At 44.8% G+C, this 72,089-nt stretch overlaps 2 long non-coding RNA genes across 3 annotated transcripts; both read right to left on the reverse strand.

The window, feature by feature from the left end:
• Positions 1–19,887: 19,887 nt before the first annotated feature.
• LOC107033628 (uncharacterized) lies at positions 19,888–24,986 on the reverse strand. Of its 2 annotated transcripts, XR_012079621.1 has the most exons (4): positions 24,859–24,986; positions 23,245–23,319; positions 23,048–23,164; positions 19,888–22,130 (listed from the first exon to the last, which is right to left on the reverse strand). It is a non-coding gene; the product is annotated as an uncharacterized lncRNA (long non-coding RNA). The 2 variants fall into 2 exon arrangements; XR_012079620.1 differs by lacking the exon at positions 24,859–24,986 and having other exon boundaries at positions 23,245–23,501.
• A 1,978-nt stretch (positions 24,987–26,964) lies between these two features.
• On the reverse strand, positions 26,965–48,641 carry LOC140700884 (uncharacterized). The gene is made up of 4 exons (XR_012079619.1): positions 48,518–48,641; positions 43,321–43,432; positions 27,914–28,202; positions 26,965–27,274 (listed from the first exon to the last, which is right to left on the reverse strand). It is a non-coding gene; the product is annotated as an uncharacterized lncRNA (long non-coding RNA).
• Positions 48,642–72,089: the final 23,448 nt, after the last annotated feature.

The following is a 72,089-nucleotide window of genomic DNA, read 5'->3' on the forward strand; positions in this document are numbered from 1 at the left end:
TTCAATTTTTTATTTATTTTTAACGGCCATAAGAATTTTTTTTTATAAAGTACAGTTGCTGTTCAATATTATGGTATACAATATAGTGATTCACAATTTTTAAAGGTTATACTCCATCTATTGTTATAAAATATTGGCTATATTCCCTGTGTTGTAACCAATTTCTCCTCTTAGGTGTCCACTTCATACAGCAGCAGCCTTGGTTTCTGCTTCATTTTTGTATCTTCCATCATCTCCCACATAGTCAGGAAAAGGCCCAGGATTACACAGCTACCAAATGTAGAAACTAGGATTTGAACTCCAGACCCTGCCTGCTTAATCACTGCCCCACAGGACTGCAACCCTTCCCTAGAGGATATACCTTGAGGACAGGCCTTATCTCCCTTCAGATCCTACCATGGCCAGTACCTAGCAACTTGCTCATAATAAATAATCAATCCCCACTGATAGAGTTGTTGCCTGACTACGTTAAATGTTTTCATTTAACCTCTGCTCTTCGGAGTTGATTATCTCAGGGTTGAATTGAGGAGAGGTTGAAATAGTTATTCATACATTCATTCATTCATTCATTCATTCATCAAACATGTACTGAATGCCTCACCTGGGCCAGACTCTAAGTTGGGTGCTAGAGGAATGCAAATCAGCAAGACAAGATCTCTGCACTCCAGCTGTTTAGACTCTATGTCAGGGAGACAGTGCAGGAGTTCTCAGCCTTGGATGAACATTTCAGTCTCCCAGGGAGCTTTTATAATAATGCTGATGCCGGGCCTCACCTACAGTAGTTCTGATCTGATTGCTCTGAGGTGGGGCTCCAGCTTTATTGGCTGTTGCTGTTTTTTTTTTTTAATAGTAAACTTTTAATTTTAGTAGTTTTAGATTGACAGAATTATTATGACGGTAAAAGAGAGCGTTCCTATAAACACCATGCCTAGTTTCCCCTGCTATTAACATCTTACATCAGTACGGGACATTTGTCACAATTAAGGGGCCAATACTGATGCATTATTATTAACTAAAGTCCATACTTTATTTAAATTTCCTCAGTTTTTCCCTAATGTTCTTTCTCCTTAGGTTTCTTTTCTGTGACAGTTTCTTGACTTTGGTATTTTTTTCTTTAACTCCTCAAATTCTATTATGCAACCAGGGTTGAGAACTTCTGGTCTGAGGTCAAAAGCAAGGAAATTCTAGAGGCAGGCTTTCTGGGTTCAAATTCTGGCTGGGCTACTTAATAGCTGTGAGAACTTAGTGCATTAAGCAACCCCGTAGGGCATCTGATTTCTCACACATAAAATGGAAATGTTAATAGTAGCCACCCCATAAGTTGTGAAGGACAAATGAGTCCAGTGTTTCTCAACTTTTTCATCTCATAGCACCCAGGGAAGATACATAGTATTTGTATTACCTGCTGGCATAACACAAGTTCTAGGGGCGAAAATGGATGAATCTACTCACCGCCAGGGACGGGGGATCAAGGGTTGAGCCACCTGCAGCTCTGCTATGCCATGTTAGGAAGTTCTGGGCGGACACACGTAGAAGCACTTAGACTCCACCTCGGCCCATGTGAGCCCTCCATAAATGTTTTCTGCGGGGAGTACAGCTCAGTGGGAGAGTGTGTGCTTAGCATGCACAAGGTCCTGGGTTCAATCCCCAGTACTGCCATTGAAAATAAATAAATAAACGTAATTACGCCCCACCAAAAAACCCTAAAAATACATTTTTTAAAATGTTTTCTGTAAACGTGGAGGAGACAGACCTGTAAAGAACAAGGAGCAGTGCAGACTCGGGCAGTGATAGTGGCGAGGCAAGGGCGGTACTTCTGGGGCCCATGTGTACTGACTGACCTGTTGCTTTTTCCAAGGGAGTGATACTGTGTCTGGAGTAGGAGGGAACTGCTCTCACTTCCCGGTGGACTCTGGTTGACCAGCTATGGACAAACCCCAGGGCACCTCATTACACTGTGAGGAACACGAGAGGCCAGGCTGCTGACACATGAGGAATGCAGAGCACCTGGCAAGTTAAGTAGTGGCACTTGGAAATTGAAGACTCAACATCACATGTTGGGAGCCTTCTGCAAGGCCTGTTCCTCAGGCCGGCTGCCGCCTCTCTGGCGCCACCATCTGGTGTTGGCTGGGAGGATCACGGCTGGCAGAACCTGACCAGACTGGTAAAAAAAATTATTTTAATGGAGAATTTTTTTCTTTATTGAAAAACTTAAGACTTGGGTATATCAAGTAAAGCCAATTCCTAGGGGAAAAATAAAAACTTATACTAGAAAAAAAAGTCAGCACTGTCCGGGCCCTAGCAGAACCCAGAGAATATATCTTCATATAATTGAAAAATTCTAGGTGCTTCATAATTGGCTTTTTGGTACAAAATGACCTTTTAAAACTGCAATTTATAGTTCCTGGTATTGAGGTTCATAAGACAAACTAGGAAGTCTTCAAAACTTGAGTTGAATTAATCCCATGAGGAGTTATTTGGCTTTTGAATCCATTTTTCCTTGTCTAAAGGTAAGAGCAGCCACAGCCCCCACCTCCCAGCAGCATCTCTCTGGGCATGAGGAGCCTGCAGAGCACCCACCGCTTCATCCGCCCAGGGGCGAAGAGACTCCACGACTAGCCGTCACAGCGGCTCCGAGTCGCCCCTCTCCAGCAACATTCCCTTCATCCTTCCAGTCAGGTTTGAGTGCTGCGTGTGGATGACCGGGATCAGATGTTCCCCCAGCATCTGCTTCTGTTCCTGGGCAAGTGCTGCGGCCAGCATGGAGGTGGTGGGGGCTCTGGCCTGCTCGTGGACCGCATCCTGTGCTGTATCGCAGGATGAGGGCTGTGGCCAGTGGAGGCATATTTATATAGTGCAAACACACTAATCATTTTCATCCCAGCCAAGCTCTGTTACCTCAATGTTGATCTTGGGACCAAGCTCTGGGTTCAAATTTTCCAGTCTATCCTAAGTAACAAAAAGTCATTTTTTAACTCATTTGCTAGATGTGTATGTATCTCCTGAGGCTGAAGAAATTAGAGATGTGAAAGATTGTTCACTGGAGATGGTTTTCTCTGCAATTTGCCCACAAATGGGTTTGAGACGCAGAGAGATTTGTGGATGATATAGAAATAATAAAAAATGCAGATATGCAGAAAAGATGTCTCACCACTATAAAACATTTCTGTGTTCCTCATCTTATAGTGAAATGTGTCAGTGGTAAGAGTTTTAGAGTTAACAGACAAGGGTTCAAATTTTAGCCTTGCTGTGTGACCTTGGGTGAGTTGCTTAATCTCCCTGAGCCTGCATTTCCTCATTTATAAAATCAGGATAAAAATGCCACCCTCAAAGTGTTAAGGACAATAATTGCTAAACTGAATGCCTTGTACATGCTAAAAGCTCAATCATAGCACTGTCATCATTCCCACTACAGCCCTGCCAGATGAAGGTATTAGAGCTCCGAGACACGAAGTGACTGACCCACTGTGGGTGGCACAGCCTGCTGGGGCTTAAACTCAGGTTCTCCAGGCACTGAGTTTAGAGCGCTTTCCTCATACTTCATCTAGGGTGCCTGCTCTTCTCTCTGCCAAATTTGCAGACACTCAGCGGAGGCTCAGACTGCAGGGCTGGAGAAACAGCCACGTCAGAGGAAGCCAGAGCAGGGAGTGGACGATCCACCAGACAGGCGTGAGCAGGGCGCCTGGTGTGCAGGGGCCTAAGGACTCAGACACCGAGTGGGGAGATTCAACCCTGCGTCCACAGTAGGCAGGGCCAGAGGGCTGTGTGAGGCCGAGGTCTCCGCATTAAAGAACAGACAGCCCAGCAAGCAGCTGGGGAAGGCTGACTCAGGCAGTGACATGAGAGGCCAGAGGCTGGAGACAAGGACACACATGAAAAACTCAGGAACAGACAGAGGGAGGAAAACTTGATGAGGGGCTCCGTGATAGTATTAATTGAGGATGGCACCTGGCTTTTGGGATGTGGCAGATGAAAACTGTCTGTGGGGGCGTCAGTTAAGATACTCCTTTTCAGATTCCTTCTAACGACAAAAAAGAAAGTGTCTTTTCTTTCTTTCATTAGCAAACCAAAAATATTTCCCCACCTTTTCCTCCAAATTCAAGTCAAATTCCTCCAGGCCTCCAGTCAAGGGAAATGAAGTAAAAGAAATTTGATTAGATGTGATTTAATGTAGGATGCTCACGATCTGTCCATGCAAGGTCCACGTGTCAGCCCAGTAGAAGTAACCAGAGTCTCTTTAAGCTTGTCCCCCAGGGAAATTGAAGTCGTGGAATCTTAGACTAAAAGGTCATTCAGCTCACATGTCCCTGCAGGGCATGAAGCTTCCCTTCCAAAGTGGTCTGCCAGGCTCTGCTTGAACACCACGGGGGATGGGGAGCTCCCTGCCCGCCAAGGCAGCCCTTTTCAGACATGGACAGCTCTGAATTTTAGAAAGTGTTTTCTCATTACATCCTTCAGTTGCCAGTGACAGAAAATCCCAACTGAAACTGCCGTTAGCAAAAAAATGAATGAACAAATAAACAAGGACTACATGGTGCAACAGACTTCCCCTCCTGTGAAGGACTTTTAGCACCAGCTGCTGGAGTGCTGCCAGCAGGCAAACCTTAACTGTCAACCCCTTCCGGGATCGCTTCCCTGCGGCAGCCCTTGCTGGGGCAACCCACAGCCAATGACTAATCAATGCCAGAGCGTAGATGTCTGGGTCATCTCCACCTCGGGCTCCTCCTGGGCTTGTCTGAAGCCTGTCATCAGGACTGCATTTGGCTGGAGTCTTCCCTCTGCAACTTCTGCTCCCGCCTCTTCCCATCCTCAAACATTCATCCCTAGAGCACTCCAGGCACTCCTTAATAAAGCTCCTGTACCCTAAGCTCCGCCTCGGAGTCCACTTTCCAGGGAACAAAACTGTGGCACGCTGGCTCCTGGAACTGAAGGTCTAGGGGACATCAGGCACACTGGTCCTAGGGGCCCAGGATTCAGGGCACAGCATTGCCTCTCTCTTGGTTGTGCCCTGCTTTGTGCTGACTCCCCTTCCAGATACTCGCATCCGTGCAGCCTCAAACGCAGTGTGGGGAGGCACTTCTCATCAACAACTCCATAGAAGTTCAAAATATACTTCTCATGATGAAATGAACTGATGTGAGTCACAAGCTGATTCTTGGATTAATCATGGTGGCCAGAGAGGGTGGACTATGCTGATTATCTTAGGCCAGAGTCATAGGACAGAGGGACAGAGTCATCCACCAAAACATAAGGGCCACTAGTAGCAGGAGACTGTTCCCTGAACAAGACGTGGGCTCTGTGACCAGGAGAAAGGAAGGCAGACACCACAAAGATCTACCTCAATTCTGCTCCATGGAAGTCCATCTCCTTGCTGTCCCTACCCTCGGGGTCACGTGGCACAAAAGTCCTAGCCCTCTTCCATATTTGAAGAGCTTCATTCTCCCCCACCTCCAGGCTGCCCCTCCAGTCTCCGTGCTGCATCTTCTCCTACGTGGCTTGGCCCAGAGCCCTCTCACCTCTCAGGGCACTTGCTTCTCAAAACAATCTCTCTTTTGTCTTTAGTTTCAAATTGTGCTGCCCACAATGAAATGCCATTCTCTTAGAAATGTACAAGATGACCCCGTCTCTCCTCCCAGGTGCTCGGCTTCTGTTAATGGAGTCTGGAACAAAAATAATGAGCTTTTCTAGGTGGACATAAAGATTGACTTATAACAATACGTTAGGTGTTATTTGCCTAAAACCCTAAATGGCTTTCCCAAGTCCCGGTGCTGTCTGTCACCTCTCTGCTCAGTCCACACGTGTGCAGTTAGATTTTGAACAATATTGCACATAAGTGACAACTCATTGTATGTTGATTGGACATCTGAGCTTGTCCTACGTTGACTCTCTGGGTATAGGTGTATAAAATTACATGTCTGAGAAAGACTACTGGGCCAGAATCCTGGATTCAAGTCCTGAGCATCAACACTTACAAGCTATGTGGCCTTCGCACATCATTTAGTCAGTCTCTACCTCATCAAATCGCTATCAGTTAAAAACACCTCCCTCATATAAGGTACACATATCAAAGTCAAATGTCACATGTGCTTTGAAAACTATATGTATGTGTGAGTGTGCGGTATGAAGTGTTTTACATTATAAAGTGTTTTTCTTACCGTATAAGAAATGTCACAAAAAAAAAAAAAAGAAATGTTACAGTATAAAATGCTTTCTTACTGAAGGTCACAGTTTAAAAATTTGAAAAGAAACACTGCTTCCCGGCCTATATCTGTCTTATTCACCACTGTATACACACACACACACTGACACAAAACTCCCTCTTATTACATATGAATAAGGAAAAAATAAAGTTAAATAGCAAACGTAATTTTATCACTATTCAAAAACAACATAGAAAGATTATCCCCAAATAAATAATACAAAACCTCAAAATGCTGATCACGACCCTGCTCCTTGAGTTCACAGCCCGTCAACAATTGCAACTCAGACTGCAGACGGCGACCCAGCAGAGCGAGGAAACTACCGCCACGGGCACCCCTGTGGCAGGGAAGCCCCAGGGGGGACACCCAGTGTGAACCCAGGAGGCCAGAGGCATTTAAGAAAGAGGGAAAGCCGCATTTGAGCTGAAGGTTGAAGGATGAATATGAGTCGCAGGGGTTGCGGGTGAGGGAAACCCTGACGGGTGTGGAGACCTGCAGGCAGAAGGGTCTGCAGGGAGAAAACAGACCCCGGCCTCTTGCTACTACAGCACAAGAAAACGTGAAAGCACTGTTTCCTCCCTAAAATATCATGGTGAGAAATCATTGACTGCAAGATGAAACCAAACAAACAAAAATTCTTGACAAAGACATATACGTATTCTTGACAAAAATATTAAGGAGAAAAAAAATACAAACGTATGCCTAAACAAAATTCAGAATGCTTAAGAAAGATCCAAAGAAGGCAATTATGACCAAGATATTTGCTGGGTGGGATGCTTTCGAGGTTACTCTCGCGCACTTCTTTAGGGAGCAGTAAATCAGGCATAATTTGCCTAATTGCTCACACTTACTTTTAATCTCAGTGGAAATGAAACTGCTTAATTTGCAAAGGTGATAAAGCGTTGAAAAACGTAGACAGGTGTGGTTCCTGGCTCCAGAAGGCTCCCCGGCTCCGTGGGCCAGCCTCCCCACTCCCGGGGCCTGCCATTCTCAGCATTACTCACACCTGCGGACGAGGCCGGGCCTTGGGCTGCAGCTCCCAAGTGAAGACAGGGCAGGACTATAAAAAGCACCTCAACCACAAATCAACCTTCTTCCGGCTGACTCTGCCTCACGCTCCGCTTTCCGGCACTCTGTTAATTGGGCCTCCGATTGACCTGGTTCCTGGTTCTGGTCCACCTCCCTCCTGCCAGGACCTGGCTCCCGCGCCTCACCCCCTTTGGTGTGGCATTTGAGCAAAGAGTTTCCTTTCTCCGCTTGGCTCTAGTCTCTGCCTCTGCTGTTTCCTCTCTGCATAATCCCTCCACACACCTGCAAGTGAGTTATTGCACCACACGCCCTTAGAAGCCAGATGATCTGAGAAGGAACACGCATTGACATTCACTTTGGGGATTCACTTAAAAAAAAAAGTCCAAGGGGATCAGAATAGACTAATTCTGGAGGAGGAAAGGGGGCTGGGGTGGATGTGAGGAAAGCGGCAGGTCTGAGGAGGGAGAGCAAGGACGAGAGCAAAGACTCGGGTATCCGACCCAAGTGGCGGACTTGGGGTGATGGGCTGAGGCAAAGAAAGGAAGGCGCACACAGAACAAAGCTCTTTCTTTACATCACAGTTTTGCTGCCCTGGCCTTTTGGTTGCTCCAGCACAATCTCCTTCCTTTGGTGTGTGGACCCCTCTGCCTGGGCAAGCTGTCCCCCACCCGGCTCCTGCCTGCTCGTTCTGTGAAGTCACCTTACAGGTCTCCTCTGTGGGAGGCCCCCTGGACCCTGAGACGAAGTCTCCTATTGCAAACTCCATCCCAGCCTTTCTTTTCCTTAGCGTCTCCTGTCTATCCCGATCACTAGGTTGACCCTGCCATATTTGTTTAAGGTCTCTCTTCTCCACCAGATTGTAAGGAGGCCTGTGAAGGCGGGGATCACATGGAGCATGACCTTCTGCCCAGCTGTGCCTGAGCGCCCCTCGACCTCGCACTCAGGCGAGCCAATGTGTCGCAGGCTCATTCCTGGAAAGTGGATTCTGAGATGGAGTCTCGGGGCCAGGAGGTTTATGAAGGATGAACACTGGAGGAAGGGAGGGGACGGAGCAGAAGACGCAGAGGAAGGACTGAAGCCAAATGCAGGCTGACAACAGCCTCAGCTGAGGCCAGGAGGCGCCCTGGGACAAGAACAGCCTCCAGGGGTAGGGAGTTGGGCCGAGCTGACAGGCACTTATACACAGGCACTGTCATTCACTGACGGGCGGCACCTTAGGGAGGGGCGGGCTCAGGCAGAGTGACTCGGCAAATACAAACCCAGCTCTGCCTGAAGGTAGGGCTCTGGCTCAAGCTCTTGCCTGGAGACCTTGGCTCGGCCCTTGCTGGGAATGCCGTCAGCCTGGACACAACAGGCTGCAGCTGCCTGTGGGCCTTGTGGCCGCCAGGGAGATACCAGTGGCCAGGGACTGAGCCGCCACGGTCCTCCGTGTCTGCTTCCCTCGTGGGTGAGCCCCAACCTGCTCACCTTACCTGGCGCAACCTCTGCCTGCTCTCTCTGCGGGATGAGTCAGTTCAGCACGCCTGTCCTTGGGCTGTGCTCTGCCTCTCATGACCCTGGCATGGCCACAGCTCAGGCACCAGGGCCCATAACCCTGATGCCCTGCCTACTCTTAGGTGAATGAGCTCACCAAGGATAACAGGTGTAGGTGTTCCGGCTTCTGCGAAAATTCCCAAGCCTCCCATTGTCTGTGTCCTCCCATGAAAACACGAACTTGAGCTATGCCCTGCTAACTCGTAAACTTCTGGGTAGGATCAAAGTCCAGTTCAACTTTGATTCCTGTCTCCCTGAGCCTTCCCCGAACAGAGAAAATGCTCATGGTGCCTTCAGTGAGAAAGTAAAACCAATCAACAAATGAACACACAATGAGTAAGGCTGGAGTAATTCCAAACTAGAATGACACTCACAGAAGTTGCTAATGTGTTCTACTGCATCAGAAAGATCCAGCTTTAGAACATCTTTTATTCACTTAGCCAACACACATTGAACACTTGCTAAACGTCAGGCATTGTGCTGGGTGCTGGAAAGACACCACTGAAAAAGAAGATACAGCTCCTAACTTGTGAAGCTGACAGTCAAAGAAACCAATATTAAACAATTCATTGATCAAATGACAGTCGTTGTCATCAGCAGGACAGAGAAGCAGCAGGGTGCTGTGCAAATTAGCACAGCTGGGGGCTGGTCTGGTCCCAGGGGTTGCAGAAGATTTTCCTGTGGAAGGGATATTCAAGCTGTAACGTAAAAGATGAGAGGAATGCACCAGGCAAAGGGAAAATACGTGCCATGACAGCAGGGAGGGTCTAAGGGACTGGAGTGTGGCTGTGAGGCAGGGGCACGAGAGGACAGAGAAAGGGGGCCTGAGGACACCAGGGGATGCTGATGAAGAGGGTACAGCCAGGCCAGGCAGGGCACTGCAAGAAGTGGCAAAGGATTTGCATTTTTTAATAAAAGAAATAGGATCTCACTAATAGTGTTTAAGTAGGGAAGTAACATAATTAGATTTCTGGGGTTTTTTTCAAAAATCCTTCTGGCTGCTCCATGGAAAATAGTCTAGAGAGTGCAAGGATGGACGTGAGGCTTTTGGAGTAGTCCAGGCAAGAGGCTCTGCTGTCCAGCATCTGGGAGCAGGGTGCTGGCAGCGACATGCAGAGCAATGGACAGAAGTGAGAACCCTTCAAGAGGTTACTGGATTGGCAGGACCTGGCCACAGTCTCGTCATGCAGTAGACTGGGGTGCAGGGGAGGTAAAAGGGAGAAGGGGTGTCAATGATGACACCTCCCAGACTTCCTCCTTGATTATCTAGGTGGTAGGTGGTGTCATCCTCTGGATAGGAAACCAAAGAGGAGGGCCGGGTGAGTGTAGGAGACAGCTGAGAATTCACTAGAAATGTGCCAAGTTTGTGATGCTGGGCAGATATCCAGATGGTGATGACGAGTGAGTGGCTGGATACAGGGGTCTGAGTTCAGAAGACAGATCCAAAATGGAGATCCACGGTAACCCCTCCCACGTTTATAGGTGGCATTAAAGCCATGGGGGTGGATGAGATCAGTTGGGAGAGACTGGAGGGAAAAGAGAAAGTTACAACGGACAGGAGTGAGAGTCTAGGATAAAGTCTTCACAACACCTTCACCACCACCACCAAAGACTCCGGGAGAGCCCGGAGACCCTCACATGTGCCCAGCACGGATTCTTCCCTGTAGGGCTGGAAGCTTACAGGAAAAACAACGGATGAAGGTCAGCCAAACAATTTGGCAAGGCAGCCTCAGGGGAGGGAGGGGGGTGCAGATTCACACCCTGAGAACCCTGAAGTAAGTCAGGTCCCCAGAAGGGCGCTATTGGAACTAGGAACGTCTCTTGGGTAAGCTCCTTCCTGTCCTCCTCCTTGACATGATTGCACTATTGAAATGCTGGAGTCCTGTAGGGTTGGTTCTAGAAGTTACAGAAATCTGATTTCTCATATATGAAAGGGAGTCTGGCCCCCAAGTGCCAACACTTGCCCAGAGGAGCTAACCCACACAATCTAGTTGGTTAAACACAAACTCGCCCACGAACAGCACCTCATCTCGAGGTCAAGCCTCACAGTCCCCAAGCTGAATTCTGTAAGCTCCGTGGGCTTATTAGGAGCTATTTGTCAATTTAACAGCAAAAAACCAAGAAGGAGCCAGATTCTCGACTGAGGCGGACATATTTATGAAGAGTATGGTTCAGGTGCCTTTTCCTTGCAAGCTCCCTAATAAAATGCAGTGGTTGGCTGAAACCTAAAGATGTTGTAGGAAGATTAGCTTGTACCTTAGCAGTGGCAGCTTCCAGAAAATAAACGGCGAGATTCTTGACACACAGCCACACATACATGCACATACACACCCCCAATTGCATGCATACGCATGCACAGGTACACATCTGTGTCTGTGTACAGACCCAGGTGGATGTGTAGATGGATGCAAATACTTTCTGGAAATGAGAAAAGCATTTGTAGGAGTGAAGCCCTAGGTTCTAAGTCTGCTCAGTAACTAACCCTTTTTTGCACAAGTACCACAAAGTGTGCTTGTGTGTACACAGACCTGCATATCCAAAGAAGCAAAGGGTGCAGTAAATAATCCTTTTCCCCCCAGCGAGGATAAAAGCACTTGGCTCGTTTCCTAGGACACTGATTGGAGAGGAACAAGGCTTTCTGAAGAGAGTGGCATCTGAGCCAGACCTAGCAGGTGGCCTGGGGTCCTAGGAGCCGGGGAGCCGGAGGGGATGGTGTTCCAGGGGGAAGGGAACAGTCGGAGCGAAAATGGGAAGGGATAGTAAGAACCCTGGGAAGAGCCAGGCTTTCACTAGAGCATCGGGTACACGTGGACAAGCACTGGAGGTAAAAACGGACACACAGGTTGGGGCAGGGGCATGTCATGAAGGGTCTTGAATTTGGGTGAAGTGATTTGGACTTCATCTGTAGGAAATGGGGGGTGGGAAGCACGTAAAAGGATTTCAACAGGAAAGTGACACGATCAGGATTACGCTTTAGGAAGAGTAATCTGCTCACGGGCTGGTGAGAAATTGGAAATGGAAAATTCGGGAGGTTGTAACGCCAGGCCAGGCCAGAATTTAAAAATAGTGAGATTATGAATGTCGATTAACATGGAAGGTTGCTTGTAATAAATGCCTAAGGTTAAGTCAGTCGCAAATTGATCTGTTAGATCCACAATCTCCTTTTTTGCCAACATAAATGGGCATGCACCTTCCAGCAGTATCTGCAGAGGAAAAGTCTGCAAGAAACACAGCCAGATACGAACACTGGTTTCTTTCTGGTTGGACGGGTTACGCATGACTTTTATTTTTCATTTGTGTATTGTGTATTTGTGTATTTTATATTATTTCCTACAACAAACATTTTCTTGTGATAAAAAACAGGAGGGGAGAGGAGGGAGAAGGAACCTACCTCTATCGACCAGAAAGTCCATCAAAGCATCCCCTTCACAATAGAACCACCTACCTCGGGGCTGGTCGTGGGGACCTGAACCAGCAGGAAGCCACCAGAATGGAAAAGACACAGCATTTTCCTGGTGGGGTTTTGAAGCACAGTCACTCCTGGCACTTGAGAACCATACAACCTGGTTTGGGCGAAGGACGCCAACAGCCGTGAATCTGGGCCCAAAACCAGACAGGCCGTGCTGCCACCTGAGAGTTCTGAAGGCTGAGAATACCTTATAGCCCGAAGAGTCTGGGGATTATTGAGACCAACCCTATGGCTTAGCAGCCGTTGACAAACAGGACTGGGAAAGTGAAAGGGCTTGACGGCGTTCTTGTAAACTCTACAGCACCTTCTTGTCAGGCACCCGTCAACCCAGGCTGTAGCAGAACCTCCGCACACACCACAGCTCCGCCCTCCTGGCGGAATCTAATCTGCTCACAGCAAATAATGCGTTGAGCTCTTACCGTGTGCCAGGCACTGTTCGTGTGGGAAGCCCAGCGGCGATCAAAGCAGATTCAGTGGGCCAGGCCCGTCACATTTCATCCCCGGGAAGACACCCACCATGCCTTTCCCGTCCTGCGTCCACCCTGCTCCGCTCCTCTGGCTTCTGGGATGTAAGCTCGTGAGAGCTGGGGTTTGTATTGGTTGTTTTTTCTGCTCTGCACCCAGATCTGGAACACCTGCGTGGCCCATAGCAAGGGTCAACAAATAACTGTTGAACCAGTGGCCTTCACGTGTGCTGGGCCCTCAGCGGGGACCATGCTTCTGCTACCATTTTGTCTAGCTTATTCTGAATCCCTCCTTGCTCAGCTCAAACATCACTCTCTCTGAAAAGCCTTCTGGAATTCACCAGATTCCTCTGTGAATTATTCTCTTGGTATCCTGTGCTTCTCCTCCTAAGAGCTTGACATCCCTGTAATTACATAATTACTTCATCTGTCTCTCCTGTTAGTATAGAAACTCCATGAAGCATGGGTCTAGGCTGGTCTTGTTTATCATGAAATCCTCAGTTCCTAGCACAGAACCTGGCCCTGGGAGTCACTTAAATACAATTTGATGACCACTTAATCCCAGCTGGAAACAGGGTTTTCATCATTCCTGTGGTTATTAAGGATGTTCATGGACAGCTGTTGGCAGAGCCGATCACAGCAACCAGGCTAAGCCCCAGGGCATTTTTTGCCAGCTGGTGTGGTTTCTGAGAGTAAATTCAGGAAACTGAGGGATGCATTGCCATCACTGATTCATTCAACAAACATTTTGGTGTCATTAGGCGATGTACAGAGATGACTAAGGCAGTCTCTGCTTTTGAGCGGGTAAAAAGGACAAAGGCACTGGTATCTTGAAAGCTGTAGCAGTTTTTTAGCATTATCATAATGAAGTCCCACAAACTAAGTGGTTTAGAAATTTATCATCTCACAGCTCTGGAGGTCAGAAGTCCAAGATCAAGGTGTCGGCAGGGCCGTGCTCCTTCTAGAGGCACCAGGGGAAGAGCTGTTTCAGGCCTCTCTACTTGGTGGCTCCTTGGCTTGCGGCAACGTAACCCCAGTCTTCACAAGGCGTTCTTGCCGTGCATGTCTCAGTCCGAAATGTTCCCTTCCTATAAGGACACCAGTCATACTGGACGGGAGACCACCCTCACGACCTCATTTTAGCTGGATCACCTCTGTAAAGACCCTATCTCCAAATACATTGCAGCCTGAGGTACTGAGGGCCAGGACTCCAGCACAACTTTGGAACAGTTCAACCCAGAACAGAGGCACACGGAGAGAAGTCTCCAGAAGATTCAGCAGGGCAGCAGGAGGGAATAATTCACTCCCACCGGGATGAGGGGCAGGGTAAGGCGAGGGCACAGAAAAGGCTTCTCAGAGCGTGTAAACCTTGGCCTGAACCTTGAAGAATGGATGAGTATTTTCCATGTCCTGTGGGGCGGAGGTGAGGTGGGCTGCAAGGTGCAGAGAGGGTGGGATGAGATGGGCTAGAACCAGATCATGAAAGATTTGATGTAACTAAGGTATAGATCCAAGTCCTCCAGCCTTCTAGAATCATCCTTTCATTCAGTATTCAAATGGAAAAAGCTCAAATAGCCAAGCCATGAACAGTGGGATTCAGTGGGTTCTGGTGGAGGGACGCCCCTGTGGGTCCCTGGGGACTGGCCGCTGCTCTCAGCCTCTGCTGCTGCTGTTTGTCCTCGCCACCCGCTCAGTCCTTTCTGGACACCAACTCTTCCTCCCATGACTGGTCGTGGCAAGGCTTACGCCACAGGCTTGAGAGAGAGGAAGCAAAAGGACATGGCACAGAACAGGAAACAGCTTATTCATGGTGGCCCCAACTGTCCCTGGCCACCTCCAGCAAAGGAAAGTCCTTCCCAGCCAACTGTATCTTCCTAGGCACCTGCCACCCCACCTTCTCCGTCACACCAGTTAGAATCTTTTAGCAGCTTTCAAAAAGGCCAATGCCCAACATCGCCTCGAACCACTTAAGTCAGACTCTGAGGGTGGGGCAGCAGGGGTGTATCAGAGCTCCCGGGCCATTCTAGAGCACTGACAGCATGGAGGCCGCTCTGTGCCCAGGCCTGGCTCGTAGCTCCCCTTCCTCATGTCCTGGCAGACAGAGAAAGCCCCACTTCCTGCTACCTTATTATGCAGAGCAATCCTCTGTCTGTCTGTCTGTCTGTCTGTGGTGCCCTCACTTACCCAGTCCCAGGTACTCCAGGCCTGAGTACCTGAGGAGGTACTCTCCTCAAAACAATAAACAAATGAGGTCAGTCATGATGCGTTCCTCCCACAGAACAGAATCCTTTTCCTCTAAAATGAATTGTCTATCCCCTTACAGGGAAAAAAATGCAACTTCCAACTTTTGTTTTAAATACCCCATTTCAGTGATTCTAAGACTCAAATATTTCCCATCTACCTGAAATTGGATGTGTTTTCTCATCGATGGGGTATCAGCGTTTGTTTGGAAATTTTCCTTTTTTTCAGTCCTTCAAATACTACTACGCCTAACAATTATAAGGGGATTCGATTGGATGAAATACTGTAGCAATAACCTTTCTGTCCCTCCTGCCACAAGGGCTGGTTTTGCCTAGGAGTTTGGATTTTATACGATAGGCAGTAGGGAGCCATCAAAGGGTTTCGAGTGAGGGAGTAGCATGGCAACGTTTGGCTTTGCAGAACCACTTGGTCTCAGGCCCAGTAGGGCAGGAAGGCGCCTCAATGGAATTGGAGAAACCAGGGCTGCCGAGGGGCGAGGGGATCTAAACTTGGTTCCTTGGGGGCATGAAGAATTTGGATTCCCTGTGGCAAGGCCCATGTGTCACCGTGAGCCAGGGGACATTCTCAGGGAAGGCCCAAGGAGGGAGCCTTCACCGCCTGCATGAATCCTCCACCTGCAGGGCCCGCTCTCTCCCCAGGTGGGATTGACTCGGTGGGCCTCTCCACCCGGGTCCTTCCCCCAGGCATCCCAGCAGCCCCCGGGCACAGGCAAGAGACCGATGTATAAACCACAGGATGCCCATTCGTTAAGTCACAAAGAGAAATAAAGGTGGCAGGCAGACAGCACACGCTGGGTAGGGAGATCAGACCATTCCCTCCCTGGAGGCAAACTACCAGAAAAGCCAGGTTGTCAATGCATTCACTTATAGTGAGAAAATCAGCTTTCCAGAGAACTGAACGCTCACACTGGCCTTGCTCTTTCCCTGTTGAAAAATGAATACAGAAGCAGCCCAATTATCCAGCAGAGACTTCATGAGCAAGGAATCGGGACAGGGGTGGTGGTTAAGCATTAACCACGGCTCTCAGCTGAATTGCCTGTGGCCCTCTCCCCCAGTGGGTGGGTGGTGCCCCGTGAACCTCACTGCCCGGGTCTGCCTGCCAAGCTTGCTTCTTCCCTGGACACTGAACGGAGGGACATCGCCGGCATCTGGCCCTGAGACTTGTCGTTTTCTACTTCCAAGGCTGGCCATGCCCGTCTCTGACAGCATGGCCCTCCCACCCCCAGAGTAAAGGGGGCTTTGTTTCCTTCCTCATGGTCACAGTCGAGCCCAGCCTCATCCATTCAAGAACACATTTAAGCACGATCTCTTGGACTTTCCCCACAAATGGCTTATCTCAACTTGCGTATGTGTATTTCAGCGTTTAACCCTTCACAAATTTATTCACAAGCTCTTCCGTATCCTGGCGACAAGCACCAGGAGGAAATGGCCTTCTTTTTAATAAGGGATTTACTTCCCCTTTTTCAACCTGAGCATGTAAACCCTCCCTTCTCCTAGGTTAGAACAGCCCACAAGGCTTGTGGAATAAGCTGGATTTCATATGCCGGAGAGAGGGAGACAGGAGCGTGTAGCCCAGGGAAGTCTCACCAGTAGCCCCAGATCAGGGGTGGATTTTGTCAGGTCTGCGTGGCCAGGGTCATTCTTTCAGAGGGTTAACAACACAGACCCTGGAGCCACATGGAGCTGGGTTCCAAACTTAGCTCTGCCTTAGAGACAGCACTCAACCTTTCTGAGCCTTATCTTTAAAATGGGGGTAACAATGTCTGTATCTCCTGGAAGGATGCAGTGAAACAACAGTGCACAGTGCTTGGCACACAGGAAGCACCGTTCCTTCCTCTTTGCCTTCTCAGTTGTTCTCATTATTGGAATTGTCCCATAAAAGCCTTAGACCTCCACACAAAAGCTCCTCCTTCCCACCCTGCCCACCCCCACCCACTAGGCAATTCTAAAGCAGTGAGAGAGGCCTAGCAGTTAAATTTCTTCTCTTATTTTTCTTTTTCACAATGCTGAACATTCACACACCCTAATATTCACATCTGTGTATTTACTCCTAGGATTTACTTTAAAAATAATAGGATGAGGATGTGGGGAAATGGAGAAGATAGAGGAGAGATGCTGGCTCTGAGTTGAGAGTGGTTGAAGCTGTATAATGGGTACCCCGGAGCTCATACACTGTTCTCTATACTTTGTAAATATTTGGCAATTTCCGTATTAAAAAATATTTTTAAAGGGAAAAAAAATCATGTTAATCAGTTTCTACTTGCCAGACACTGGTAGAGGAGAGAATATTGAAAAGAAGAAGTTCAGGCGCTAGCCCTGAGGAATTCATAGGTTGGTGGAAGAGACAGGTGTGTTAGTGGTCATTGCAACAGAGCAACAGGGAGAAGCAGTGCAAGTGGGGGCTCCAGGGGGCACCCGGGGGAGGGGGCGGGGCACCCCCGCTTCTGCTCTCCCCCTAGACCACCTCGCTGGCTTGCACAAGTGCATGTGAGAGACAGTGGGTGTGGAGAGAAGGACGTACGTGAATGGACATCATTCCCATCACTGTAGGATCCATGACCACATTTAAGCATCACCTTCCCCTACAGCCACTTCATCCTTCTTCTTTCCAAGCTGTGTTAGGTGCTTTTCTCTGAGCTCTGTCTACATTGGCCTTTATCACACTGAATAGAGTGGATGTATTTGAGCAGGGGGCCAGAGAGACGGGAGGAGTCATCCCTGAAAACCTTGTATCATGCAAAGCTGCCATAACTCAGGAGCAAGCCTGACCTAATGGCATTTATTTCCATCTACCAGCCATGGGGGCGCCCCCGTGTGGCAAAAGTGTGAACATTATCTGCAAATGACCAAGTTCACCTGCATTAGACTTACGCAACTCAACCGATTTGTAGGTTCAAAAGCATCTCAGTTTTTCAATATTTTGCACATAAATGGGCTTAATTAATACATTTATACCACATTCCTTCAAATCGGCGGCATAATTTTAAAAAATTGCACACAGAACTTGATTCCTGAATCGTAATTATCTATTTCTTCTCTGATAAGGTCCTCTTCCTCACCTCTTTTTTCCCAGTTGAGTAGAAGGAAGGAAAGAGGAAGGAAGAAAGGAAGGAAGGAAGGAAGGAAGGAAGGAAGGAAGGAAGGAAGGAAGGAAGGGAGGAAGGAAGAGAAAGAAGGAAGGGAGGATAGGATTAGACAGAAAGACCATCTTCTCTTCCTCTTCTCCCTCCCTCACCCCCCAACACAAAGGCATGTCATATGAGAATCTGACATGAGCAGTCACCGTTCCTGTGCGGAGCAGTAACTGGCATGTAAGTGATGTTAAACCCTGCTGCTGTCTAGCTTTCCCACCTTGGGCTTGTCACTTCTCCTTCCAAAACCATTTTTCCATCTATCATGTAGGAAGAGCAGTACCAACCGGACCTCCCACGGGTCACAGAAGGGCCATGTGAGACAATGCAGGGGAGAGCCCTTTGAATGCTGTAAACCTGTGGCCTCATGTTAGGGGTGTTGTGTCTTGCTGACACAGGGCACCCACAGCCTGGCACTTCCGAGTGACTCACCGGCCTCTTATATGAGCCCATCTCACTAGGAGGCCCTGAGGGTGGCTGAGCTAATGTTTGCAAACCACTTTAAAAGAGGACAAGGGCTTTAAAACTGCTTGGATCACTTCCGGTTAGATGACTTCTTCACAAGAGTACAAAGAAGACCAAATATGGACCCTTCTTTTTCATTTTCTTTCAAAAAGGGAGACAATTCACTCCATCATTAGTGTACAACACAGTGTTTGAATTAGCCAAGCAAAGGCAGAAGAGTTTTGGGGGGGACAGGGTTATTAAAAATATTATTGTTTTGTAATGGGAAAAGCGATATGTGCTTATTTTTTAAGTGTAAATGCTACAGAAGTGTAGAAAACAAAAGAGAAAAGCCCGGTTTTTCTAAATACCACCTCTACCCCTTCCCAGAGGTGGCCACTGTTCAGACAAACTTTAAGAGCTTTCTGTGCATATGGGCCTGCAATTTTTTTTCAGTTAACCATTAACAGCAGATTTTTTTAAAAGGATGAAAATCTTTAAAGAAATTTAGAAGGCAATATAAATGTTTTACCAAGGGGACTGTTCATTCAAATGTGCTTCTTAAGCCAAAATCCAGAGTTGGAATGTTCTCCCAGCATCTGAGGAAAAGGGTACACTGTGCACACATTTGTCATGTGTTTGTCCTCCCAAACTAGAATGGGAGCTTCTCCAGACGGTGCTCCCAGGACCTAGCCCAATGCCCGGCACAAATCAGTGTTTGCAAAGTGAATAAACGAACGACCCTGTGATTCTGCAAAATTAATTCCCACTGGGCTGGCCCCTCTGCTCTTTACAGCATCTTGCTTTCCCAGCTCCTTCACACACTGGGTCATTTTGGCCTCACAACAGCCCTCTAATTTATGTTGCATTTCGTATTTCACTTTATGGTTATTTTACAGATGGGAAAACTGAGTTCTAGTGAAGTCACAGAGTGGGGTCTAAGACCCAGGTGGGTTTTGTTGCATCCACTCTCCGTAGTCACTGACGCCTGCCTCTACAGTGTACAATGGTCAGAGGATAAGTCAGTTTAAAGTCTACACAGCTGAAAGCTCACTTTGAGATGGTGAGGGTTAATTCTCTTCAGTTTGTGAGCCAGGAAGGCTACTTTAGGTCGCGTGCAGTACGCTTTGGGAAGGCCTCTGGTTTGCAAATCCGCCTCTGCCATCTGCTGGACGAAGGAGGCATTTCAGTCCTGTGGCTCATGAGCTGCTTCCATCTGCTTAGAACCTACATAGTACCATGCGATTTACACATATAATTTTTCACTCCTCCAAGCAACTCTATAAGGTAGGTCTGTTGCCGAGTCCAAACTTGTTCTGCTCGCCGCACGACAGGCCAATAAATCGGGAGACGAAGTGTTGGGGCAAGGAATAGTGACTTTATTCAGAAAGCTGGTTGACCAAGAGGATGGCAGACCAATGTCTAGAAGAACCATCCTGCTCTAGTCAGAACGCAGGCTCCATTTATACAAAAAATAAGGGAGGGGGAGGAAAAATAAGGGAGGGGGTGTGGTTGGTTGTTGTAATCTTGCTGCAGGCATTCTTTGTTCTTGCAGCCATCCCCGTGGGCCAGGTCATGGTATCTCTGTAAACCTCCAACAAAACAAAGGTTATTCTCTGCTACAGGTCCAGTCTTGTCCCCATTTTCAGATGAGGCAACTGAGGTTCACAGTGGTTAGGTGTCCTAGTCTCCTAGGGCCTCTGTGACAAATTCTCTCAAACCTGGTGGCTTAAAACCTTAAGAATCTATTCTCTCACAGTTATGGAGGCCAGAAGCCCGAAATTGAGGTGGCTCCTTCCAAACTCCAGGGAAGATTCCTTCCTTGTTCTTCCAGTTTCTGGGGGCTCCAGTCTGTCCTTGGCCTGTGGCTGCATCACCCCAGTCTCTGCCTCCATCTCCACATGGCTTCTCCCTGTGTGTCTCTCCCCATGTTTCTCTTATAAGGACATTTGTCATCTAATGTAGAGCCACCTAGATAATCCAGGGTGGTCTCACATCAAGATGTGAACTTAATTACATCTACAAAAACATTTTTTCCAAATAAGGTCACATTCACAGGTTTCTAGGGTACGAAGGTGAACATATGTTTTGGAGGGGGAAGTTGGTGGAGCACCCAGCCAGCCCACTCCCCCGTGTCCTTTAGTTGATATGTTATGGAGGCAGTGCTCTTAATCATTGTTAGGGGCCAAGACTATTGCTAGCAACCCTCTCCTCTGAGTCTCCTCTACCCCTGAGTCCTTCCCATTTTCGGCACCCCCTCTTTTCAGTGAAAAGAAAGGCAAAAAAAAAAAAAAGCCTTGCACCCTGAGACTTCCTGCTCTTGCTCATTGCATGGAGGGACCACGTGATATACTACCCAAAAGAGGACACATCTGAGGATAAAAGAGTAAAAGTGAGAGTTAACAATTATCCTCTGGTAACAGCCACACCAGGGCTGGGTGGGAAAAGCTAGATGTAGGGGGTCCCTCCCAGGGCCTCCCCAGGCCGGGCCTCCCCCACTGGCCTTCCCAAGACCCCATGCCTCTCTTCTCTTTCGCCCCTGAAGTCAACTCCCTCTACCTGGCAGGTGATCAGGAGACCCTGAGGCCCAGGAGACGCCTACTAAATGAGCTCTGAATTCCCTTTTTAAATATTTGTTGAACATGGACTTTGAGCTGCTAACCACTGGCACGCAATCCCAGCCCTGGAGTTGTTTATAGACCAGTGAGCGAGGGGGCCCGCAGCCCAAGTGTGGTACCTTCACCAGCTGCCGAGTGAGGATCTCTGGTGCCGCCTGGGGTTGGGGGGGGGGGTTGCACCTGGGAAGGGCTCATGGGGGCAAATGTGGGTGGGACATGGCCCAGCAGGGGCTGACCCAGGGGCGCTGGCACACTAGCTCCGCAGTCCTCACATTCCTATGAGGAAGGTACAGATCCACAGTCCTTTATCAAAAATCCTTGGGCCAATGTGTTTCAGAATTCAGGTATTTCTGGATTTTAGAGCAATAGTATTTTGTAAGCATTCTGTTCTATTCTGTACCCATTGGTCTGGAGCTATACCCCCATAACAAATATATTTACAATTCTGTAGCAAAACATCTATGTTCACATTAAATAAAATACGCACAGACTGCAAAAAGCTTCGTGTCCATTCAAGGAAGGATTTTACAGCAAATTAATTCAGGTCATTTAGATTTCACTGCCAAATGAAAAAACAAGGTCTTTTTTTTTTTTATCGCTTTGGGATTTGGGGATTGTAGATAAGAGATTGTAGGGCTGTAGTGTTTGCTCCAATTTGGAGACAAAAAACTGAGGCTCAGAGAAGTTCAGAAACTTGCCCAAGACACACAGTAAGTGGTGCAGCTGGAATCAGAATGTCCGTCTGTCTCCTGACTCACCCGCGGCATCACTCTATTTCGGTTTTTGAGATCATAAGCAATATCATGGTTTCTGAGATAATAGTGGCCGCTCTGTCCTGCTCGCCTTTGTAGAAACCCTGGAGCCAAAGCCTGAAGTCACATGAGCACACAGGATCTTCCTGTCTGCTGTTTTGTGATGCTCCGCTCTTGGGCCGTGTGCGGTGCGAATGGGTCTGTGGTTTCAGGCACGGGGGTGCAGCTCCTACTCGTGAACGCGGAAGGCGCTTTAATTAAAAAGTCATGCAGACGACAATACAGGCAGCATCACTTAGACAGCAGAACCAGACAGCTCCTCTTTGTTGACCTACTTCAAACACGTATGATTACTTAACTTTTTAAGAAGAAAATAAAGTCCCCAGGAGAGAAATAATGCTTCCTACCAGCACCTGTAAAAGAAATGGTCCGACTAACAGAAAACACTCAATCTAAGAATAATTTAAAATGCTTGCCTCCTCATCAGTCGTGCAGGAATGAGTTTCCTGCCCTTGCACTCCCAGCACACACACACACACCACACACAGACACACACACTGCCTACACACCTCTCTCTCACACATACAGCACACACGCAGACATGTGTTACACACACACCCCACACACACAGATACAAGGCACTCAGATCCACACACCCCACATGAACACATCTCTCTCACACACTCACCACACGAGTACACGCAGACACACATACCCCACACACACACATACACAGACACACAGACCCACACAGCCTGCATGCACACACCCCCTCTCACACACACACAACACAGACGGCGTGCATCCTGGGGGCAGGGAAGCTCAGGGGAGCTGGTCTCCCTCCCCCTCTGCCGGGCGGGGAGCACTAAACGCTGCCGCGCGCTGCCAACCCCCACAAGGCCAGGGGCCACCGAGTCAGTCTCGTTGGGTTTCACCACGTGACTTACCACCCCTTTCTGGCTTCCCAGGGAGAGAATTCACTCCAGGCCAACAAAGATGGTAATCCTTCTTCTGGAGTTAAGCCTTCCAGCCTCTCCTCTCACCATTGTTTTGTCTCCTGACACAGAAGGTGCCCAGAAAATTCCCTCAGCAGGTCAGCTCTGTGTTCCTCACTCCTCAGCAACAAGGAAAGAAGTAACAACTCACCTAACACAATCCAGAATTTTCCATCCAAATGGCAATAACGACAGTTCTGATGACTGCTGACTTTACCGACCCAGAGCTTAACCACGTCCCAGGCGGCGCAGCATGCGTGTGCTTTTCCTTGGGAGAGAAAAAGTGATCAAAGCACAGCTTTTAGGACAGTACTGCAGTGTGTGCAAACATCGACAGTAAACACTCACCTAGTGCCGCCTCGGGCCAGGCACTGTTCGGCGTGCCTTATACGTAGTCCTCTCGTCGGAAGCCACACAACAATCCTGTAAGGGGGGTAATACCTGTGTCACGTCATATTACAGATGGGGAAGCCAAGACCCAGGGAGGCTAAGTAACTTGTCAAGGTCACACAGCTAGAAAGCAGAGTAGCTGGAATTATAATTGAGACACTCAGGCCCTAAAGTCCATGGTCTTCCTGGTCTCTTGAGGGATGAAGTCTAGCGTCTTATTCGCCCCAGCATCTGAGCTCCCAGCACTGAAACCCGTGCTTAACACATGTTCGAAGAGGAAGGAAGACAGGGAGTGAAAGAGGAGGGGTTGCTGGGAGGGGAGGAGGACCCCGGTTCAGAGACACAGCCACATTCTGCTCCCCATGGAAATGAGGACGTGGCCCCCTTAGTGACCAATTGTATGTTTCTGAGAGAGAAGAGCTGATGGATGGATCTTCGAGGTTTGCTCTCATGAGCTGACTGTCTGCTGCAACCCCCAAAGGGAGACCCTTTGCAATGTCACCAGCAGCCTGAGAACAGAGCCTGGCAGAATCTGCTGAGGATCCCAACAGCAGAATTAAAAAGCCCTACACCGACCAGGGGTGCGACATGGGGGCGCACAGGAGCACAGTAGGTGGGGAACAGTCACGCTGCTGGGTGCGTCCAGTCTCCAGTTGGACAGTATTTTCTAGTATTTGTACGGGAATATTTAGACCTGAAGACTGTGAAGACCATGCTGATGCAGAGGACTGGCCATCTATTTCCTCGGGGCTCCAGAGGGTCAGTCATACCTAATGAATGTCGGAATCGTGCTTTATAGGTGTTATTTGTTTATTTCTATCTCTCCTGCTAGCCCCAGTACAAGGGCCTCATTACTCATCCCTAGTATGCTGTACGTGGTTAAACACACACTCTGAGGAGTCCAGTTACCTGAGGTAACATGAAGGCTTCGTCACTAATTGCGTGGCGTTTGGTAAGTTACTTAACCTCTCTGAGCCTCACTCATTTGTTGAATAGGGAATAAAGATAACATTTTCCATATGGGAACTTCACCTGCTCCTTAGCAAAGATCTCTGGCTGCTGCCTCAGGAGGAAGTTGTACCTGGGAAAAAGCTTATTGGTCAGAAAGGGAAAAGAATGGCACTGAAGCAGTGTCCTGCACGGTAATTTCAGGAAACTTGATGATTAAGTGAGAGATTCATGTAAATTGCTTGGCACGGCGCCTGGCTCATACTATGAGTGACTAAGACTGCTTCCTAGGTCCCCTTCTTTTAGTAATAGGTCACTAAAGTTTTAGTGGGATGTGTGCCTGGTTTTAAAAGAAGGCTCTGGAGAACTGTGAAGGCATGGTGGAGTGAATGTAGCTAGAGTCAGGTGTCCACTGGGCCACGGCCAAGGTCAAGGTGAGAGGAACACTGAGCATGCTGGTGGTGATGGAGAGGAGTGGTGAGCACTAGAGTGTTTCAGAGCAGAGTCAGCTGGATTTTATGAATGACACAGGGAGAGGAGGAGGCAGGTGAGTGGGAGGGGAAGAGGCCGGAGGACACCCCAGTTTTCAGCATGGTGACTAAACATGGGGACTTAATTACTCACTGGGCTACAGAATGGAGGTGGAGGAACAGGTCTGGGAGGCAGGTGATGAGTGTCCTTAAGGACACACTGAGTGGAGGGGTCTGGGGAAATGTCCCACCCAGAGGTCCAGCCAACGTCCTTTGTTCACCGCCTCTGTGGAATGGCATTGCATCATCAACATTAGTCCTGAAAAGGGGTTTTGCAAAGAGCACACGAATGTTTCGTGCCTGGAAGATCAAAACAGCCTACAGAGGCAGCAACTTTCACATGCCCGCAGCCCGCAGCCAGCCCTCAGGCGGCTCCCCTGCCCTTCCCGGTTAGCTTTCCAAGCCGGCAGCTCAGCCCGGCTTGGCCCCACAACAGGCTCCCTGGGCAGCAGACAAAAGGTGTGTTTCCACAGCACAGAATGACCACACCCACCCCATCAGCGGTGGTTTCTGTGGAATGTTAGGTCACAGCGTGCAAGTTTTTGTTTTACTACAGAGTCGTTTCTGGGAATATAGCTACTGTGATTAGGTTGAATTGCACAGCTAACGATGGAGTCATTTCTCCATTGCAATTCTGCTCCCTGCAGACATTTGCCTGCAATTCTATTTTGCACCAACTCCATGTGGGCTCTTCCAAGTCTTATAAAACTACAAAGGTCCTGAAGGACATGCAGTACCCAATCCCCTGACCTCTTACCAGGGAGGTCAGACTGCAAGGATGGATGACTTTCTTTCCCAGCAGGGAGTTTTAAGAGGTGAACTCACGACCTTGGAGACCCAGCCTGGTATTTAACCAATGCTTTGTGGTACCTGCAGTACACTAAATCCTTTGTATGTACTATCTGGTTTAATCCTTAGAACTAAACAACAAAGCAGGGAAGATGAGGATCAGAGAGGGTGAGGAACTTGCCTGATGCAGCACAGCTAATAAATGGTAGAGGTGGGATTCCACTTAAACCTGCCTCACCCCAGGTCTCCAGGTCTAACTGCTAGGCTGAACTGGCCTCCACCGTCAGCCCAGAGCTTCATCCCCTTGGTGATGGGACCACAGTTAGCACAGCTGTCCTTTAGTTCCAGGTGCTCTAGCTCAGTTTGCCCTGTCTCCCACATGTTATTCTTCACATCTTGGCAGTCTTTCACCAAAAAGGAGATGTTTGGTTTCCTACCATCCACCTAGTGTTAGAAAAGGAAAGGTCTTGGCCATGAAGAAACTCAGAAGAGGTGTCTCTGGCTCCACTCGCACTCCTAGAAATGACGAATGGGGTAGACAGTGGTGGCCAGTGTCATGCTGGCCCTGCGAGACTGGCCGCTTAGTGAGCTGTTCATGCAGGAGATCATCGCACCTAGCTGGGGGCATAATGGCCTTAAAATAGAAAAGCTGTCTATTTGGGTCCACTTCAGTGTACTTTTTTATAAGGCAAACCTGGGATATGAATGTTTAGAGTTGCAAGGTGAGACAAATGAGACAGGATGGAAATGTTTATAAGACACTTTGACTGTTCTGTTTATCTTCTCTCTGAATTGGTTCCTCCGAGCTGCCCTCTCTTTCTCCTTGTTTGCCTCCATCACTGTCTCTCCCGGTAGATGCAGAGTTGGGCAGGACGGAAGGAGCCAGGTTGCAGCACTTACAAGGGTGGTAGAGGAAGAGCGAGTGTCAAGGTAGCACCACCCCAGCTCTAAACATCTCAGCCCAGAAGGAGCACATGTCACTTCTGATCAAATTTCACTGCCTAGAGCTAGTCCCAGGGCTGGGCAAAGTGATCTCTCCCTGTGCCCAGGCAGGAGAGAAGGGGGCCAGGGGAGCACTTGTGATCTCTGTCATTGAGACTTTCCTGTGATGTCTACTGGTACTTAGTTGTTGACATGATTCGGGACAAGGGGAATTGCGGTAAGATGTCAGTGGTGATGTTAGTGGAGAGTGAGACCCCTAAATTAGAAGGCCCACCAAAGTGTGGGTCCTTGCTCCCAGCTGTGAGAGATTTCACATCAGAGGCAGAGGGACAAAGTGAAAAAGCTGCTTTTATTTCTCAAAAGGGGAAAAGGAAGGAAAGTGCTGGAGCAGGAAATAGGAAAGAAAAGTGCTCAAGCAGGGAGCCGCCAGCCCAGGTGGCCAGTGGACTTCATGGGGGGCTTCTGCCATCATGCCCTTCTTCCAGGCATGATGGAGCCAACAAGTCCTTGTACGGGCTTTTCAGTCCTTATATGGGCTTTTCCGGTCGTTGTCGTCATGTCAACTGTCTTGGAGCTGGTGAGCGTGTCATTTAGTATACTAATACATTACGGTGAGTTTACAATGAGGCTTAAGGCCCATCAGAAGTCAAATCCTCCACCATCCTGGGCTCTGTTGGTTTTAACCAGCTCTTGTTTCTTCTCTTGCGGCTGCCTCCTGAGACTTAGATAAGAGTAATTGGTTTCTATTCAGGGGAAGGGCAGGATCCTGGAGCAATAGTCTTGATAACAAAAACAAAAGTTGCTTTTAATCAGAATGCCTGCAATCTGGGGGATCAAGCATCCTCAAAAAAAAAAAAATCTCCAAAGATTCTGACCAACCATGAAAGTTTTAAAAGGAAATGGAGGAGTAATCTCAGTTAATCACTGAGACTGGAGGTCAGAGTCGTTGCCATCCCCCAGTGCCTGCAGGCTTGTCCTCATCAACTGCTTGAGCCTGCTCTTCTGTGACTCGGGTTGACCTGGGGGACATCAGCTTTTCTACAAACGAGAGGCAGGGGTTGGGCGGGATGAGGGGTTGATGGGGGCACACAGTCCTACTCGGTATCAGTAATGATGCAGGGATGTTTGTGATGGTTTTTTTTTTAACTTTGTCAAGGTGTGATTTATATATCATAAAATTCACCTATTTTCAGTGTACAGTTCAATGATTTTTAGTAAATTTACCACACTGTGCAACCAGGTGGTGGAGCAGTTTTGTGAATCTCCTTGAACCCCACCACTAAAACATCCACAGCCACTAGGCGAGCAAACTCAAAACCCCACGGACAACACCTACAACCAAACCTGGCAAGCAGTGTTTCCTTGAACTCCAAAATTTGAGTGAGGAGGGACAAGCTGCCAATAATTGCATGACTCACCTGATATCAGATACTGCAGAAGAGTTACCGAAATGTTCATGTACTTGGTGCACAGCGAGGCCAAACAACCCGAAACATCAGAGTTTGGAGCAGAGACAGTTTTTTGCAGGCCCAAAGAGAATGGGTCGCTCAAGCTCAAAACCCCCGAATGCCCCAATAGTTTTGGGGGGAAAACTTTTTATAGGCAAAATTTGGGGTGAGAGCTGCAGTATTGTAACGGAACTGTGTTTCAGGAATCCTGTCCTCAGCCTGAAGTTGCCATCCTCCACCTGGGTGGGGGCCCTGGTTCCTGCAGAAGAACACAAAGATATTGTTATGTATATTCCTTGAGGAGGAACCAGATCCCGCCCCAAGGCTGCACTATTGTTTCTTGACTGTTCCTCCCTAGTATCTGCCTTTCCTCCCTTCCCTGATAAGTAGCTGTCAGCAGAGATCAAGGAGGCTAACTGAAGCCTATTTCCTACAAACAAGAAACACGGAACACAGAAATGATTTGTACCAGGGAGAACCCCACAGTATCCTGCTTCGTTTCAGAAGGAAGAGGAAAGGTAAAGCGACTTCTGGTGCTGAAGGAGGATTAATAAAATGGCCGCACTTAGGCTAACAGATTGCTTATTCTTATGCTTGCCCTTAAAATGGTCAACTGACCTGACTGACTGGTTGCTACTCACAGTTCCAGGCTCATTGTTAAAACTAAGCTATTGATCTTACTGTTTCTACTTTATTCCAGTAATCAGAAGCTATAATCATGCTTGGTCTCTGAGTCGATCTCCAGGAGAAGGTCGCAAGGCTTTAACCTTACAAAATAGCCTGCATTACCAAGACTACACCTTGGGTGTTTATGAGATAAAGAGATGGAAAGTGTGACAACTGCTGGCCTCTATAGAATTGGTAGCCTGGAGGCATCATGTCACCATTCTAAGTCTTCTGATGAGAAAATGATTCTGTTGCTTGTTATCAATGCTGTATTGTTTGAGCTATGGCAATATAACCACCCCACCCCATCCCCAAGGTGGGTTCACAATTTTTAAGGCACTCGCCTGCTGTGAGTCCCCTTTGCCCGGCAAAGCAATAAAATTGCCTCTTTTCTTCTAAGCTCCAGGAACTTGTCTCTGGGTTATTTGGCTCGTCGCGGTCGGAGGCTGATCTTTCAGCAACAATGCCACCAAGAACTAGAGGACCCCCCTCTCCAACCACCAAAGGAGCTCACTAGAGAGTTTCGTGGGACATTTGGAGAATGGTGACAAAGCTGGGGTCTGGGTTTGGGGAAGGCTCTAATGCACACGTGAGTACAGCGAGCCTATGGGAAGATCTACTCATGCTGGAGAGGTCCAGGGGTCCCGGAGTCCAGGGGGTTGGGTCCTGAGCTTATAAAGCTAACAAGCCAAAGCACTCTTCCGGGATGAAGCCCCACCCTGAGGAGAAAATGCTGGGAGTATCATCCAAACTGAACAGGATCGGAACAAGGGCCAAGAAAAGATGATGTCAAAAGAAAGAGTGGGGAGCTGAGCAGGGAAGAGGAACTCAGAACAGACAAGGTCATGTTTACAGCTACTTCATGAAATCAACAGCAGGGGGCACTGTAGACTGTGAAACTAGAAAAGGCTCTCATTTTTTAACTCCTGAAAGCAGAGGGAAACTCATTTCACTAAAAAATGAGCCACAGGAAAGGATTATAGTCACATACTAACAGCATTATTATAAGAAAAAAAGAATAAGAAACAGAATGATACCACTACAGACAATGAAGAAAATACCAAAGAAGTTGCCATAAAACATGAAAACTGTAACCTGATGTTTCAAATGAGCTTAAAAAATCAGAAAGTAATAGAAACTATAAAAGACTACATAAATCAGAATGAGAAAAATTCCGAAGTAGGATGTCTCAGGGAAGGGAAGATTTGAATAGAGAAATGAAAGAATTCAAAAAAGAATCGGAAATAAAGAAAAAATCACTTCAGAAATAAAAGCTAAACTAGAAAGAGCCCACAAGAATAAAGAAACCAAATGAAAAATGCCTTGAGGGAAACAGAAATGGAAAATAGAGTTTTTAAAATCAAAAAGGAAAGGAAAAAGAAATAAAAAGGACTTGAGAGAAAGTGACAAGTAGGGAAAACAAGAAAATCCAAAAGACCTACAATAAGTCCTCTGAGAAGAAAACGAAAGAATGAGGCAAAGAAAGTATTAAAACTAAAACAAACAAAAAAATCTTGAAATTAAAAAAAAACTTAACACCACATATTGAAAACAGCAAGGATCTACTACATAGCCCAGGGAACTATATTCAATATCTTGTAATAACCTATAATAAAAAAGAATATGAAAAAGAATACATATATGTAATCTCTATTCTGTACACTTGAAACTAACACATTTTTATACTTTTTTTATTGAGTTATAGTCATTTTACAATGTTGTGTCAAATTCCAGTGTAGAGCACAATTTTTCAGTTATATATGAACATAAGTATATTCATTGTCACATTTTTTTTCGCTGTGAGCTACCACAAGATCTTGTATATATTTCCCTGTGCTATACAGTATAATCTTGTTTATCTATTCTGCATTTTGAAATCCTAGTCTGTCCCTTCCCACCTCCCACCCCCTTGGCAACCACAAGTTTGTATTCTATGTCTATGAGTCTGTTTGAAACTAACACATTTAAATCAACTATACTTCAATTGAAACTTTTTTAAATTTAAAAAAAACCCACATATGAACATACACTATGCATATATTGGAAAAATCAACCGTCAACAGCTCCATTTTGAAACTATTGAATTTTAGAGAAAAATTTTAAAAATCCTTTTTGTAACCAGGCAAAAAGAACAAGTATTTTATAAAAGAAAAAAAATCAGATTGTCATTAGACTTTCAACATCAGTGCTTCATGCCAGAAATCAATAGTTACTCCATTGATTTAGGATGTTCAAAAAATATGTGAGCCAAGAATTTTAAATCCAGCTAAATTGATCTTCAAATATAAAGCCAGCAAACATACTATTGTGAACACGCAAGAACCTAGGAGGCACTACTTCCAGGAGTCTCTTCTGAGGAATCAAAGAAAGCTTCAGCAACCAAAACGGCTGAAGGGACAGCAGCCTAAGAACTGCTTAAGTAAGTCAGCTAACAAAGGAAGATGAATGATAGGATTAAAATACATCATTTTGCAACCCCAGATCAGTTAACAGATCTATTTATTCAATGATCATCAGTGCCTGCTAACATTACAAAAAGAGAGACAAAGATAAATTACATGCCTCATGATGGAACGCAATTAAGGAAGTAGCCTTGAAACAGGACGAAGCTTATCAAGCTTCTAGAGTTAGCTTCGACTTAACAGGCCATGCAGTGAAACATACAGCCACACCACAAGGATGCAGTCAGCAAAAGTCACTCTAAAGGACGTGCTGTAGAGCAAGTGGCAGAATTTCTTTAACAACTGTTTTAATTAAAAAATATAATGGGAGAATTAAGAGATTAAAGAATAATCAGATAGTAGCTGAATCACGCTGTAAACCTTATTTTGATCCCAGCTCAAGCTAACAAACTCTAGGGGGAAAAATGTTTAGGAAAATCAAGGAAACGCGGACACTGACTGGATGTTGATAATATAAGAAATTATTTTTTTAGGTTGATATTGGTATCGTGGTTTTAAATGAGCAGCCTCTGTCTTCAGAGAGTCACAGCAAAGTATCTACAGATAAAATGACGTGACGTCTGGGATTTGGATCTAAGTAGTCTGGGGTCAAGGTTGGAGAGTAGGTGAGAATAACGAAGAAGGAAGTTTGGCCAGGAGGTGATGGTTGCTGAAACTGAGCAGTGGGTGTATGCCAGGTTCTCTCTGCGTCTGTTTATTTCTGAAATATTCTGCAGTAAAGAAACATTCTATATTTTTTATTAGGATTTCAAAGTTTTATTATAAACAACATTCCTTCTCTTCGATTTTTTTTTTTTGCAATTTCAGATTTTTTTTTACTAAAGTATAGTTGATTTACAATGTTGTGTTAGTTTCAGGTGTACAGCAGAGTAATTGTTATAAATATATTTTTTTCAGATTCTTTTCCATTACAGGTTATTGTAAGATTTTGAATATTGTTCCCTGTGCTATACAGTAGGACCTTGTTGTTTATCTGTTTTATATATAGTAGTGTGTATCTGTTAATCACACACTCCTAATTTACCCCTTCCTCCCCCTACCAAAATATTCTATATTTTTAGAGAGAGAAAGACAGTGCACACACAACTGAAAGAGAGAGATTGAGAGATTGTGGGGATAAAAAGGGAATTGGCTATACTGTGTGTGGTTTCTGTTAATGTGGTCTTCACTACAAAGTGATCTGCTTCAGCCATTTGATGGCAAACTCCTAATACCAGTACCTTTCATCTCAACTTGGGCCGGTTCCATTTCCCAGAATAGATTCTTCCCATAACTAGACATTGATGGCGGCCAGCTTCCTAGGAGCTGAGTGAGGAAGGCAGCATGAGGGTGTTGGCATTTTGCTGTTATGGTGCCGCCATCCCCACCTCTGCCTGGGGTCGCCCCATCCAGAGACCCTGTGTTTTGCTTTCTCCAGAAAATAAGCCTCTAACCTGCTCCTCAGAGAAGTGAGCAGCCGTCTATCCTGTAGTCGTGGGCTGGGGAGGGAACCTCCGGGTCTAACTGCTTCTTAAACAAGCTGCCACCAAGTCCCCCTTATTGTAACACCATATAACACTGCTTCTTGATAGTTCAGGCACTATAAATTCCTGAACCTTTGCAAGACTCTGCAGTGAAAATAAAGTTGGTTCTCAGCTGCTGACAAAAAATTAATGAATAGTCCATCTAAGAAAGAAATGGAAAATTTAACTGGAGCCAACCTGAGGATTAAAACCCGGGAGACAATCTATCCGAAAGCTCTGAGGACTGTTCTGCCTGCTAGAGGTCACAGCACAGTTAACATACATTTTGAGACAAAGCCCAGGTCTACACAAGGGCGTATGGATCTCCGTGACTCCTTACAGGGTTAAGAAGGAAGACTGTCTCCTAAGGCGGTCTGGTTAATGCAGGTGCACATTACACACTAAAAGGGACAGAGACGGTCCAAACGGGCAGAGAAAAATTTAAGTTTAAATTGCTGTAAAATCTGAATTTGATTCTCTTACAGCCACCCCAGTTTAGAATTCTGCTTCAGTGTGTCTGTTCATCCATTCTCTTGCTCCTCTGCCCTTGTGAGTCTACATAACACACACACACACACACACACATACACACACTTTTAGCTCGGTTCTGTGAGAGAGCAAAAAATGAAATGTTTATGCTCAATATACCAATTTACTCAGTGCTTACCCCTTCTTCATTCTTTAATTTAAAATATAAATACAGAAAAGTAAGTACAAATATACAGAGTTTAATGAATGATTATAAAACAAAGGTCCATGTGACCACTGTCCAGGCCAAAGCCAGAACACTGACAGCACCCAAGGAATCTCGGTGAGCCCCTTCTGATCAGGGGTAACCTCCACCCTGACTTTGGTAAAAATCCTTCACTTGCCTTCATCTATTTTTCATTTTTCCCTACAGTAGTCATCCCTATACCATTTGATTTGGCTTTGCCTGTTTGGGGACTTTTTTTAATGGGAACCATATATTGTCATAGTCTCCTGTGTCCTGCCTCCTTCCTTCAACGTTACATTTGGGAGGTGTCTCCAAGTTGCGTGTAACTACGATGCATTCATTTTCTTTGCTTTTACTCTATTATGAATGCATGGCAGCTTTGTTTTCCTGTTCCATCTCCATTTCCAATTCCATACACAATTATGTCTACGATGCGTAACTGCATCACACGCATTCTTGTACTTGCCTTCTTGCATGTAGACTCAAACTGCTCCAGCTACGTGCCTAAAAGTGAAACTATAGTGTGATAAGATATGTGAGCCTTCAACTTAACTAAAAATCCCCGAGCTGTTTTCCAAAGCAGGCTGCTTCACCGCACAACTGGAGGGGGCATCATGACCCTACATGTCCTATGCAAATGGCACCCTCTTAAATGTAAGATGAGTTGGCAATTTGGGGGCTCCGTCAATTTGTTCTCCCGCCAGCAGTTTTTGAGAATTATTCCTATTGTTCCATATTGTGCCAGCTCTTGGAATTTTTAGGCTTTTTCATTTTTGTGAATCTGGCGAGTATATAATCATGTTTCATTGTTTTCAACTGCATTTCCATAGTTACAAGTAAGATTGAGCACATCTTCTTATGTTTATTGGACTTTGGATTCCTGATCCTCCTTTTTTTATCATTATTTTGAAAATATGTAATTGTTTCTGTAATCTAAATCATGTAGATAAAACCTTACGTATTTGATACAGTGTGTGACCCCTGTGATGACGGGAGCGGGGAGAGGGGGAAGTTTACTGTTTCTATGCCAGTATATGTGAAATTCTGAATAATGTCAACTCAACACAGTACAGGTGGATTCTTTTTCCAGAGTTGACAACACAGTTAATGCTAAATACTTTTATGTTTACCTATAAAAATAAAACCAACTCCACCCTTTAACCCACAGAAATCTGATTTCTTCACCAACTTCCTCTTTAAAGTGCTTTGTAAAAGGTTTTCGGTGGCTGTAATCAAATAGTCTGACACTGCTCATCCTTCTCAGTTGTTCCACAACATTTGACCCTTTATGCCTCCCTCCTTTAAATAAACCCTTCTCTCTAATGGTTTTCTTCCTGTCTGGAGACTCCTTTTCCTTCCCCATCTCTTCTCTTTAACATCCAATCAATGTTGGTGTTTTCCAGTGCTCTGTCTTTAGACCCCCTCGTCTTTAGTAGATATCATTTGGAGTATTTCCCTAGCCCCACAAGCCAACTCTAATCTCTTTTCCTGGGAAAATCCCCCACCCCCATCCCACATCCATGGGAGGAGCCTTTAATGGGCGTGTCTGCATTGCCTTCCTGGCCTCAGCTGATTGGTGCAGGGGGTGGACAACAGACCAAAGATGGGCCATTCAGATTCTCGCTCCCACAAATGAGGAACTGAGACCCAAAGTCTGTTGAACTCCTTGGCTGGAACTGTAACATGAGCACCTGGGAAACCAGAGGCAGCCTTATTCCAACTAAGAAGGGAAGACAGCTGTCAGGGAGAGGACAGAACAAAGCATACGGACGTGGAGAGGCAAAGAAAGGAGGCACTGAGCATGCCTGGCATGATGTTCCTGTTCCCAGGCCCATTCTCACCTTTGGGCCCATGGGACAGTCACAGCTCCATCCTCATTTCGAGTCCCCTTGTTGTGTTCAGGTTCACTTACCACGTTCACTGTACTCATAATTTAAGTCCCAATCAACCTCTTCTCTTCTACCTCTACCCACTCGTCCTGGATGATTTCATTCCCACTGGAATTTATCCCAGAGCCTATCCTACCCACCTGAAAGGCATTGTTGCTTTGTATTTCTAGAGGAGAGAACTCTGTAGCTCAGGAGAAATCCTCGATGGTGTGCCTGGTTTGACCTTACTTCATGGTGTTAGACCAGGAAATCATCTGCTCCTTGTCTTTCCTCTAGGCCCTGACTTCTTCCTTCCCCGCTGGCAACCTCACCTTAGTGCCCATGCTGATGCCTCTTATCCAGAATTCCCTTTTCTCTAAGCCTGGACATTATGACTTAGCTCCCTGCTTGCCCTCCCCAAGAACAGCTTTGTTCTCAGCCATGGTCCCCATAGGCCTGTGAATTCATATTGGCACCCATTGGCATCTGCTCCCAGGACCCAATTCCTTAACCCCTTCTCAGGGCAGAGCCCATTCCAGAGATAGCAAATACACGGCTCAGGCTGTCCAGTCCTCCATCCCATGACAGAAACGTTTTCATTAATCATACCACATTTTCTTGCTAATGCTGGACAGGACAACATCTTGGAATCTTTCTTAATGCAGTCCTGGAACACCAAGAAAATGTCCCCCAGAGCTGGGGTCTGGTTGTGTGAGAGAATAAGGATGACACTGGCAAGGAAGAGACATTCAGAATGATTTGGGAAAATCCACTGAATTCTTCTTTTAGCCCTTAGATCTGAGGAGAAGGCATAATTCCAAGTGCAGCAGTCTTATAGGCAGCTGAAACACCAGGACTGAGAGGAACAGAGCCCAGGGCTGACATCTCCCTTCCCTCCTTGGGATCTCTCTGCAGGCTGGGCTTGCTCCGCTGTCTTCAGCCCTGGTCACTGTCCTCAGCCCTGGTCACTGTCCTCCTCATCTCTGTAGGAACTATTTGCTCTTGGATAATGTAATGGCTAAAAGCATGGGTACTGGAGCCAGGCTCCCTGAGTTTAAATCCCAACTCTATCATTTAGCAAATGTAGGAGGAACTTCAGCCAATTTATTTAACCCCTACCTCCCCTGTGCCTTGATTTCCTTATCTGTGAAATGGGATAATAATTGGATCTACCTCATTAGATTGTTGTGAGGTTAAATGAGTTCATATGTGTAAAAGTTTAAACGGTGCTCATTGAATGTCTGCAACTATTATCCCACAAGGAGACTATAATAGAAGCTCCTTGAAGACTCAGTTGCTCTTCCTCATCTTTACCATGGTTCTGAACAATGATGAATCAAATAGTCTGATTTTTGAAGTCTCAGAGATCAAATCTCAGCTCTGCCATTCAATATCCAAGTGACTTGAAAATAAATATCTTCCTTGTAAAACTGAGACAAGTAATTATATATTACTTTATATAATTGTTATATTAAATGAGACAATTGCATGTAAAGCTCCAAGAACACAGCAAACTCAAAAAATGAAAACTCTTATTATCAAGGCTTGGTATAGTGTCATGGCTCTGGAGTCAGACTGCCTGGTTTTCAATTCTCCTTCTGCAATACAGTTGCTTCGTGATCTTGGCAAGTGACTTAAGCTTCCTGGGGCTCAGTATTCTCTCTAGAAAATGGGAATAACACTAGCACTTCCCTTATAGGGTTTTTGGCAGGATCGAGTAAGAAAATACATGTATGGCCCTTGGCTTGGTGCCTGAGACATATCTCAGTCAATGCATGGATTGTTTAATACATGGATAAATTGTAGAGAAGGTCTCCAAAAATGAACTTGCTAAAGGGCAGAATTGTTGCGCTCCATAATTGCAAAGACCCATCCTGAAGTCAGATTCAGGCTGAGCCAAGCCCATACATGCAAAGAGAGCTCTGAGAGACAGTAGCCCAGGGAACTACGCCCTCTCTCTGATGTCTGTCTTCTCTCACTGGCCGGGAACATGAGAACAATTGGCATCTAGAATAACAGGCTGCTAGAGCTGGAAGGATCTTTGTGACTAGATCACGTGGGCTCCTCACATGTCCTCCTGAGCAACTGAAACCCAGAGAGATCAAGTGACCCCAATTGTCCAAAACTCAGGTCAGTTCAGTAGCTTCATCACTGCAACACGCTGCTTCTCCACTCCACAGTCTCATGTGAAAATGGAGATATACTTGTTGCCCGTCCCCTGCTCCAAGGCATCCGGCAGCCCTGCACCTAAACTCCTCCTGGGCTAAAAGTTCAGCAGAAACAGTAGAAAGATAAAGCAAGAATGAAGTAAAACTTACTGTCAGCCTCTAGAGGGAGCCCTGAGCACAGGCTGGCAAGCGCCAGCTTGGAGAGCATCCAGGCGCTCGGGGCTGGCTGCAGCCTGACAACAGGCCCTCCCAGGGCCTCCTCCAGGAGGCTGACCCCATCTCTGCTACGCGCAGCAATAGGAAAAGCCCAGGATACTAGCGCAAACACGAGGGCTTCAGCCCTTACTCCATTCGTGAAAGTTCGTGCGCCTGCGCACGTGTCTTAACCCCACGAAGCCTCATCCATCAGTTGGGAAGTCACATCTGCCTTGCCTACTCCACGATTTAAAAGACTGATCCTTTGACTAAAGTTTAGGAATTGACTTCAAACAAATAAACAGAGTCAGGCCCCCAAAGATTTGTGTACGACAGCAGATCTCACACTTTTTGTCTCATGACCCCTTTATATACTCCAAAAAAATTACTGAAGACCCCAAAGAGCTATTGTTTGTATGGCTTATATCCATCAATATTTACCATATTAGAAACTAATTCCAAGAAATGTCTAAATATAGACTCACTTAGAAATAACAAGTCATTATATGTTAGCATAAAGAACATTCTGGTGAAATATTTTCCAAAGCAGAACAATACATTTTTTCCAAGCCTCTTTAATGTCTGGGTTAATAGAAGAGAGCTGAATTAGTTCTCCTTTTGCATTGAGTCCACAGCAATTTCACATGTCCTGTAACCTCTGAAAGACTCCACTATGCGCTGTGCAATGAGAATACAACACAGCTTTAACCTTGAGGACCGCCTGAAAGGACACCACAGAGGTCCAGGGGCTACACTGGGAGAACTGCTGGTGGAAAGAAACATTTTTCTTAGTGTTATTTACAGCACCTCTCCCTTCTCACTGCCACCAGGCTGGTTCATACTCGCATTATGTGGGGCGGGTGACAGTGAAAGTCTCAGAACTGGTTGCCTCACCCCTAGTCTCTTGCCACTTTCAACTGTGGAGAGAATTCTTCATAAAACACTGCATGATTCTGTCATGTCCCCCTCCCGGCCCCCTAGATCCTCCCAAGACTTTCCACTGCCTACTCAGTGCTCATAATCTAAGGGTCAGGCTCCCTGGTCTGACCGCGGCCAAAATTCCCAGCCTTATGTCACACTCCACTCGACTGATGTGCCTGCTGGTTTCAGCAAAACCAGACTATAAGCTGTCCCTGACATGTGCCTTCTATGTCCTGCCTCTCTGCTTTTGTTTTCTTTGGGTCCCTTCACTTAAAACAATCTCTCCCATCTCTTCCACTCTCCTTTAGCTTTTAGATTCATTCCCCCAGCTGGAGACCTTCTACAAGCTTCTAAAATACTTTGTCTTCTTTTACAGGAAACAGAATGTTCTGAATGGGGCTTTTGATCTAGCTGTTCTCAGAAGTAAGTATCAAAAAAAATAGTTGCTTTATTAGTTTCCTATCACCACCGTATCAAATCACTATAAACCCCATGGCTTTAAATGGCACAAATTTACTACCTCACAGTTCTGGGGGTCAGAAGATAGAAATTGTATTTAGAGGCTAAAGTCAAAGTGTTGGCAAAGTTTTGTTCCTTTGAAAGCTCTGTGGGGAGAATCCTTTTCCATGCCTTTCCCAGCTTCCAGAGGCCTCCTGCATCCCTTAGCTAGTGGTCCCTTCTTCCCCCTGCAAAGCACATTACTCCAGCCTCTGCTTCCATTATCACATCTCCCTTCTCTCTCTGACTTTTCTGCCTCCCTCTTATAAGGACCCTTGTGATGCCATTGGACCCATCTGCATAATCAAGGATATTTTCCCATTTCGAGCTTATTAACTTAATCACACCTGCAGATCCCTTTTGCTACTTAACGTAGCATATTCACAGGTACCAGGAATTCGAACGTGGATTTGGGAGGAGGGCATTATCCAGCCTAATATTATAGTTGCTAGTACCAAAAGAGAAAAATCAAGACACAATCTTGAGTGAGGGGGGAGGGATAAATTGGGAGTCTGGGATTTGCAGATACTAACTACTATGTATAAAATAGATGAACAATAATGTCCTACAGTATAGCATAGGGAACTATATTCAATATCTTGCAATAACCTATCATGAAAAAGAATATATATAGTGTGTGTGTATAACTGAATTGCCATGCTGTACACCAGAGCAATGTGTCGTACACAACATTGTAAATCGACTAGATTTCAGTAAAAAAGATGCAATCTCAATGAATTTATTGTACAAATGAATTGTACAAAATTGTACAAATTGTACAAATCTCAATGAATTAATTGTACAAGTCAGATGTACACCCCTATGTGAGATAAATCTCATTCATCTGATTGCTTTGAAGATAATCTTGATGAAGCATGAAGATTACTCACCAAATATCTGTGACTATTATTTTTGGCCATTATTTGGCATTTTGCCACCAGCTGACTTAGAGTCACCTTCATAGCACTTGTCTTATTTTGTTAACTATTTCTTTTGGGTGACTGTGCAATGTACAATGATTTTTAATTACATAAATACAACCTTAATACATTCTCCTACAAACAAAAACTCCATTTGTTTAATCTGTCTCTCCCATATTAGATCATGAACTCCACATGGGCAAGAACTGTTTTACACACCATCAAATTCCCAGAATTTAGCCAGTAGTGAATACCTGCATACTTAACAATCAATAAATGTTTGTGGAATTAATGAATTCAATCCAATTTATAAAATATCTCTTCTACTTCCCCATTGCCTCCAGGATAAAATTCAGGTTCTTTTTTTAAGTTTTAATTTAATTTTTTTGAATTGAAGTACAGTCAGTTACAATGTGTCAGTTTCTGGTACAGCACAGTGTCCCAGTCATGCATATACATATACATATTCATTTTCATATTCTTTTTCATTAAAGGTTATTACAAGATATTGAACATAGTTCCCTGTGCTATACAGCAGAAAGTTTTTTTCTAGTCTATTTTTATATATAGTGGCTAACATTTATAAATTTCAAACTCCTAAATTTATCCCTTCCCACCCGCTTCCACAGTAACCATAAGATTATTTATTATGGCTGCAAGTCTGTTTCTGTTGTGTAGATGAATTCATAATGTCCTTTTTTTCTTTTTTCTTTTTTTAGATTCCACATATGAGTGAAATCATATGGTATTTTTCTTTCTCTTTCTGGCTTACTTCATTTAGAATGATGATATCTAGGTCCATCCATGTTGCTGCAAATGACATTTTATTCTTTTTTATGGCTGAGTAGTATTCCATTGTACAAATATATATAAATTCTTTATCCATTCATCTGTTGATGGACATTTAGGTTGCTTCCGTGTCTTGACTATTTGTATATAGTGCTTCTATGAACATTGGGGTGTGTGTATCTTTTCGAATTAGAGTTCCCTCTGGATATACGCCCAGAAGTGGGACTGCTGGATCATGTGATAAGTCTACTTTTAGTTTTTTGAAGAATCTCCATACTGTTTTCCATAATGGCTGCACCAATCTATGTTCTCACCGGCAGTGTAGGAGGGCTCCCTTTTCTCCACACCCTCCACAGCATTTATCATTCATGAACTTTTGAAAATTCAGGTTCTTTACTAAGCAGGACAAACAAGTTTCAGCAAGAGCCAGTCCCAACTTGCTTCAGATCTCACTTCCCATCACTCCCTCCCATCTCGTACTTCACCCCCAGCAATAGCAAACCCGTTCTCAGCCTCCAGGTCTTTTCTTGGGCGAGTGCATCTTTTTTGCCTGGAATGGCCTCTCCCCACACTCAGTGATGGAAACACACACACACACATCACCCCCTCCTTGTCAGCTGGCAGGTACTGCTCGCCCCTCCTTAACGCTCTGCCCTGGATGGCTCCACAGCTCCATAGCTTCAAAACCCTGTTCTTCCCTAACAGACCCTCCTTAGCCCCTTGAGCGTCTACCCACCCTGGCTTGAAGGGCACTGCCGGCTACCTGACAGTTTCCTCCCACCCACCGCCCACCCCCACAGCCTGTAAGATCTCTGAAAGCAGGGACCAGACCTGTTCTACCCCCAGAGCCTGGAAAGAGCATGAACACAGTAGGTACTCAATTAGTGTCAGCCAGACGCCTGCCTCTGCTTCTGTCTCTAGGATGTCAGCTCCTTAGACACAGGGACGACTTTATTTATCTTCCTCTCTTCAGCCTCTGGCAGGAGCATCGTGGGCATGCCGCAAGTGTGTGCTGAGTGGCCAAGTCTCTCCACAAGACGCCCTGCCCACACTAACAGTAAATTACAGGTGGCGTGTCAATCGTGGTGTGCTAATCAACACTGCTAGGCTTTAGGAAGGATTAAAAATAAACACAAGTGAAAACAAAGCCCTATTCTTCCCTCTAGTGCATAGAAGAGTACACAGTGGGCAGGACCCAACATAACTGCTATTGACAGTCTCTACAAATGCTTTTCAGTGGGTTCCACAGCTACACTTCATGCTAAGAAGTGTCTCTCACAGCAAGAAGGTCTAAAAATAATCCTAAAAGGGCCACCGTCTCCCCCCCATCCTATCAGCAGTTCTCTAGTTCCCACTCTCCGTACGCCTGCTCTGCCCTGCCCACACCCTTCCGTGCATGACACCGGGCTTCCACAACTCCTGACTAACCAGCAGCCCACTGTGTGTCCAGCAGCACCCTTTCCTCCTCTCTTTTCTGCCTTATTGTCACTTTCCCAAGGAGCCCAGAGGGCCTCCCTTCCCCAGTCCACTCGTATCTCCCTTGGCAGTCCCCAGATGCCCAGAGCGCCAGCCCTATCTTCCGAAGCAGAGCTCTGGTGGCAGAAGGAAGGACGGTTGGGGGCAGGAAAGAGGGGTGCACAGCACAGCCTCCGGAGCACCCAGGCACACCCACTGAAGTGGCAGAGGCCACTTTATTTCCTGTGTTATGGAGGCAAAAGGGTTCAGCCTCCCTTAGGGAGCACATGGCTGGTAGTGTCACTGCATCCTTTACAACCATTTATCTAATTACTTTCTTCCCAACCATCTGATTTATTATCAAATATATTACAAATTACTATGAAATGGAGGGAATAGGAGACAAAAGAGGGAATTCACATTTGTGAAGAGGCTACTACGTGCCAGGCAAGTGCTGAGCTGGGCGTCTTTATATGCGTGAGCTCTTTAATCCTCACCAGAACCAGCACGCGCACACACACACACACACACACACGACTATGCAGTGCTAGATCTTTTATCATCCGCATCTCCCAGGACCTCAGAAAGTTTCAAGTCGTCACACAGCTTGTAAGCAGTGTGGTCATGATTTGAACCCAATTTCCACAAAATCCATGCTTTTTACAGTACAGAGTTTTCTGTTGTCCAGCAGGTACTCTGCAAATGGTATTTCATGAATCTTCCTCACTATGCTATGGGAAGTGGTTTCATATAACCACTGTGCAGACAAGGAAATCGGGCTCAGAAAGATTAGGTACCTTGTCCTAGTCTATATTTACAAATCAGGAGATTTGTCATTGAAACCTTGAAAACAGACACGTTTAGAAAAACAGCTCCAGCTATGTTAAGCAGGGGAGTATTACAGGGAATTGGGTGCTTACAAAACTGATAGAGGAGCGGGCTCCAGGCTCGGTCCCCAGGAGTGGCACCCAGAACACCTGGATGGCATCTCAACTGCTGTCCGCAGACCCCGACTGCCTCGGCTGCAACCCAGGATCCAGGAGCTGCCATGATCAGCACTGGCCCTTCCCCAGCCAGACCCACACCAGCAACACAGTGAAGCAACAAGGTGACCCCACCTAACTCGATTGTAATTTGAGCCTCCTGGGAGAACATCTGAATGACATGCTCTAGTCATACCCAGAACCCGTAAAGGAGGCCGATGAAGGTGGATTTTACCTTTGCAGCCTCTGCAGTTCAGGAAGGAGGGATGGATGCTGAGTCCGTCACTCTACTGTCTGTGTCGTAGTCTGTGTTCCCGGAGACAGCAGACAGCTCCTCCTGGGAAGCCCTTTTCAGAAAGAGCCAAGGGTCGTATCCTCCCACTCACCAGCACTATGTATGTTGCTAATCTAGCGCTTCTGTCTACTGCACTGTATCCCATCGTGTGAAGCCACCACTTTTTACCAGTCCTCTCTGCCCGTGATGGAAACCTTAGCTGGCTTTTGGGCCTTCTTGGGAAATTACTAAAGACATATGCTTGGACCCTATGGGCTTCTGAGCTCACATCACCTGATTTCACCTTCATCCACTATAGAATAATAGAATATATAATTATGTATGTATGAATATACAGAATACAGAATAACAATATGTAACTTTCATGGAGCACTTACCATGAGTCAGATGCTCGCCCAAGTGTTGTAATGTACCAATTCATTTAAGGCAGTGCTCATGGATTGCCCTGAAGATTAAGTTAAGCAACGTGGGTATCCCGCACTTTATACCAGGGACATAACATTGCTCAGTAAGTGACAGTTACTATCACCAAGCACTGGGTCAAGGGGTGGACACCAAGGCATGGCCACTGTCTGGCACAGTCTGGAATGCACTCCCAGGCAAAGTGTCCTGGTTTCCCTCTGTGCACCCACCCTATGGCCTGTGCCACTTTGATTCTAGGCCTTTAAACACACATCGCCTTGATTTGTACCCCCCCCCTCCTCTCTCTCTAAATCCCCATGAGACTAGGATGCCTTTGAAACAGGGCATATCTATATTCTTTTCAACACTTGGCACAGTGACCGGCACATGCAGGCATTCAATCCGTGACTGTTGGATGATGTTATTGGGTAGGGGAGCTTATGATAGGCCTGAACCTCGCAAGAGAAAGTCCTGGGGGTCTAGATTCCATTGGATTTTCAAGAAGTATGGACACCTTGGCCTCTGAAGGTCAAAAAAGGATATTCCATAATATGCCAGCGAATGTTACTCCCCTGGAGGATGAACTAGAGTGAGATACCCAAAACCGGGGCTGTTTCCTACACGCTTGGCAGAAGCTCAGTTGGGGGCGGGACAGCAGGGGGGCAGCTCCTTCCACAGTGCTGAGGCAGGCCTGCTGTTCTCAGAAATGCCGCTTCCTAGAGGGCCTCCTCCCAGATGGGCTGCAAGACTAGGTACTAGACTTGCAAACTCAGATGCCTAAGGAGGGCAGGCAAGGGACTTCAATGAGTGAGGCGTGCGGCAGACAAGAAGCGATGGGGACCGTGGGTGCCTTCCTGGCAGCAGCCGACAACGGCTGCTCAGTTACATCGCTGCCATGGAGGCTGCGGGCGCAGTGTTACCAGGCTTTTCCAAGAATGCCGGATGATATAGGTGTCTTTGTGAGTCTAACCTTTAATATGAATATGTAAGTTATAATGGTCCTTAGACTTTGCATGTTCTCTGAGGAAAGTATAAGCTAGTGCAAGTATTCAGGAAGAATCATCAGGTCCTTACCTAGGACAGTGGCAATGGAGACAGCTCAGACCTGGTGGAGTTAGGATCAACTAGATTTAATAACTAATTGGAGGTCGATGATGAAGAGATGTTGTAAAACACTCTGATGTTTCCAGCCTACATGACTTAGAGGAAGCAAATGCCACAGGCAGCTTCATGAAGTGCAACAAGAATGGATCTTGAATCAGACAGAACCAGTTCAAACTCAGCCACATCACTTACTAGCTGGGTGACCTTGAGCATGCTACTTAACCTCCCTGAGCCTCAGTTTCTTCATCTATTATGTGGGGGTAATATTAATACATATCTTATGAGTTGTTTATATAGATTAAATGAGATCACGCATGTAGAGTGCTTAGCACAGAGCTGAGCATGTAGTAAGAGCTTAAATGTTTGCCAAATTATTGGCAACATCCCTTCATTCTACTTCCAATAAAATGAAGTGGTTTTGGGATTTTGTTTTGTTTTGTTTTTTGGTGGTCTGTGCTCTTCCCCATCGCCTGGTCCAGGAGCATCTTGTAACCCAGACCTGACCAATGAGAATATTATATTCTTCTGGTGATAGGGAGTAATTCAGGGGCCAGGTCAGACCCTCTGAGAGCGGAGTCAACAGAGTAAGCAGAGTTATGAGACGAAAGAGAAGCCGAGTCCTTCTGGAGCCTTTGTCTTCTTCATGCCACACCTGAAATCAACTCTACATCTGGACTTTTCAGTTAACATTCCTTTAGATTATGTCATTTGGGTTGGGTTTTCTCACATGTGTCACTAAAAGAATCCTAACTTATTTTTGTTACTACAACCATTGCTATTATGACTTTTTAACTTAGATTCCTCAGGATGGTGTATCCTTCATGGAGTTTAAAGCTGACAGCCCTTGGGAAGGCTGTCTCCAGCCATGGTCCCCTGGGGACGAGGCCCTGTTCTTGAATATCTCTTAGACGAGAGTGTGAACATGACCTGTATCCAAGGCCACCTGAGAAGGCATCCCAAGGTGGGAACCCACCCTCTCACAGTTCAGCGGCATCCACCCAGCTTGAAGTTCTAAAACCCAGTTTGAGGGTAAGGCAACAGGTAGTGGAGTCACTGCAACTTCTGCAGTTCTTGTGTGGTTCCCAGAGGAGATGCTCAGGTTGGACATTAGCTGGGGAAGCAGAAGTCAGGTGAGATCTAGAGACTAAAGAGAACCCTGGAAGTTTGGAGAGAAAACCCTTCACTTTGATCCTCCAAGAAAATGGTGCCTAAGCTTGCCAAGCCTGCTGTCATATCCCAGGAGGTCATAAGAGGGGGTGTTCCATGTGCAGGACTCTGCTTGGCCCTTAGGAGATATGGGTTTCAGCCCTGTCTCCAAGATACACTCGATGTCTAATCTAGGACATGCTGCTTGCCTCTCTGATCCTTAATTTCCTCATCAGAAAAGCTGGGAGAATTTAATAAAATGATACACCTATCGCACTTAGCAGTGTCTGAAACACAGTATTTATGTTCTTAGCAAATTTTGTTTTCCTCTCTGAGTCTCAAGTCACTTCTCTGTAAAGGAGAAGAGACTAAACTCTAGTTACTGGATAATTTAGAGGTTCCTTCCAGCTTGAAAATATTTTAAAACATTCTGCATTTCTTTAGCTTATTTAAAGTGATTTAAAAAAAATAGCTTGTACATAACAGAACACCCCCAGGGAGGGATGTGTAGCACCCTTGTGGTGGTTTTAAAATATGTCCACAAATTCTTCCATACTCCCTTCTTTGAGAGGTGGAAACTAAATATCTTCTTGTGTGGGGACTGAACTTGATGACTCTCTTCTAAAAAACAGGGCAAAGCAGGAGTGACAATGTGACCTTTCGGAGACCAACTCATAAAAGACATTGTGCTTCCTCCTGCCAACAGCCATATGAATGAGCCATCTTGCAACAGAATCCTTCAGCCCCAGTCAAGCCTTCAGATGACAGCTGCCCCAGCAGCACTGGCGAGTTGCTTCAGAACTCCTGACCCACAGAAACTGTGAGATAATAAATATTTGTTGTTTTAAGCCATTAAATTTTAGGGTAATTTGTTATGTAACTACCAATAAATAACACAACCCTGTAACCAAGCATATTGATCATTTTGCAGTGTGATGTATAAATATTCACAGCAGGTGGTTTGAATAGCATCTGCACACAACTTCACTTCAGTTCAGTTAAGTTTGACTGCAAAATGTGTTGCCCCAAACTTAAGACTTTGGGTTTTCAGAGTATTTTTATTTTATTTTATTCTATTTTGGAACAGTAGATGAAAAATTGTGAACAGGGATTACACAATGCAAAACAGGAGCAGGGAGCATTTTTCAGTTCCAATGCCTGGTAGACAGTGACCACATCAGGAAAATGCCCCGAACTGAGTTAATTCTCTTATTTAAAAAACATTAACAGCCACAAACTGCCTTCCCCACTAAACTGGGTACTTGAATGTATGGACTTTCTCATCTTCACAGACTTTGCAGCCAGAGGGATTCTTTGAGATCATCTAGGCCATAGTTTTTCAGAGTAAAGAGGTCACTCTCATCAGAACTGGGAAGGATGGGAGAGGGGCTTGTAATGTAGATTCTGACAACTTCCTCAGGCCTGCTGAGTCAGACTCTCAGCTGTGGACCTAGGAATCACATAAACTTCATGGCAGTGGGGAAGTCAGTTAACCTCTTTAAACCTGAGTTTCTGCATCTATAAAATTGGAATAATACTATATGCTTCTTAAGATTATTATGTGGATCAAAGGAAATGGTGTAGTAAAGTGTCTAACACAGTGCCTGATATAAAAACGATGTCGGAGTTGAGTTATATAATTAAGGCTAAATTCCAGGGAGCCCAGCACCAAGGGAATGCATAATACCACCTCCCCTGCCGTGTGGGGTGTCAGGGGCACAACAGCTGAAGTGTGATAACAGGTATTAATAACAGCAACATAATTGTTAAATGTTTACGTGCCGAGTACCGAGCTAAGCACTTAGCTAACATTAACTAATTAAATTTTCATAACAATCCTATGAAGTAGATACCTTTTTCAGACCCATCTTACAGATGAGGACACTGAGGCACAGAGCAGTTAAGTAACAAAGCCCAAAGTTATAGCTTCCGAGTGGCAAAGCCAGGATCTGAACCCAGAGAACCTAAATAGTTTGTAACAGTAAGGATTCACCTAGGCCTGCTTGCCCTAAAATAAAAGAGAAGGGATCCGAAGTCCCAAAGCGTCCTCCTTCCTTCATGAAAGTCAGCTACTCTGCCTTGGAGCTATAGCTGGAGCTGAGAGCCAGTGAACAGTGGGCCATATTGGTTCTCAGTTTCTCACCACGAGCGTGTTTGGATGAAACAAAGGGAAGCACTGACAGGCATTGGGCCTGGGGCAGAGGGACACTTTCTGGAGAAAGCAGTCTAGGCAGGAAGCCTGGAGGTCCCCCGAGAGCCACTTAGCTTCTTTTAGATTGGGCCAACCTCAGCTTTAGAGCCTTCACACAATCCATCCTGTCTGCCAGGAATTCTCCCAAGGCTGCTTTATCCTTCAAGTTCCATCCTTTCCATCCTCAGAGAGGCTGTTATCTGATAATTCCATTCTAAATAAACGTCCCGTCCCATCCCCAATCCTCGATTATTCTCTATGGTAGCCCAGTATTTAGTTCTTATCAGCGCTTACCATACATTTTAATGATTTTTTCAAAAGTCTTTCATCTGTGTTCTGATCTTCCCCACTGCTTCAGGAGGGCAGGAACTATGTCTGTCTCATCCACCACTGTAAACTCCAGGGCCTGATTGTAAACTGGGTCTAGCTCTTAACTGATGTGGTCAGGGCTTGTTAAATGCAGGTGAACAGGATGAAGCAGGAGTGGATCTACTGGCCTTTCCCTCTCCTGCTGATGCTGACACCCATTCCTCATGCTGCACTCTGCCCTCTTCTGTTTCAAGGGAATTGCTGAGCTAAGCCCCTTGAACAAGGAACGACCTGCTTTCTGCACCTGTCACTGTCCCCAGTGGGGGATTTCTCTCACTCTCCACCCCCTCCCCCAGTCTTCATCACAAAGCACCACATCTTTTGGGAGGAAGACTGAACCAAGCACAAAAGATTGGCTAAAAAAATACCTACTTGAATGTTTCTAAAAGTAGCCAGCTTTGGAGCTCGAAAGTCTTCAGTCCTAGAAAGAAAAACAGAATGGATTAAGCGATTTATACCACAGGGGGCAGTGGTTTTCTTTAAGCCAGAACCAGCTTCATTAGCCACTGTACACAGTCCATTGAATGATACCCAACGTTTGAACCAATTAAGCTATGGCTGAGATCATGGCTGGAGACAAGTGATGGCAGAGAGAAGGCACCAGAGCCCCACCTCACATCCCAGCTGTAGACAATCCATAATCTTATTGACTTAGACAAGAAAAAAACACTGGATGCTGGGGAGTAACCTCGCTGTTGAGTGTGTTCTTACCCAGCAGAGCCCTAGGAAAGTAGAAACTGATAACTTGGATGACTTCAAAGTGGCAAATGGTGCAATTTAATGAGGAAACCAGGCTTGCACAATCATTAAAAGAGCAGAATCTCCCAGAAGTCAATTCCTAGAAATAAAATGCCAACCACAGTGCAAGTCATCAGAAAGCCTTTGGAGCAGGAATTTCCAGCTTGACAGAAACCATCCACTTAGAGTTCAAAGAGAAAAGAGCAGCATTATCCCAATTCCTGGCACTTGCATTGTTACTGAGACTTGGAATTAATTATTCAACTAAATAATTGCTCTGAAATTCATTTGACATTTTTAGCTCTGTGACTCTGGGCATGTTACTTGACTTCTCTGGGCCTCTACATTCTGTAACATGGAAATAATTGTAGTACATATTTGCCTCATGTGGTGTCACGAGTAAATAAATTATAATGTATGTAAGCACATAGTACAGTATCTGACACATAGTAAATGCTATGAAAGTGTGGAAAACCATTTTTTTGCAGATATTTATATGGTTATCGCAAATACGCTCACCATGAAGCTTGCACACATCTCAATCACAGCGAATCCTACTACCAATTTGCTTTTCCACTTCCATCCTAGAGCAAGCTGAGAGCAAGGACTTGGTCTTTTTCTCTGTGCATCCCAATGCCAGCAATTATCCGGCAAATAAGAAGCATTTGGCAAGTGCTTGTGATGAATAAACAAAGGCATATTGCTCTGAAGTTATAAAATGAATAATATGCAGTCCTTGCCCTTGAAAAACTCATAGTCCACTGGAGGAGAAAAACACTAAATAAAACTCCACCATGTGATTGATTGGAATTCTAAAAGAGGTAGGAAAAACTTGTTGTTAGAATTTGCTTAGCTTGAGATGGTGAGGAAAGGAAGTGATATATAAGCCAACCTCAAAGGAGGAGAGGACTTTTGCAGGTAGAGGTTGAATGAAGTAGGTGGCATCTCAACTGAGTATGAGGGATGAATAGGAGTTGGCCAGGTGCAGACAGCAGAGGGCGCTGTGGGTAGGTGGAGTGGTGTGTGTACGTTCTTGTGTGGGGACGGTGTGCGTAACTGTGTATGTGTGAGAGACGTTTCACCATCACACTGTAAATTCCTATAGGCTGGAGTAACAAGCTTTTTCCATAAAGGGCTAAACAGTAATGTTTTCAGCTTTGTGAAACATCCAGCCTGTCACAACTACTCAACTCTGTCATTGTAGCAAGAAATCAGCCACTGATAGTATGTAAATAACATGAGCAGACTTGGCCCAGGGAGGGCTGGATTTGGCTCATGGGCCCTAGTTTGCCAACCCCTGCTATAAAACAGGGAAACTGCCCTCTGCCTTCCCAAGGATGTGGTGCATGATGACGCCAACCCACAGAGCTTACAGTAGGGAGCCCGTCACGTGATCAGATGTGCTCTTTGCATGGGTTATCAATTGCTGTGTTACCAATTATCTCAAGACATAGTGGCTGAAATCATCAGTGTCTATAACAGTTTCTTCAGGAAAGGAAGAATTTAGGCAGTTCAGGCTGAGAATCTCTTATGAGGTTGTAGTCAGGATATCAACCAGGGCTGCAGTCAGAGAGCTCTCCTGGAGAGAGAGAATCTACTTTGAAGGTGGTTCACTCACTTGGCGGACAAGTGGGTGCTGGCTTTGGCAGGAGGCTTCAGTTCCTCCCCACATGGTCCCGCCCACATGGCTGCTTGAGTGTCCTCCGCAATATGGTGGCCGGCTTCCCCCAGAGCAAACGATCCAAGAGACCAAGGTGGAAGCCATGATCTGGCCTAGGAAGCCACGCTCCATCACTTTTGCCATATGTTGTTGGCTAGACAGACAAACATGGATTCAATATGGGAACAGTTACTACGAAGACATGGACACCAGGAGGAAGGAACCCGGAGGTCATTTTGAGGCTCGCTTCCACGCCCTTCCTTCAGAGCCACAGTGAGAGGGGCCTCACTCTTACCCCTATCCCGTATTTTCACAGAAACTTCAGAGAATTTGAATGTCCCAAACCCCACACATTACACATAAAAGACAATAAGAATGTTTCATGGATAATACAGAGATGTTAAAAAAAAATTAAATGAATCCTTGCTACCTTTACCCAGAGTATGAGAGAGACTAGAGTACAGACACAGGAAGCTCATCTCCAAAATTCTCCCTGAAGGAGACGGCATATTAGACAACCATTGCTCCCCATCAGTAAATCTCCATCCTTCTTCATTTGCCCAAAGGTGAGCAGCACTGTGTGGCCAGTTGCTCCACTCTTCATCTCCCATAAATGAAGACAAACCCAGAAACTGCTAAGAACTTTACCTGGAAACACTGCTTACTGCTCCCTAAACAAACCCAGTGGGCGCTGTTTGAGGAAACAGACCGACCAACTCTGTTTCTGTCAAACTTGGGACTTAGGATTGAAACGCTTCAGAGTGAGTTGACAAGCCTTTGCCATTCTTTCCAGCCTCAACGTGACCCAGCAGCCCTTTCCCCGGCGCCCGTGACCGACAGCCTTTCTGCTTCTGTTCGCAGGTATTGCAGGCGCTTTTCGGCTAGGCAGGGCCTTGGGCGAAGCAAGGCTACATCTCTTCAGAGTATCTCTTCAGCTGGTACACAGAGGCTCTGTGTTTTGTGGCTGGGGGAGAAGAGCTTTATTTATTTTGCTTTGACACTAGACAGTTGAGAGAGAAGTAAAATTGACAGGGGAGGGACAGTATATTGTATAGCCCAACTCCAACTGTTGGACTTCTCTAAAACTCTGTAACCAAGGGGGTGAGGGCCAGTAGCTGAGAGAGACATCCTGTTGTGGAGAAATGTGGAGGACTCTGGCCAAACGGTGTGTTTCTTGGGGACTCGGATGTCAAACTGTGGCACAGAAGTGGGACCATTCTCTAAGCTCTCAGGACCCAGCGACACACAGGGACTCTGAGCCCTCGGAACGAGGGCACGTCGTGAGGAAGCTCCCTTGGCACAGACGCTGGTGTTCTCACAACTAGCACGGCTGGCAGAAGGAACAGCAAATCCGTCTGAACAGTGTTGAGAGCTGAGATGTCACTGAGAGGGAAGCCATGGCACATGACAGGGGCCTGCAGGCACTAGGTTGGAGGCAGAGGTAGGTAGTCCCTGGAGAGTCCTGGAAATGACCCAGGCACCTCTGAGTTAGGGGTACAAACTCTATAATTTGACATGTAGGGACCTACAGTCGTATCTTGGGGTATTAATATGAACGGAGCCAGACCTCCTGGGTTTGAGTCATGGTGTGGCCCTGGGCAAGTTACTGAACCTCTCTGAGCTATTTCTCTTCATCTGTAAATGGGAGATGATAATATACTATTTCAGAAGGTTGTTGTGAGGATTCCAGGAATTATACATGTAAAGTACTTAGAACAGAGCCTGGCACATAAGAAGCATAGTGTAATTGTTGAAAAAGAAAAAAGTTTGTACTCACAAGTTGGTGACGCCTGAAACAAACTTGCTGTATTGATTTCCTAGGGTGAAACTTATCTCCTTCACTCTAGAGCCCATTGCTTGTTGGAAAATTCTAGTCATTAAAATTTCTTTCTGCTGTGAAGGTAATTTGCCTCCTTGCAACTTCTCCATATTGGTTTCCATTTTTCTTCGAGACATTCCAAAATAAACCTTTCTCGTGGTAACAGCTCATTGAGACAACTCTCAGGATCCCCCTGAGTTTTCTCTTCTCCATGCTAAGCAGCTCCATGTCCTTCAACCATTCCCCAGAAAATGGGCCCCCAGGGCCCTCTCCATCCCAGGTGCGTGCTTCTGAAGGCACTGCAGATCATCAGCGTTGGGGAGGGATGTGGACTGAAGCAGACAGCCTAGGGATTGTCTCCAGGAGACCCTCCCCCTCACATGAACACACGCTCCTCAGAGGAGGAAATGTCAGATGAACTGGACCGTTTCAAATTAATCTTGTTTGGGAGAGCAAAGGAAAGGGAATTTTCAAACAGGGCCAAGGTCTTTGTCAAAGCTGGTCCTCAGAGATAGAGATGGACAACTGGCTGACTTGGAGAGGGGCCAGCTGGGAAGTGTAACTCCGTCCAGGGACGTGAGCCAGTACTGGCTCCTCCTCTCGGAAGGTGAGAAGGAAAAGCTGGCTTCCTCAGTAAAGATAAGAACATGGTGTGTGCTCCTTGTACCTGGCACGAGCCATGACTCCTGCCCGCAGCTGGGACAGATGCCTGTCTCCTTCCACTTTCACCGTCAGATGCCCTGGAGAGTAGCTGCCTGCCCCTCACCTCCAGGGCAGGAGGCTGCCAGCCTTCAGCACAGAGCATTTCCGGGCTGAGGGGCAGAAAAACAGGAGGTAGGAGGGAGTGTGGGAACCGTCCTATTTGGTCTCAAGCCGACTTTGTTTCCTGAAGAATGACAGTTGAAACACTCTTCGGTTGCTTTGTGTTTGGCAGTATTTAATAAGGATAATACCCAAGGACTGTTGCGGAAATAAGACCTCCTTGTTTCGTTTTTTTAAGTTTCCCCTATTATAAAAGTAAGGCCTGCTCATCAAAAGGGAAAAAAGGCTATCAACCTTAGTTCACAATCCAAAGGTAACCTTCCTTACCACTTTGGTAGATCTGTTGCCAGAATTTGTCAGAACTTTTTTATCTCTTTTCCAAATAATTATAATCATAGTTTTCAGAACACAATTCCAAATCATTCACATTTTATGAACATTTCTTCTATTAGTATGCACATTACACAAATGTATTTCTAACAGTTTTACTAAGATGTAATTCACATACCATACGATTTGCCCATTTAAAGTATACAGTTCAGCAGTCTTTTGTATGCACAGAATTGTGTAACTGTCACCATAATCAATTTGAGAACATTTTTATTACCACAAGAAGAAACCTGTGTCCGCTGTCACTCCCCATTTTCATTCCCACCCTAATCCCAGCCCAAGGCGTCCACTATTTCTGTCTCTATAGATTTGCCAATTCTGGACATTTCATATAAGTGGAATTATATAATATATAGTCTTTTGTGACTGGCTTCTCTCAGCATAATTTTTTGAGGCTCATTCATGTTAAAGCATGTATCAATACTTCATTCCTTTTTATTGCCAAATAATGTTCTGTTATATGGATATATTACATTTTATTTATCAGTTTGTCACTTGATGGACATTTGTGTTGTTTCCACTATTATGAATAATGCTGCTGTGAACATTTGTATTCAAGTATATGTTTTTACTTCTCTTTGGTATATACCCAGGAGTGGACTTGCTGGGTCATATGGTAACTCTATGTTTAAGCTTTTGTGGAATTGACATACTGTTTTCCGAAATGGCTACATCATTGTACACTCCCACCAGCAGGTATGAGGGTCCTAATTTCTCTACATTCTTGCCAGCACTTGATATTACCTGTCTTTCTTTATATAACCATCCTGGTAGGTATAAAACGGTATCTCACTATGATTTTGATTTGCATTTCCCTAATGGCTAATGACGTTAAGCATGTTTTCATATGCTTATTGGCCATTCTTATACCTGCTTTGGTGAAATGTCTATTCAGAACATTTGCCTTTTTATTTGTCTCTTTATATTTGTGTTCTAATTTTTAAAAATATATATTCTGGATACAAGTCCCTTATCAGATAAATGGTTTGCAAATATTTTCTCCCATTCTGTGGGCTGTCTTTTCACTGTTTTGATGGTGTCCTTTGAAGCACAAAAGTTTTCAATGTTGATAAAATCCAATTTGTCTATTTTTTTTCTTTTGTTGCTTGTGCTTTTGGTGTCATATCTAGGAAGACATTACCTAACCCAAAGTCACAAACATTTACTCCTGTATTTTCTTCTAAAATGGTTATAGTTTTCGCTCTTTTATTTCAATCTATGATCCATTTGGAGTTAATTTTTGTGTATGGTGTGAAGGAGTCCAGCTTCATTCTTTTGCATGTGGGTATAGATGTCTTTTTTAATGGTTGCAAAATATGCCATTTATTTGAAGATATTTTCATCTTTCTAATTTGAGGCTGCTATAATAAATTCTATGAAGACTCTGCATCTAGAATTAAATTTTAACTACACTAATAAAACAGAAAAATCTATAAATGGGTATATAACATTCTAAAAATGGAATTATTAAACCAAAGCGAATAAGCGTTTTAAAGGTATTTCACCACATTGCTTTCTCAAATGGTTTTATTGATTTGTGCTCCTTTCAGCAGTATATACAGCTGGCCTTCTGTATCCACAGATTCAACCAAACTTGGATCAAAAATATTCAGAAAAAAAATTCCAGGAAGTTCCAAAACACAAAACTTGATTTTCTACACTGGCAACTATTTACACAGCATTTACAGGCATACCTCAGAGATAGTTTGGGTTTGGTTCCAGACCCCACTGCAATAAAGCACATATTGTAATAAAGCAAGTCACATGAATTTTTTGGTTTCCCAGTGCATATAGAAGTTATGTTTACACTATCCTGTAGTCTTATTAGTGTGCAATAGCATTATGTCTAAAAAAATGACATACTTTTAAAAAATACTTTATTGTTAAAAAATGCTAACCATTACCTGAGCAAGTTGTAATCTTTTTGCAATAGGAACATTAAAGATCACTGATCACAGATCACCGTAACAAACATATTAATAATGAAAACGTTTGAAATACTGTGAGAGTTACCAAAATGTGACACAGAGATAGGAAGTGAGCAAATGCTGTTGGAACAATGGCACCGATACTTTGCTCGACACAGAGTTGCCACAAACCTTCAGTTTGTAAAAATCACAGTATCTTTGGAGCACAGTAAAGCAAAAGGCAATAAAACAAGGTATGCCTGTACAATGTATTTACAACTATTTACAAAATATTTACATTGTATTAGGTATTGTAAGTAATCCAGAAATGATTTAAAGTATAGGGGAGGATGTGCATAGATAATATGCAAATACTATGCCACTTTACATAAGGCACTTGAGTTACTGCAGATTTTGGTATCTGTGGGGTTCCTGGAAACAATCTCCAGTGGATTGACTATATAAGAATGCCCCCTTTTGTTGTCATAATTGAAAGGGAATTTGTATTAATTTTTTAAATTCTTGCTAACCTGATTGGCATACTTTTTTTTCCCACTAATTTATTTTCTAGTTGCATTTCTTACTCTGTGAATTTTCTGATTCTGTCCTTTCCCACATTTCAGTGTTTTTCTTGCTTTGTTTGAACTCCTTTTATGACCCATCTCATTGTTGGGCTTCCTATATCCATCACCCTGCAGCACACTGATCAAAATTCTTGCTGGATCACTTGAATCTTCTGCCTCCATGGTGAGAATTTGCAAAGACTTTAGTTAGGTCTTTTTTTTTTTTTATGTTTAGTATCTTTTTACCAGCTGTTCCTACTCCTGGAAGTGCTCATCCTGCAAAACTTCATGTACTTGCACCATAACATTTTTGGTCCCTTGCTTCTCCTGAAAACTTACCAGTCCTTTGTTTCATTCCCTCACATTCCTTCTGGCTGGCTCATTAAGTTATCTGTGCAAATAATATAGTTATGTAGGATAAAATATTTTGCATGCATTGCCTCACACTAGCTCACGTAAACACTAAGAGTTATCACCATCATCCCTGAGATGGGAAACTTGAAGCACAGAGAGGTTTAGTAAGTGTTTCAAAGCCACATAGCTAATAAGTGGTTGAGTTGGATTTTGACTCCAAGCCATTCTAGAGTCACTGTGATGGCTAGCTAGTTCATTTGATCCATGAAATCACATCAAGGTGAAAACAGATGAACAGGGCCTGATGTTAACATGCCAGGTTAAAATGTACACTTTACTAGTGACCTCAATCCAAAGTTGTGACTAGCTTTGTGCACCATGACACAACTGGTACAAGGTAGAGGAGCTATTTTGGGATCAAAGCCATTGTTTTCCCTTCCCCAAAGCATGCTGCTTTGTCCTATATTGTATCTGGGCTAAACATGTGCAGACCTGACACAAAGTAAGTGCTCAAGAAATGCTGCTTTTCTCTTCCTGTTTCCTTGGCCTCCAGAGAGATGCCTCATCCTCATCAGTGCAGAACCTTCGTGATGGATTATCAACGTCACCGGTAGAGTAATGATAAAAGCTGCCCCTTGAGTGCAATCTACTGCCAGACACAGGGCTAAGCAATTCATATACAGCGGCTCATAAACTCATGTCAATCTCTCCACATGCCTGAGAAGTCACTTCTTAAACACATAATCAAGTCACATGGTAGAACATCTGGAAAGTTGACCCTCTTCCACATATAACAGATCATGTTACTATCCTGCTCAAACCCCCCAGTGGCTTCCCAACTCATTTAGAGTAAAATCTAAAGGCCTAACATGGAGTAATGTTCCAACCACCTTGACCTTCTTCTTACTCTTCCTCAGTCACTCAAAGCAAACCTTCCACCTTAGGGTCACTGCATGCTGCTCCTCCCACCTGGAATCTCCTTCTCTACACTTAGTTCATATTTCAGCTTAAATGTCACTTCCTCAGAGTGGCCTTCAACCACCTTTTCTAAATAGCTTCCTTCCATCCCTCATATCCCTTACTCTGCTTTGCTCATTGCACCTGGCATTCATATTTATCTGTTATCCGTTTCACTCAACTAGATTCTTAGGGACATGAGAAAAGAACTTAGGTACATGAGTCTTTGTTCACTCCTGCATTTATTCCCAGAGCCTTGAATCATACTTTGCAGGTACTCAAAAAAGTATTTGTTGAAGGGAAAATAGAAGGAAGGAAGGAAGGAAGGAAGGAAGGAAGGAAGGAAGGAAGGAAGGAAGGGAGGGACGGAGGGAGAAACTATTCATATTGCCATTTCATAGATGACTCAGAGAGGTTAAGTAATTTGCTGAAGGTCCCATAGCTAATTGCAAAATAGAGATTAAGACTTCTACTCTTAACCACTACATTGTTCTGTCACTAAATACCACCTCACACATACATGAGCATTGGAGAGCTTATTTGCAATATTGTATGACTTAAAAAAAAGAGGCCTAAGTAAATATCATTCATAGATTATTTGCTTTTGAAAAATAAGGAATAAGAAGACACAAAAAGAACCAAAAAGCAACATACACATTCTGGGTGAAAACATAATTAGAATTTCTTAAATATTTTAGTGGGCTTTGGTTTAGTATCTTATTTTAATTCCTTCTCATATATACACTCAAAAAGCATGGAAGAATCCTCTGTCTGTGACATAGGGCAGTTGCTGCAAATGCCTGGGCACAGGGCTTATCTGGAAGGCCACGGTCCAGGCGTCTTCTCAGAATGCTGACCTAGTCTTTTTATTTAGTCCAAGGTAACATAATCCTTCAGACATCCAATTTGTAAGTCAGCTGTAACGGTGCTGGGACGTTGGAGGCTGGATATTCTCCTTCACTCTTTTCAGTCTGTAGTAAACAAAAAGTGAAATACAATGTCCAAAATACATAAACCAGAGAGCACAAGTGCTAGAAAGCCCTTTAGGGAGCATCTGGTCCACCCGCTCATTTTCCAGATGAGGAACATGAGTCCCTTGGAGGTGAATTTCTACATATATAATAATTATGCTTGACATTGGCTTTCAGATTTAGCATGGCGTTACAACAAATGAACCCAAAAGCTGAGAATAAATGGCCAGAAAAGTCCATGTGTTTTCTCAGGAACTCATTGAATCATGACATCAGCTTTCTTCCCAAGTCTGCAAAATCTGAGTCTCACTAAAAATGATCTCACACCTCAACAGGGAATAAATCAGTGAGACTGTTAACCTCAAACTGGCCAAAAATTGGCACTCTTTGTGTATCCTGGACCACATCTGATTAAACTCACCACTCTTGGTTGAGCTCCATCTCTGTTCAAGGGTGCTGACCATGCACTACAGACATGAATCTTGGTCTAAAGCCAGGCAAGAATTTCAGTCTAAGGATGGCCTATGTGATTGCAATAAGATCCTCTCCACAGGGAACTTGTTAGCGCCAATGGACAGGGACAAGTCTGAGCAATTCCTTCTCTTCTTTTTTTCCCTATTTTATTGTTATTTTATTTCCACTGTTCCCTTTTTTTTCCTTCCTGATAGTAAAATAAATGCATGTTTGATGCAAATAAATAAATAAATAAAATCCAGAAAGAACAAGTATTGACAACATTATACTTAGAATTCCAAACACTGCAAACACTTTCATGTATGGCATTTAAAAGTCCCTTGATTGAGAAAACAAGGCTATTTGTGAGAAACTTGGAACCTCGAATTTGACATCATCAATCAGAACCTCCTCCACATCACCCCAGGGCCCACACCGAGAAAGAATCTTAATGCGGGTAGTTAGTCCGTGGTGGGAAGATTGTGTAATTGGGATCCTGAAAGTAAACTGCAATGTTACCTTGAGACTGAAATCCCGGTGAAGGAGAAATGAAGGTTAAGGCTGTGGTAGGCACATCATGATTAAGCCCTTTGAGATTCTAGAGCTTGACTCTTGGGTTAGAATCCTATCTCATTACTTAGGGAAGGCAGGCTACTCAACCCCTCAGAGCCTCCTCTATAAAAATGGAGATAAAGAAGATCCCTTCTTGGTAGGAAGATTGTGAGGGTCTCACGAGATGGGCCTACAGAGATCTTAGTGCAGGGCCAGGCCCATGGTGTGTCCTCACTCAGGATGAGCCACTCTTGTTTCAGGTGCAGGGTCATAGCAACCAGAACTAAAGGAAGAGTCAGAAAAAGCTGGCCCCCTGCCCTGAATCACCCACATTTGCACAGGGGCTCTTCCAGCAACCTCACGGTAGGTGGTTTAAGGAACCCTGGCTGGAACCAGACACAGCCTGCCCGCTGCTCCGGGCCGGGGGAGCCAGGGCGGCAGCCGCCAGGGGTGTAAAGTATCTCTTCAGCTTGCCCTCGCCCGAGTCACTCCCTCCCTCACTCCAGCATGTTGTCCAAGTGAAATATGGCAAAATTGAGGAGTCTGGACCACCAAGGAAGCACGGGGAATAGAGGCCACAGAGGGGCAACATGTAGCCTGAGGAGGGGGTAGAATGGAGTCAGGGAAGTGACTCCCAGTCCACTGCCCTTCTGGTGGGGGCAGGAAAGGAAAACAAAGTCAGTTCGCTGGTTCCTATGACAGGAAAGGGAACTCCCCAAGCCAGAGCTCTTGGGAAATCAGCTTAGGAAATTAGACGGGGCTTAATTTGTTAAATCATTGGAAGGCCAAAGACACACTGAAAAAAGGGGTTCTAGATCCCTTGGGAGACGGGACAGTGAGTAGAACATCATTTGCAGGGAGAGATCCAGATAAACACATTTCTTCTGTTGTCCGATTTTCAGTGGAGAGGAAAAACACACACACCCTCTCTTCCACAATAAGAGGTTTGGTTCTGTGCCTCCCTCTGACTTCCTCACAAACAACCACAGGGAGCAGACAGACTCCTCAGATTACTCTTGACCTTGGGAGCTGATCCTTAGAAATGTATTCTACTTCAAGATCTGAAAAAAACCAAACCAAACCAAACCAAAGCTAACAACGTCTTGTGAAAGATGGCTTATTTCTGCTGGGGCCCTTTTCCCCCTCTCTCATCCATTGCTGCTCCACAATTAAGATCATTTTAGTAAACACACACACACACACACACACACACACACACACACACACACACACACACATTAGACCATTCTTCATCTAAATTAAATTTTTGAGGGGGGAGGGTATAGCTCAGCTGCAGAACACATGCTTAGCATGTACAAGGTCCTGGGTGCAATCCCCAGTACCTCCATTAAAATAAATAAATAAATAAATAAATAAATAAATAAATAAATAAATAAATAAACCTAAGTACCTCCTCCCTCCAAAAAATAAAAATTAAAGACAAAACAAAACAAAACAAAAAACACCTTTACAATTTCCCACTGTCTCTAGATTAAAATCCAAACAGCAAACTGTGGAAAATAAGGTTTCCCATGATCTGGCCCTTATCCATCTCTCAGAACTCATTCCACACCACTCTCTGGATGCTCATTATTTCCAGCTACCCTGGCCTTGGCCTTCTTTCAGGATTTTTCCCACTTAGGGCCTTTGCACCAGCTGGTCTCTGTATTTGAAATGCTCTTCCCTCTGATTTAGCATGGCCGACTCCTTCTTGCCTTTCACATCCCACTCAAATGTCACCTTCTCAAGACCTTCCTGAACCATGTAGTCCAAATCTGAACGGGTATACACTCCATCACTTGCCAGCACTTAATCACTTTCTGGCCTTTTTCTTGTGTACTTGCTCCTTGATTGTTGTTGTCTGTCACTCATGCAGGGACATAAACCCCATGATCACAAGGCTTTAGCTTTCCTGTTCACCACTATCCACAGAGTCTAGAGTCTTGCCTGACACACAGCCGAGCTCAATCCTCAATTATAAACAGGAAGAAAGAAGCTCTTCCCCCCAGTGCCATCTTTGACAACAACGCTTGGTTCCTTCTCATTTCCCACCTCCACCACCCAGACACCAGAGCCTTACTTTAGCCTTCATCTTTACTCCGGGGATCCTGCTCAACCACCACCAGTCTGAAACCCCTTTATTCTCTTCGAAACCTCCACATCTTCCAAGCCTCCTTTGCCAGTCACCTCCATTAAAGCAGGAATTCCAGCTGCATAATCCTTCCCAAATCCCTAAGCCTATTAGCTTCTTTTCAACTTGACTCCCCACACAGATTTTTGGCATCATGGCTGGGAACACGGGGTTGTGGCCACACCAGTGACTGGGGTTTGAGGTTTGTTGTGAGGATTAAAAGAGCTCAGCGCAATGCCTGGCGCATCCTAAGTGTTCCATCAATGTCAGCTGGCCTCATTACTATCACTACCATAATTACAGGTCCTTCTTTGCCTCTGCCTCCTGCCTGTTCTTCTCTCCCCACCCCTACTCCTATTTGGTTAGTTGTACTCTCCCTGGTTCATTTATATGAGGTGAAGTTGGGACCTTGCCCGGTCTTCTCAGTGGTAGTACCTAGTTCTGACTGGATAGAACCAGCTTGATGTAGACTGGAGAAGAGCTAAGAGATTCCCAGACTCCCTAGGAACCTTGCACATCAGCCTTTGGACTTCAGGCTCTGGCTATTTGGTGTCCACAGATAGGCTTCTAAGGCTGTTGGAGGCAGGGGCAAAGAGCCTCTGAGCATATGTGTTGGAGTGATGTTCACCCATGTTTTCACTTACTAGATACTTAAGAAGCCAGCTTCGACCCATTGGGATCATCAACTCAGGGTTTATTACAATTCCTTCAAATTTTTAGCCTTTCTCGTTCAAGGTCTCAGGCATCTGGAGAGGCAATCCTTGGAAATGATCATGAGTAATTCTTGGCCTGGTTTCCCGTTTGCAGAGGGGTGGGGTTGTGCCAACAGGCAAAGCTGCCTACATCTCCTGGTTATAGTTCTATGACCCAGGCAAAGTGAAATTGGGGAACCCTTTCTTTGCCTCTCCTCAGATGTGTCTCAGGCCCCAGTTGTGGGGAATTTTTCATTTGAGGAGATATTTAATTCAGAATGGTTACTACAGATCACTTAGCAGATTCTCAAATATCTGCTGGAAGAATTTATGAATGACTGAATAAAGGAACTCAGAAATGACTAGAGACCCTGCTGCTATGAGGGATTAGCAAGTTTGGAGTAACCAGAATGACTTTATAAAATTAACTAAATAATTACCGCAAATTCCCTGAGTATGTGCCAGACACTGTGCTAGATGCTGGGGATGCAGGGATGGGACGGCAGGTGCTCCTAGAGTTCAAAGTCAGGGTGTACAGGCAGGGATGATACAGCGTGATCGACGCTACTGCCAGAGGGAAGATGCAGGGTGATTCACCTAGAAGCACATGGAAGAGGACACTTAGACTCGAAGCACTGGGCTCAGGGAGGGCTTCTTGGAGACAACACAATGCTCCAGGTAAGGCTTGGAGGATGAATGAGTCAGGCAGGTAGCAGGAGGGGAGGCAAGGTTAAAAAGAAGGGTTTCAGGCAAAGCCAAGAGCATGTGCCACGGATGAAAGACAAGAAGGCATGGTGCTCTGCAGGAACACAGAAGCATTTTGAGGGCTCCACCACCAGAGGTTTTGATTTAATTGGTCTTGGATGGAGCCCAGCCTTGGGTATTTTTAAAAGCTTCCCAAGTGACTTTCATGTGTAGCCAGGATAGAGAACTGTTGGACCAGAACATGGGATGAAAAGGAGGGAGTGGTGAGAGGTGAAGCTGGGGATGCGAGCTTGGCCAGATCACCCAGAACCTGGAAGACTGTGTCAAGAAGCTTGAGTTTTCTTCTCTGAACACTGGGAAGCTATTTAAACATTTAAGCAAGGTAAAAAAATGGCACGATCAGACTTGCAGACTTTAGAACATCCTTGCTGTGGAATATGCATTAGAGCGGGACAGGAGTAACAGTAAGAAAACCAGTTGAGAGGCTCCTTCAAGAACTAAAGTAAAATATAATGACAACCTGAATTAGGAAAGTGGTAGGGATGGATGGAGGCAGATGATTTCCAGAGATATTTAGTAAGTAGTACTGCTAGGGCTCGATCAAAGACGGGCTGTGGGAGGGAGAAGCCAAGGGCCACCCGTTTGTTTGGACAATCAGGTAGATGGAGTATCATCCCCTAAGATAGGGCTCACAGGCGTGGGCAAGCACCTGGAGAGGAGAAGCTGGTTTGTGGTTGGGTGAGGGAGGACATCAACCTGGGACCTGTTGAGTTTGAGGTGTCAGTGGGACATCCAAGTGAGATAAGCAGTCAACAGATGGTAGCTTAGACATCAGGTAAAACATCTGATTGATGCAGAAATATAGAAGTCATCAGAAAAAGGCAGGAATGGATGAGGTCACCCGGGGGAGAGTGTGGAGTGGGAAGAGGAAAATATGTTCACAGAATCTCGCAAGTTGTTCCCTTCCTCCAAGTTGACAGCCCTGAATCCATTAAGGGTAATTAGGCTACATGGTGAAGTGACTTGTCCTCGCTAGAGCTCCTCAACTCTGTGAGCTGGCTCACCCAGCCAACGTGAACCCAGCCGGTGGCCTATATTCGGCTTGTTGGTGCAATTGGATCAAGTTGACTGGCAATGAGGAGTGGCTGGGAGTTGTGTCTTGCACCTACAGAGCTCGGCTGCTGGAAGCAGTTCCAAATTCCACGGCTCTGCTTAGAGGTTTCTAAATGCAGTGGTAGTTATGTGTTAGACATCTGAGGCGTTTTAAGGAAGTAAGTCAGAATCATCTGAGAACAGGAACATACGACAACTAACTCGAGAAGGTCCTGGGAAGAATTTGCTATGGAGAAGGGAAAGATGGGGAGGCAGCAAGTAATGCTTTGATTCTAGGCTCTGCAATTGTGATTCTATTTTGCATTTAGTCAGCCTGGATCTAAATGCCCCAGATGCCCTCAGATTCCAGAGCCAATCTCTGTTGTATTGTAAATAATAACAACAAAGCACTTTGACATTAAGCAGGATTTTGGGTTTTTTTTTTTACCCCTAAGAACAAGCCTATAAAATAAAGTATTAGCCTCATTTTAAAGATGAGGTAACTGAGACTGGAGCTGAGACTGGAACTAATGTATTACCTTGCCCAAAGTTGCAGAAAATATAAACCGGACTGACAGTTTCTCACTCCAAATGCGCTCCAACCTCCCAACTCTGGCTTCCACCTCTTTTGAAAGGGATTTTTTAACCCAATCGAGAGAAGAGCTACAAGAGAGGATGAGAAAAGGACTTGGTGAAAGAAGCTTAACAGATACCTCCTGTGATTGCTGTGTTTGTAGCTTTTCCTTTGCTCTTAACCTCAGCCCAGCATAAATCACACACGCCCAATACCAAAAAGTGTGAAGAAAGTTGTCTGGAGTGGGCAGAGGAGTTGGGGAACCTGATTCCAGGTAAATTAGAGAGAGACCCTTAAGACTGGAAGGGACCAACGAGTCATCTACTCAAACCCCTAAATTTACAGATGGGAGAAAGTGAGAGGAATGTAACTCATGCGTGCCACCTAGCGAACTGTGGCCAAAAGGAGGCCAGAACCTTAGCCTGCTGATAGACATCCAAATAACAGTGTGAGAAGAACTGCAGACTCACAGCACCATAACAAACACAGAACCCCCCAATACATAGCGGGAATAAAGAGCTGACCTAAAAGAAATAGTACACACTCTCCTATTCATTCTTCTTTTCTTTTGGATATGTTTTCATAGGGCCCTGATTGAGAAAGTTAATTAGGAAATCACAGCACTCTCTCTTGCTTTTTACTGAAGTCGTGGGGGGAGGTTGGTGGAAGTGCCTAGAAGGTAGAGTGGGTGGAATTGGGAAATTGCTGTGTAAGATTCAGGTTGGTGACAAAGGGATTGTTGATTTCACCAGTTTGTAATTCACCAGTCACTAGAATTAAATGTAATAATAGCTTGCATTTGTATAGTATATTCTAACTCACAAAGGTCTTTTGTGGCATTATCTCATTTGATCCTACTGACAACCCTTTAAGGTAGACAAGGCAGGTATAATTATCCCATTTTATGGATGAGAAAACTGGGACTTGGAGAAATGAAATGGCTCGACCAGGTAAATTCAGTTATTAAATTAGAGCTTAGACTAGAAAGTAGGTGTTCTCACTTGGAGAGCTTCAGCTTTGCCACAGTCACCCAGCCAAGCAGGACTTGAATCCCAGGGAGGCCGCCTCCAGAGCCTAGGCTTCTGACCACCGTGTTCTACTAGTCATGCAGACATATATGTTGAATGTGTCTTTTGTTAGTTCCTTGCTTGCTGTAAACATAATCCATGTGCTCTTGCTGACACAGGGACTCATTAGTGAAGGCACGCTTGGAAAAGGCTTCCAGAACCCTCCCCATACCTCAGCAAACACAAGTCCGTGGCCCAGTTCCAGAGTCCCCATTAGCCCGATTTCCAGGGACAGTGAGCTCAAAGGAGCCTGATACGCAGCCCAGTGATGGCCTCAGCCTTCAGGCTCTGGGCTCGTGAGAAGCTGGCGTGCTACATTTCCAGCCTGGCTTCAGTCGGAAGTGAGGAAGCCAGATGAAGGCTTTCCTTCCCCAGGAGGCTTCTGTGTTGTCCTCTCCCTCGCCCTGGCAACACTGCTTCTTAAAAATTAATAGCAGCTGCTGGTTAGTCTTGAAAATTGCCCAACCTGAAGAGAACATGTCACAGTACACAGGGTCTCCTTGGGACGGAACCCTGGGGACGGCTCAGCCAAGCAGCTCCTTAAATAGCACCTGTGATATGTGGAAGGGGGTGGGTCAGGAAAACACGCGGGCTCTCCTCAGTGATTGTAAACCGGTGAGACTAAATTCTGAGTCAGGAAAAACCAGTTTCTATTACCTAGGTGTAACACGGAGGAGTCCCTTTAGGTACTAATTCTTTTTTTTTTTTAAACTTAAAAAATTTTTTTTAATTGAAGTATAGTCGGTTTATAATGTTACATTAATTTTAACATAAGATATATATTCTTCTTTTTAAATTGAAGTATACTCAGTTTACAATGTTGTGTCAATTTCTGGGGTACAGCATAATGTTTCAGTCATACATATACATACATATATTTGTTTTCATATTCTTTTTCATTATAGGTTACTACAAGATATTGAATATAATTCCCTGTGCTATTCCCTAGAATTCCTACAATTCCCTAGAAGAAACTTGTTATTTATCTATTTCATATATAGTAGTTAGTATCTGTAAATCTCGAGCTCCCAGTTTAACCCTTCCCAGCCCCTTTAACCCCTGGTAACCATAGTTTGTTTCCTATGTCTGAGTCTGTTTCTGTTTTGTAAATAAGTTCATTTGTCTTTTTTTTTTTTTTTTTAGATTCCACATATGAGTGCTATCACGTGGTATTTTTTTCTTTCTCTTTCTGGCTTACTTCTCTTAGAATGATGATCTCCAGGTCCATCCATGTTACTGCAAATGGCATTATTTTATTCTTTTTTATGGCTGAGTAGTAGAGGAACTAATTCTTGTTATAAGTTGTTCAGGGCTTTCTATTCCTCATTCCTTACTCCCCTTTCTTACATCAGGCTAACATGCCTTTTCCATCTTGTCTGTCAGATGATATTGTATAAGAATCCAGACTGAGTTTTTCTGACTATTTATAGAAGACAGTTGTGCTGCTTTAGCCACCACAGGAACTAAAGTTCGGTTCTGGGTTATGTCACATGTAAAAAACTCACAGAAATGTGCTTGTTCTCAAATGTTCTGTGCCACTCCTGTCCCTGCTCATCAAAGGGGCCTCTGAGTAAACTACCCCACTCCCGTGTCCTTTTTAAATTGAAAAATGCTTTTTTGATTGCAAAAGCAGCTCATGCCAGTTATAAGTTTCAAGGACCGTGTAAATGTATAGCTAAAAACATAAAAGGGCCTCTTAATCTCTAGACCAGAGATAACAAGGGTTAACGGCTGGCGTCCCATTCAGTGTGGAGGCTTTCGCCATGATACACGGGGAAGGTCAAGAATACTGACGGGAGGTTTGGGTAGGAGGGGACTGATACAAAAAAATGTTTCAAATCACAATAGGGAGTAGAGGGAGTGGATAGCTCAAGAATGGCACAGTGCAAGCTTAATGTGCATGAGGTCCTGGGTTCAATCCCCCGTACCTCTTCTAAAAATGAAGAAAGAAATGAAACCAATTACCACCCCCAACAAAAAAAGAAAACAAAACAAAATAAAGCACAATCAGGAGGAGGTGGGTAAAGAGAAAAAGGGAAGAAAATTAGCCCCAGTCTTTCAGCCTAGGTGATTGGAAGGAGGGCGTCACTGAGGGAAAGCACCAGGAAAGATGTTTAGCCTGTTAGGCCTGGGTGGTCATCCTGTGTCAATTATTATTATCATCCTTGGAACCACAGTCACAAATGCTTCAAAGCCTACCGGTGGCCTCCCCCCAACCCCCGATGTGCAGTTTAGTATTCCAAATTCAGACCACTTCAGCATCTCAACAGGAATTAAAAGCCGAGAGGGAGGGAGAAAATTCAAATGTAGAAAAGACAGACTCGCCTATTTGAGGAACCTAAAGTTCTCAATCATCGCCTCCAAGCAGCTGCTTGGAACATTCTAGCTCTGGCACCCACAGTTTTTATAAACTTACCCACAAGCTTCTCGAGGTTTAAACACTCTCGAATTAATGCAAACTCACCTTCAACAAAATACAATTTGAGCCAAACAAACATCTTAAGTCTACGGTAAGAGGTAGACTGTTTCTAAGTTAGAAATGTGAATTCTGCCAGCCTACTTGGGGGATAGATCATCTAATAATTAGAGCAGACCAGGAGTCCAGCTTTTGGTCCCATCATTCTTGCCACGATTAATGCTGCTGGTACTCAGTGTTGTGTGTATAACCAGGACAGTTTCCATTTTAGGACCTTGACAAACAGGTCCCACTGGTCCTTCCCTTCTTAATCCAGTATCCTGACAGATAGCATGTGTTATTAAGTAGGCTGTACTGATGTCAGTTCTTCTGCACCTGTAATGACACTGTTGGGGATACAGTCAGCGCTTGGCCCTGCTGACTTCAGAGTGGGAGGGTAACCGCTGCTGACTTGCAGCTCTAGATCCTAGGAGGCTCCTCTCCTGGGACTGCCCCTCTGGTGAGGTTTTTGATGGGGATGATGATTGCTATATCTGTACTTCCCTTCCTTTTTAATTATCACAAAAGGAAAACAAGAATGCAGAGATAATATTGTTACTCCTACTTGGTTATTTTATTTCATTTTACTTTGGTATTTTAGGTTTTTATCATTGGCTTAACTAAACCAAAGCTTAAAATTTCTCAGCATTGCCCAAGGGAAAGAACAAGGACCTAAGAGAAGAAAAGGAAAAGGAGGCAAGTTTTGGCATGCCTAAAGGCACCAATCCAAGAGTGAAGAAGCAACCTCATGAATATGGAGTTCCTTCTCTCTAAGGGAAGTCAAATATAGGCAGTAGGATCTTTCCTTAGGATGTCATTGTCACCTGAGTGGAAAGACCTGGGGTAAAGTTAGATGTGACTTGGGCCACAAAAGCTAGTTGACCAACTAGAGAGTTACCAGATGGTGGCATTAATTAGGTATAGTCCAGGAAGGAAAATTTCCAGGAAAGTTTATCGCCTTTAAAGGCTCATAAATTGAATTACAAGTACACCAAGATATGATCAAAAGCTAAGAGAGACGTATTTACAAAACCTAGGGTGCCATTTACTCATTCCCTTTGAGAAGTGTAACTATACAACACATTGGATATGTCAACCAATTGACTGCATTCTACCTTGGTATATGATCATGGGCACTTGAATAGCATGTGTCTTCTGTTGTTGCGAGGAATATTCTATAATTGCTGATTAAATCCTATTGGTTGATAATGTTCCTGGGTTCTTTTATTTTCTTGCTAATTTTTTGTCTGAGTGTACTATTAATTGTTGAGAGAGGTGTATTAAAGTCTCTAACTATAATTGTGAATTTGTATATTTCTCTTTTCAGTTTTATGTTTTTTGCTTCATATATTTTGTAGTTCTGTTGTTAGGTGCATATATATTTAGGATTGCTATGTCCTTTTGGTATAGTGTCCCTTTTACCATTACATATTGTCCCTCTCTTTCCTTGATAATTTTCTTTCACTGGAGTCTACTTTTTCTGATATTAATATGGCCATGCATGCTTTCTTGTGATGAATGTTTGCATGACATACCATTTTCCATCCTCTTGCTATAATGACTGCCTGTATCATTATATTTGAAGTGAATTTCTTATAGCCAACATATTGCAATCATATTTTTCAATTCACTCTGCCAGTCTCTGTCATTTGATTGGTGTCTTTAAATCAATATAAATATTGATATGTGAGAGCTTATGTTTGACATTTTATATTTATTTTCTATTTATTCTGTTTCATTTCTCTGTATTCTGTTTTCTTTTCTATGCCTTCTTGTGGGTTATTTGAACATTTTTGAGAATTCTATTTTGATTTATCTGTAGTGTTTTGGAGTATATTTTATTGCACAGCTTTTTTGATGGTTGCTTATGTATTATACACACATAACTTAACTCCTGGTATCATCAGTTTACCAGTTTGAATAATAAGAATTATTGAATTATAAGTGAAATTTTTCCATCATGTGTAGCATTTAACTACAAGACATCACCTCTGGCACGTAAGAAGGTCTTGAAGTCACTGAAGTCTAGATTTCAGACCATCCTCTTGTCTCTAGAGGTGCCTGCCTGTGAAACCCAGTCTATCACCACTACAGGAAAAAGAAACGCTCTGCAATGTTTAGGAAGCTACCAATTTTCCATGCTGTGAGCAATGGGATAGATTAGATACTTAAAATCCAGATAGAACTTTCAAAATTCTAAAGTTTAGCTGTATCTACGAACCTGCTAAAGTTTTAAGAAGAAAGTTTAAAAATAGCAAAATTACATTATTCAGATTTTACCTGCTGATTTTATTCTTTGCTAGTATTTCATGTAAAGAGGAAAATGGGTCACAAATGGCTTCCACTGGATCATTAGATTGCAGATGCTCTGAGTGAGGCAACATAAATGTGCAGGTTGGCTTTATGGAAGATATCTAGACTTGGATGTCAGATAGATGTGGAGTTAAATCCACTTCAACCCCATTTGTCATTTATAAGATATATGACATCAGATAAATAACTTAACTTTTTGTGTACCTTATTTCTCATTTGTAAAGTGTGGTCAGTTATTTTTCTTGTAAAAGTAAGGATTAAACAACTTATTACACATATAAAAGACTTAGGCTAGAGAAGGTGATCAACAGAAATAAATTTCCTTGCTATGTTTCTGTTGACTTTCACAGAGAGAAACCAAATATATGGATATTTCCAAACTAGCCCTCTCTCATTAACCAAGGTTTGTCTTCATTGCTATCCTCTTGACATAAAAGCATGAGGTAGTTATTAGATAGTTAATATTTTGGTAGCACTAAAGAAGTCCCTTCTTAAAGAGCTTTTTTAAAACAACAATATTTACTGATCACTGACTATGTGATGAGCAGTGGTGGGCACTTTGACATCTGACATCATGGCTTCCTTTCATCTCACCCCACCTTGTCATCTCTGAGATCCAGAGAGATGAAGAGCCAGGCAAAAATGACCTGAAAATTAAGTCTGGGATCCAGGTCAGAGTTGCGTAGGTAATTGACCTTGAAGAAGTTAGTTAGCTTCTTTATACCTCAGTTTCCTCACCTATTAAATGGGAATAGACCTCCTTTGCGGAGGTGAATTAGGTCATGTCCATAAAACACTTGAGGTCTTTGAAAGAAAAGCTTTTACAAACCTATAAATGGCAAAATTAATGTCATCATTGCCATTATTACTGTTGATGATGGGGAACAGTTTAGCATATAGGCCAACTTCAGAGTTGGGCATATTTATTACAGAGAATGTGAATCTGAACACTCTTCTATGGAGTGTATCTTATCCTACTCTCTTTTTTACTGGCTTAAAACATTCCACTCCTGCAGAAGTACTTTTGCTCTTAGAATTGGCATTTTATTGCTAGAAATAAAATGTATGTGTACAAAGTCCCCTGAGCCGCCACCCTTGTCTTTCACAATGGTTAAGGGTCCTTCAGGAGTGTCTCGGGTGGAGCTACAAAAATATTCACCTTCCCTGTAATGCAATATCTTCTTTAATAATATAAACAGCTAATATTGATATGGTGCCCAGTGTATTCCAGATGCCATGTTAAGAGTTTATCTGTATTACCTCATTTTAAAATCTCACTACATCCCGGAATACTTTACTCTTTCGCTTTCTTTAGTCTCTATTCAAAGGGCACTTACTTATG

The sequence above is a fragment of the Vicugna pacos genome, chromosome 13, assembly GCF_048564905.1.
Source record: "Vicugna pacos chromosome 13, VicPac4, whole genome shotgun sequence".
NCBI classification, from domain to species: Eukaryota; Metazoa; Chordata; class Mammalia; order Artiodactyla; family Camelidae; genus Vicugna; species Vicugna pacos.